The sequence below is a fragment of the Poromitra crassiceps genome, assembly GCF_964638095.1.
Source record: "Poromitra crassiceps genome assembly, chromosome: 16".
Lineage (NCBI taxonomy): Eukaryota > Metazoa > Chordata > Actinopteri > Beryciformes > Melamphaidae > Poromitra > Poromitra crassiceps.
The window spans coordinates 16,901,926-16,962,873 of NC_139645.1; the positions used below are offsets into that span (position 1 = coordinate 16,901,926).

Consider the following 60,948-nt stretch of genomic DNA (forward strand, 5'->3'; position numbering starts at 1 on the left):
ATGTATAAAACGTCGAATTTGGAATGTATGAACACGTCTAACGTATGCACATGACATGTGCACCTATGTGCAATGAAAATGCCACTGTCGTATAAGCCACCGACTTGTCTTATTGCTTATTGATGCCTATTTCTTATTGCCTTATTGCTGTCTTATTGCTTATTGATCCTATCTCTTATTGCCTATTACTCATTGCTTGTTGCCTATTTGTACTATGTCGTAAACGGAGTCCCCTGCACAAGAATTTCACACGTGGTACTTGTACCATGGAGTGACAATAAAAAATAAAAAAATCTTGAATCTTGAAATGGCTCAAAATGATGAACAGATGATCAAAATAGGCAATTAATGTAATATTTGGCAATGAATTGATGGATTCACTAATTGTTGCAGCTCTTTATCACTTTTTATAAAATGTATTTTTATGTATTTTCAAAATACAAAATACGTATTTATATCTCAAATACATTTTTCAGACGAGTATTTTGTATTTGTATTGTGATACATTTTTTGAGCAAGTATTTGTAATTTGTATCCAAATACTTTATGATGTATTTTCGCCCATCCCTATTTCAAGAAAAACATTTTGGCTGTAGTGGAAATTCTAATTGGCTGGTGGTAACTTTAAAATCTAGCAGCCATATTGGCAGGTGGTCAAAAAAGTTAATTTCAAGCCCTGCAGGAAGAGCAGGTGGTGACATAGGAGTGAGTGAGAGAAGGCTCAAATATTGGTGGTTAAGACTGAATAATGACATCACAACTGTTAATTTAAAATGAGTTATTCGCCTAAACCTGGCTTTAAATGCCCCTCTCCGTCACATAGCTGAGCGGAGCTGCATGAAAGCCGTGGGTGGTGCCGGCCGGCCACGGCACTACCCACGGCGAGGGAGAAGGCTTTCACGTCCGAGTATAAATTAAGCGTTATAGCGGGGCAGTAAAGCATAACAATTGTGCATTTTGTGATGAAAGCATGATTTGGTACACTCATAGCCAAATACATTCCAAAAACAATTAGATATTTAGATAATATGGAGGCTTCATGATATATATTTTTTTGAAGCCACAGACTGGCAGCCGATGGCAATTATATAGACTAGTGTGATATGGATGATCTTGCTGTCAAATCATATTCTTATGATGAGGACTTCAAATTTGGAACTTTGCTCAGAAGCTTCCTTCTATTTCACAATCACTTAGGAACTAGAAATACTAGTAAAAATACACAAACTCCACACAGACAGGACCGGGTTTTGAACACCGGACCTTCTTGCTATGAGGCAACAGCGCTAACCACTGAGCCACTGCGCCGTTACTCTAGCCTACTGTCTCTTTACGTTGCTCTTAGCATGCCAGCAAAATGCTTAAAATATAAATGTACAACAATACCTGGCACAGACAGAAGGAAGACGATGAATCCAGTTGCTGCTGTTGTAAAAGTCATAGCTGCTCCTCTCCTCTCTGTCCAGGCTGCAGAGACGTTCAAAGTAACGTAGGTTTCTCTGTCTTAAAGAGAACTTACAGTGGAGAAGATGTGGTCTTGTGTGGTCGGCACAGGCAGGTTAGACTGGAGAGAAACAAGCTGGTAAGGAGCAGACTTCCTTCCTCTTTTGGTTATTAGCATGTATGACAGCAGTGAACCAGTAAATCAACATGTTTGATGTAGCAGAAATGGCAAATTTTGCTGCAAACTGATGAACTGACTAATATCAGTCTAGCATCTATAAGAAAGAGAGCCTGATCTGTATCAGAAACATTCCATGCATCCGTAACACATTCTCACTCTGCTGGGAAAATCTAAATTCCAGAAGGAGGTCGTTTTCAAGATGGTTGAATAGTAAAATGAGATATAGCCATTTTAAACTCCTGGCAGCAGCCATCTTGAAAATGACCCCTTTCCTGAATTTTCATTTTGATAGACTTTTAGTATGTTAATTAACATGCCCAATAGTACCAGAATCAATTGAAAAACCTTGTGTATCAATTTGTTCAGGGTTAGGTGCTCTCTGTTTTTACCACGTGTGCAGCGCAGGGCGTGGTCAAGGCATCGTTCTTTGGGTTGAGTCATTCAGTCAGTCAGTCATAATGTCACGGAAAGGACGTTTATTTCTGGGGCGCTTGGTGAGATCCCCTCTCGTTTCCTGACGGGGTGGTGTTTCAAACGTGTTGCTTTAATGTCCACCCACGCCCACTTGTGGCGCTCCTTGGACTACAACGAGCGCACCTACACACAAACACACACACACACACACACACACACACACACACACACACACACACACACACACACACACACACACACACACACACACACACACACACACACATGTGGTCATTTTGGTAGGCTTATATGAAACTACGTACACATTTAAATGTTCTCCTTTATGCTCAAAGATGTGCTCAGCTGCAGTCAGTGGGACACAGATTTGTTTTTTTGAATTTTATTTATTTGATTAAATTGTTTACAAGGGATTGGATTATACACATCGTCCTCTTCCCGACTCAAAGACATAATCATATCTGAAGGAAGGCTTTGAAGGCACTGGGGACCCCAGCACCTAAAATTCAAATCACAGACACAGAATCATGAATAATGAATCATTACACTATACATTTTTGATATGAGTAAAAAAAAATCAAACATTAAAAATCAAACAACTTTAAATGAAATCATTCAGAAACATCAAACATTACACATTGCATGTTTAAAGAAATCAGTGATCAAAGAACTACAACTTTTGATGATCAGCTTTAAGTAGGGGTGGGGGGGGGGGGGGGGTACGATACAGCATTATTGTGATATTTTATGTGCCAATAAATCGTATCATACAAATTCCAAGCATTGCGATGTTTTATTATAAACATTTTTAAGTGCATGCAACATTTATGAGATTTTTATGACAGTGTTGGTCAGTCAATCTGCTTGGCAATCCAATTGTGGTGCAATAAAAATGATTGAAGTGAGATGAACAGCCGAGAAACTTGATTTAATTAGATAAAACAGATGTCAAAAAAATGAAAAAAATGAATAAATCACAATGTTTTTTTAATTCACAATAATATTGTATTGTGACTTATGTATGATGATCATATCGTAGTGACCCTGGTGATTCCCACTCTTCCCTTTAAGGCGTGGGTCAAAACTGTGCTTCCAATCTACAGCCAATAACATCACACAATATTTGCAATTCACACATAGGTATTCACAGGCTTAAGCAGTAACACACAGCATCATATATATATGGTATCTATATATATATATATACGGTATATATATATATATATATATATATATATATATATATATTCTGTATATATATATATTCTGATTCTGATATATATATATATATATATATATATATATATATATATATATATATATATATATATATATATATATATTCTGATTCTGATATATATATATATATATATATATATATATATATATATATATATATATATATATATATATATATATATATCAGAATCAGAATCAGAAAGACTTTAATGATCCCCGGGGGGAAATTGGGACAAGTTACAGTAGCTCGCTCACAGAACACACATAGCATAAAATAAACAGTAGTAAATGCGATAGTAAGGAAAATAAGCAGAATAAGAACACAACATAGCATAGAATAAACAGTAGTAAATGCGATAGAAGCAAAAATAAGTAGAATACGTCTAAAGTAAGCAAAATAAGTAGAGTAAGTATACATTACGTGCGAATTATCTTTATTGCACACTGGACTTATATTAAGTCGGCTTGCCCTATACGTTACACGTGGCTCAGCCAGGCACAGTTAACCTATCGGCTGGCTCAGTCTCAGGGAGACTGAACGTCTCCGAGGTGCTCTTTTAAGAGAGGCATTAAATAGACCAATGGCCACAGGCAGGACTGATTTCCTGTGCCTCTCCGTATTGCATCTAGGCGGAATCAGTCTCTCACTGAACATACTCCAATGTTTCACTAGCACGCCGTCGAGTGGGTGCGAGTCATTGCTCATGATGGAGCGTAGCCTGGACAAAGTTCTCTTCTCTGACACCGCAGTCAGAGAGCCCAGATCCAGCCCCACAATGTCCCTGGCCTTACGGATCAGTTTGTTGAGTCTGTTGGCGTCCGCTGCCTTCAGCCTGTTTTCAGGTTTTTAAAACCATTTAGAGAATATGCAGATTTAATTCCGTTAGGGATGTTGTTCCACTCCTCTCCACCGGTATAGAGGAATGTACTTCTCCCAACATCTTATGCCCAGGTGGATTATGACATGATGGCATGGCATGGTCACATAAAGAGCCCCCCCCCTCACAGCGCACATACCGGTATGCAGTATCCAGAATAACTAAGACACATTCACCTGACTCTCAACATGATTTACAGCACAGCCACCTGAACACTCCAAAGCCCACAGCACAATAACAAGAAATAAATTCACCTGGATCTGGGTCCAACATGTACTTTTTTGTCCACCAGTCAAATGGCTAGTGAATGTTAACATTTTACCAGCCACTCAATAGATAGATAGACCATTGTGGGGGTTTTGGATGGTGAGTGAAGCAAATCTACATGCAGCCACTTGCATATATTACCAGCATTTGGCTGGTGGCTGGTGCTAATTTTGGACGCTGTCTCAATAACACAGGATTTACAGCACAGGTACACTCAATTAAAGCAAAAAGCACAATTACCCTCTAATTGCCCATAAACGTATGGAACATTGGTCAAAATAAGGGATCATTTTGGTTCTGCCCTTCAAGAACGGGATTCTGGTGACTCACCCAGCTGGTTGCTCGTGGAGCCCTTGGGTGGGATCCTATCTCTTATGAGCACATAAGAGATAGGATCACATCACATAAGCACCTTAAGCCAGAGGTTCTCAAATGTTTTTCAGCCAAGGACCCCTTACAAGTAAATATACCGGGGACCCCCTCATTCTGATTTGTGATTTTGGGCTAAGCTTAATTGTTTCCACGGTAACGTGCTTGACTTTTAATTTGATAGGTTTGTTATTAGAATGTAATCCATGAACCATTTTAGATTTAAAGCATAAACTATTTTCGTTGAACTATAAAGATTTTGCAATTTTTTTTTTTTTTTTTTATTACATTACATTTACATTACGTCATTTAGCAGACGCTTTTGTTTTGTCCAAAGCGACTTACAATATCACAATTTGTCAACAGTCCAGAAAACCACTATGCAACACAATCAATGACAGCCAATATTTTTTGATAGACTAGCACCATGTAGGAAGTAGTTTAAGAAGGAATAAGTAACATGTAGCATTTTCTTTTTAATAAAAAAAAAAAAAAAATTTACTTGAAAACTTTTCGCGGACCCCCTGGCAAAGTGCCACGGACCCCTGGGGGTCCGCGGACCCCCATTTGAGAACCACTGCCTTAAGCAGCAGCTTGTAGCACCACATGGATGTAATATTGAATGTTGATGTTTCTGTTGTTGTCTTTTGTTTTCTCTGTCCGAGCTTGTTCGTGTGTTTTGTTTGTGTACTGTTAAGAAACAATTTAAATAAAATGTTGGGGGGGGAAAGAGCAACAGAAATAGCGGATGTGTTACATTCCCTCAAAAAAGAAAAGAAAAAAGTTATCATTTTGTCCTGGGCAAGAGGCATGGTGGGTTTCATTTCAGAGCTCCGGTTTGTTGGATTTAACATCAAACGTGTCTGTTGTTGACCTAATTGAGGTGTAGTTACACCTGCATGCAACATGTGTTTATTGTTTATCATTTAATTCACTCTGATCACATTGTTGAATTCAACAGCTATTTTACCAATGCTGGCATTGTGTGTGGTGACTATGGGCCGAACAAACTAACTAACGTATGCAACTCACACCATAAGCCACTTTGACCGCGGCACGGCATGGTTGTTGGTACAACCCTTCTGAAACTGCTGATCTCACAACAGTCTCAAGAATTGACACAGAATGGTGCAAAAACAACAACTTTGGTCAGCAGAAAAGTATCTCAGAATGCAACACGTCAAACCTTAAGGCGGATGTCACTTTGGTAGCCGGTTAACACAGAGCTGAAAGCTATACCGCAGGGCCGTAGCTAGCTATGAGGACGGGGAGGTCCGGACCTCCCCTAATATTTCAGAGATTTTTTTAATATTTCAGAGATTTTTTTTTTTTTTAGCCTTTATTTAACCAGGTTTGTCCCATTGAGATCAAAGATCTCTTTTACAAGAGAGACCTGGCCAAAAAACAGCAGCAACACAAAGTTACAACAAACAAACACATAAACACATACAATTGAAAAACATTAAAATGATCAAATAAAACATTTGCATACAGACAGCCTGTTCTCAAGAGATTTTACCATAGCCTTAAAACCATTTAAGGTTACTAAGCTATTAAGTTTAAGATCAGACTGCAGACTGTTCCATGCGGTGGGTGCAGAGAACCTAAAAGCTTTCTTCCCCAATTCAGTTCGGACTTTGGGAACAGAAAATTGTAGAGTGTCCTGAGAACGAAGATTGTAAAAAAATAAAACAATCTGCATGGAAAACAGGAAAAGCATGAAAAACACGGGATCGCTTTTATTTTGAAACGAAAGGCAGGTCAGGCAGGAAGTCATCTGACGCCGCGTCCGCGGTAACTTGATTCTGAGAGAGCAGCAGCATGGTGGTGAGTGATGACTGTCTGTCTGCCTGGCGAGATAATTGAAGGTGAGCGAGCTGCGAGACAGTGAGCGAGTGAACGACAGACAGTGAGTGACACACACTGACAGATTTTTTAGCAACAACCAAGAAAGTAAGTGTCTAGTCTGTCTAAGTAACTTTGTGTGTTGTGTACGGCTTGGGTTGTGTACCTGTGTTTGTAGGTGTCATTTTGATATGAATTTGGCTAAAACAGTTTGTGTTTGTTAGTTACAATTATGTTGACAGGAGAGCTGAGCAGGTGGTGACATGAAAGAGAATATACTGAATAATGACATCACAACAGTATAATCCTAATGTTGATTTAAAATGATATATTACTCTAAATATGGCTTAAAAAGGGGAAAAAAACCCTCAATTTTCCGCCTCCCCTTGCTGGACCTCCCCTATTTCGGAACCCTGGCTACGGCCCTGGCTATACCTACCAGGGTGGGAATTACACGGAGGCCTCCATTGCTCCTCCTTCTGGCCGTGATGCCCTGCTACTGGCCTGCTACTGTCAGTTGCTTTAAAAACGCCAGTGGTCTCAGTTTAATGGGCAAAGGATGTGTAATTGGCTCATTTTAACACACATTTCTGACAAATCACTCTTCACGATGTCAATAGAGCAATTGCCTTTGTGCCCTGGCATGTGGCCTTATTGGTCTGACGTTCCATTCCCACCCTGATACCTATCCAGAATTAGTCTGGTGTTCCAGTAAAGTGCTCAGTGAGTGTAGCTATAATGCCAGGGCAGCTTCTGTTTTGGCCTTGCACATTCATTGCAGTGGACTCCATTGTGTATTTGAGTTGAGGTTTGCCAAAGTGGATACTTCAAACAGCACATATTACATTTTTCATTTTCTAAAAAATATTGACTACTATTACTGGACTGGCTATATTAGTCGTTTAGCTGCTGGTGGTGGGGATGGGGGGGGTGTTCAACCACCTTTGCGAGGCACTTCTAACATTAGAAAATAACATTTTAATCTACAGTATTTCATGATTAACACAGTTACACTAATCTATTATTGACCTAATATTAATGAGGATATGAATAGATGATTAGAAATGATGTGAAAATGCTTATGTCAGCATGCATTTTCAATTAACTTATGAGCTGTTCTTGTTCTTGTTGAGTGCAAAGTGGGGGTTTTCTAAGGTGTGAAAAGGGCAGAGGTGTTTAGGCCTTTTGGCAGCAGAGATAGGCAGGTTTCCTCTTGAAGCAAACAGCAGTTGTTGTTAGCAGCAGTTGTCTTAAATGAAAGCTAAGAAGGTCCCCTTTAAAATAGGACCAAAAACAATAGTACAAAATATTGAAAAATGCCCTGCATGTGCCTAACCCAGGATATGCACCAGCATCTAAAATGCAATTTACTTTAGGGGTGGTTCACTTCACAAGCTGGTAACTGTGTCACAGCTACCACTAAGGAATGGCTATCATAGCAAAATATGATCTGCAGACATGTGTCTTATCAAAAATTATAAGCAAGTTTTGCCACCTTGAGTGGTACCGGAATCTGGTCTGGCCCATGGACTATAGTGGAAATTCTGATTATCTGAGAAACTATGGGCCCTATCGTTGCAATCGGCGTAGAAACTGCGTTTAAGGTCTAGCGCTAGGCCGCCTAGCGCAGTAAGTGGGTGTGGACCAGCGCATTTGCTATCTTGGTATCGGCGCTACATGCAGCCTCAACCATTATAACCATGCCTTTTAAGCGTAAAATTATGCATAGTCCGCTCATTGGAGAATTGCAGTAAAGAGTCACACGCTTGCCTTTTAAGCTCCAATTCCTGGACAAATCCGGTAAAACCAGACAAAGCCAAGCGCTCCGCCCCCCCTCCCCCCCCTTCATCCAGTCTGGCTGCTCCATATATAGGCTATTATTCCATATTATTATGCTTCTCAAACCAATCTAACTGCAGTTTAAATACTGCAAGCATGTAAATACCCTACACTATAGCAAGATCAAAGTGAAAAGAATGTTCTAAATGCATCAGCGAGAAAAATATAGCCTATTAGATTGGTGAAAGTTTGTCCAGAAAGATATAATTTTCTCTCGCCTGCTGCAGGAAGGATGATGCACATAAATATACCCTACATTATGTAAAGTCATTGCATAAATGTGTTTTTATTGTAAAACTAGATGTGAAGTAGGGCCAAGTTATTGGAGCGGACATCACAGTATAGCAGATGACAGTAGAAGCGCGTTCCGCTGTCACTTATCTAAATCACGTTAAATCGACAACAGATATATATAGGCCCAGGAGGACATATATGTTTCACATAGGGTGGTGTTTTCATTTCGATGTTTTATTTGGTCCAATATTGAAATGTTCTACAAATGCAGGTTGTGTTACCATTACACATTATTTAGATCCTCACTTAATATAGGTTTTTGGCTCATTTGGTTGCTATTTAGTAGCGAAATGGAGTAGGCACAATGCATGCTGGGACATGCCAGGCAGTGAACTTACAACTTATTTTTCCTATGAGAAGTGTGTTGTGTCTGTCTGAGCGAGGGAGTCAGAGAGAGAGAGTCGTATTGTGCCTGTCAGACTGAGGAGAGAGGGAGAGAGTGACACAGAGAAGGGTGACAGAGGGGAGCCAGAGGGGAGCCAGAGGGGAGCGCTCCACGCAACCAGCGCACTGAATAGGCCTGGTTTTCAAAAGCGCAAAGCGCTAAATTTACGCCAGGTGGGAAGATATCATTAGGCCGACATTTAACGCCGAAACGCCCATTCTCGCCCATTCAGGGAGTGCGCCACGCCCATTCGGCCTAAAGCGCATTTACCAGCCTAAAGCCATGTTGATATCTTGCCGAGGCAGGCGCAAGGCACGTTTTTTAGCGCCGAAGGCCCGTTTTAGCGCCGAAGGCCTGTGGGAGAATAGGGGCCTATATTGGCTGGTGATCAAAAAAGTTAATTGCAAGCCCTACAGGTAACTCTAGCATCTCAGCACTTTGCTACTCTCTAGTCTGTGGGAGAGTAGAGTATGTTTGGTCCTGATCCATGGTGGCTGGGCTGAGGCTCTGGTAGGTGGGGTCTGGCTTCAGAGTAGAGTATGTTGGGTCCTGATGATCCATGGTGGCTGGACTGAGGCTCTGGTAGGTGGGGTCTGGCTAGGGTCTGGATGCTCGAGGACAGTTCTCATAGGTGACACTCTGCAACAAACAATATGAAGTTCACCAAGGTGACAATGCAGGACAGCACAACTGATAAAACAGTCATGGAAACAGTCCATCTTGCATGTATCCTACGAGCCTGTTAAACCATCACATGAACTCACATCCTGTTTCGTTCTGTGCATCAGTCTGACCTCCAGCTCGCCCGCAGTGATTTCCAGAAATTACAAAGTGCACTGACCAATCACCTGACCTGCCTCATAGTTGACAATGTAACTGGCTCACAAAGAAACGAGGTAATGTAATAACATTACCTCTGCCTATAATAACTGCCATAAATGTGCAGTTATTGCAGAAAGAGACTCAATAACAAAAACTTTACAAGAACAAGGAGATGGATTAATTTCTCAAAGTCAAAATGGACAGAGTGAAAGGAGTTGATTTTAACTATCTGCCTGAGTTGGAAGAAGCTTCCCTTTACAACAGAGTTGATCTGCCGGTCGAATTTCAGGGCCGAGTTCAATAACAAACCAGTATTCTTAATAATATTATAAGCTTCTATAAGTGACTTTGTGTGTTTGTGGTGAGATTTGTCTGCACTGAGATTTGGGGGAGACTGGCTCGAGGCAACAAGGAAGGGGGTGTGACCCTGCCCCCAGCTCCCTGGTCTGCACAGACAGCTGAGGCACAGGCATAGAGAGAGAGAGAGAGTGAGTGAGTAATAACTTGTCTCGATGACGATAGCATTTCAAAGTCAGTAATGGACACACGCACACATGCATGACACATTCACGCATACTATAACGCGCACGCACAGTTTAAGATACGCCTGGAAATTAATGGCGAATTCATTTCCTCATTGGCGAGACTTTGGCACGCTATGGAGAGAGCGCCCCAAAACATGCACGCCTGCGCGCAAACACAGTTGGACAAGGTTTGTAACCACTGCCCTAAGTGAACCTTCAGTCTCATTACCTGCACTCCTTGACCTTGTTGACTCTATAATATGAGATAACCTGGAGTAAAGGTGAGGTGATTTCCCTGAACCAACACACATCTCAATCAGACTGAGCAGGGCTTTGTTTGGAAAAAACAAAGGTATGAAATACCTAGTCCTATGCATTAGCATTATCTCTCCAACTACCCAAATATTCAACCTGAATGGCCCCAAGCTGTTGGTCAAAAAGACGATCTAAAAAAAAGATGGAACTTCGGTGGTTTGGTGTTGCAACCATGTGATTGTCCTTTGAACGTGAATTTACACTGTAATGTTGACTTTGTGCCGCTAGGGGGCGGCATTGGAAATGCATGGGACTGACCCATGGGTGGATCTACATCACTGGTGGGGGACAACATGTTTAGCTTGTTTTCTTTTGCTCTAAACTTGTTGAGTTCCTCTTCCTCACCTGCAGCCTGTTGGCTGGTCTTCCTCCAGATCCAGATGGTTGTCTGGAGGCCCTCTTCCTTCTGTTAGGAGGACAATGAACAAACAACTGAATGGGTGAACAAATGACTGAACTTTAATGTCTAACTACCAGAACATAACTACTGTACAGTCAAACGCTCCCCGGGCGCTTCACTGCAGCTGCCCACCGCTCCTGGCCGGCCTGTGGAGGAAGGACGAGCCACGATGGGAAAAATCCATGGCGCTTCTAATTGTGTGTGTGTGTTTGTGTGTGTGTGTGTGTGTGTGTGTGTGTGTGTGTGTGTCTGTGTGCATACATTGGTGCATTGTGGCAAATTAAAATGAAGGCAGGGTTTACCATCCTGGGATCCTCTACCTCTAAACAGAATAGCTCACCTGATCCAGAAGAAGACAAATAGGCATATGAGCACGATGACAACCAGGAGAAGAGTCGTAGTCACTGCAGCAGCTGTTAATTTCCATGGAGCTGAGAAGAGATCAGATGAAAATACAAACTATTAATTGCCAGATTACAGGATGTTTAGGTCCATTACTGACATATTTAAACACCTGGAAAAGTACTCAAAACAGCTTCTGTAGTCCTCGCTACAAGAGGTGTCTCCACCACCACATTTTCCATGACACACACACACACACACACACACACACACATTTAAAATCCAGTCATTTGTTCAGTAATTCAGTTGTTTGTTCACTGTCCTCCTAACCAGAAGGTTATATTTATATATAAGGTATATTTCACTCACATGACAGAGTAACAGAGATGAAGAAGTCAGATCTCTTTGTCCCCCACTTATTCTCAGCTTCACAGTAATACTGTCCAGAGTCAGAGGACTGCAGGGAAACCAAGTCAAGCTGTGGACCTGTTGTCAAAGCTTCCTGGTCTGGAGGTCCATTCTTCTTGTACCAGGTGTAGGTAGCTGCTGGGCTGGCATCACTGCTGCAGGTCAGATTCACTGAACTGCCCTCCACTGCTTCACCAGAGGAACTCACAGAGGGGGTCTTTGGAGCATCTGGAAGAAAATATATTATTATATAACGTACATTAATAGTGGTTTAAAGAGCGCAAATACAGGTTTGATAAGACAATGCTGCAACGATCCATCAGCAGGTCTCAGACAATGACTCTGTTTGGAAAGGTTTGAGAGAGATCACAGGCTACAACAAACCATCTGTCAAACACTCCATTGACACTGACAACCCTCATCTATCAATATTGTTTTTGCACTAAGTCAAAATTCCTCATTTGTAATCTGTTGCTTTTCAAGTGAATCTTAACTATAAGATGGGTTTTTATCATGGAACTTATTTAAATTGTTAATAGTCAAACCAACTCTGAGGAAGACACGTTTAGTGTCGAAACGTTAGTCATTATTTGTTGCACCTATTAAATTTGCTAAAATTGACTGTTTGCTCCAGATCTCATCTCTCATTTTGAAACACTGTGGAGTAAACTCACACACTGGCAGGGACTCAAGTCCATTTACAGCACAGGAATAGCTGTCTTCAGGACCAACGTTGCCTCTATAAGAAGAAGTAGTTTCTTCCTTGATGTTCTGTCCATTCTTGGACCAGATGTAGGAAGGACGACGACAGCTGCTGCGGAGACACTGCAGGTGAGCTGCCTGGGTAGAAGACTGGGATCTGGTCACCTGCACCTTCGGGAGATCTGGATGTGAACATGGAACAGAAATGTCATTGAGACCTTCACACACTCTCACACACACACACACACACACACACACACACACACACACACACACACACACACACACACACACACACACACACACACACACACACACACACACACACACACACACACACACACACACACACCGGTCTAGGGTCAGGCCGCAACATAAAAGTGACACGAGAGCAAGGCTTTAAAAGGGCCATTTATTTTACATAATAAATATTCCATCATACACTGAAAGTTTAGACAAAGATATGGATGTGTCAGAAGTATTGACTTCAGGCATAACCAATGCCAAAACTAAAGAAACAAAGCAAACAAACTACTCACCTCCCCCCCACTAAATAATCCCTACAAGAAAGTAAATAACCAAAAGACATTGACTAAAGCCTAACTCCCTAACTAAAGAAACAGGAGAAAACAAAACCACAACAAAAATGGCAGTTAACCCCTACTGCTTCTCCGAAGGCAGGCACACCACAGACTCCAGCAGCAACAGTAAAAGCCATAGCTAAAAGCTAACATGGTGTTGAGGCGTGAGGAGAAATGGGGGAGACTGACCACAGCACGGCATAGCCACAGCCCTCTCCCCCACCATCTTGCTGAATCCAGGGAGCTATAAAGGAAGTGAACTGCGGAGTCGACCAATCCGCAGCCACCACTGGCCAATCACTGCTGATTGCCATCACCTGTTAGAAGAAGAAAGATCCAAGATCCACTCACAACAAGAAGTCTCACTCCACACACAAGCACACATCCACATGCAAACAGGGAAGAGAAACAGAAAATACTACACATACGGCCTAGGGCCGTAACACCCCCCTTCCTAAAAAAGAACATCTAACCCCAAAAGAGATGTTCTTCTCTGGACGATGCAAACACATCTATTAAAACAGGCTAAACACATGCTAAGGGCAACGGCAAAACAAACAAAAAATCTTCTGTCCCCTGTGTAATCGTCCTCCCGAGTACGCTCTCCTCTGCTGGAGAACAGCAACTAACGGTGATCAGGCGCCACGTACTGCCTCTGTTTAAAGCTTGTAAAGCATTCACGGTTGGACACAAAAACGAACTAAGGGCGCTTTAGGATTAAAGGTCACGTTAAACCGTCCCCAGCACTAACACCACGGGTGCTGTCACAATGTACAGGGTCTGCGCGTTCACGATGCGCAGAGCCTGTGCATCCACACTGTGCCTTCACTACACAGTACTCTAAGGCCAAATTTCACAAGCTGTGCCTTCACTACACAGTACTCTACGGACCAAATTTTATGTGCGTTCACTACACATTACACACAGAAAGACAACATTTCACAGCACTACAAGTGACACTTCACACACTCCTCACAGAAAAATAACCACGAAGCTAAACACTAAGTCACCTTGCTCATCGTGCACCAAAACGTTTTTCACAGGCACTTACATAATTCTGATTGGCAGATACTGTACAGAAAGTGATGGAGGCACTCATACTCACCAGGGTAGAAGTAGCCTGAGCCAAAGGTCTTTCCAGCACCACCTCTCTCACAGATTAAAGGTGAGCCTCAGATCCTCCATCTGCCCAGCCCCCAGCCTGTAATGGAGCCATCAGAACAGAGGACCAGAGTGGGAGCCAGAGCCTCCGCCCCTACCTCCACCTGATCAATCCCAGGCCACGGCAGGCAAAAGGCAGCCACCACTCCCTCCTCCCTACCAGAACCAGACTCACTGAACAATGCTCCAGTTCCTTCTCCACAAACATGTTATCACACAGAACTGCCAACCAAGGTTCAAAATCTTCCCAACACAAAAGAGTGCAGGGAAAGACCGGACAAGCCCCCAATTTATGTTACGACCTGGTCTAGGGTCAGGCCGCAACATAAAAGTGACACGAGAGCAAGGCTTTAAAAAGGCAAAAAGGGCCATTTATTTTACATAATAAATATTACATCATACACTGAAAGTTTAGACAAAGATATGGATGTGTCAGAAGTATTGACTTCAGGGATAACCAATGCCAAAACTAAAGAAACAAAGCAAACAAACTACTCACCTCCCCCCCACTAAATAATCCCTACAAGAAAGTAAATAACCAAAAGACATTGACTAAAGCCTAACTCCCTAACTAAAGAAACAGGAGAAAACAAAACCACAACAAAAATGGCAGTTAACCCCTACTGCTTCTCCGAAGGCAGGCACACCACAGACTCCAGCAACAACAGTAAAAGCCATAGCTAAAAGCTAACATGGTGTTGAGGCGTGAGGAGAAATGGGGGAGACTGACCACAGCACGGCATAGCCACAGCCCTCTCCCCCACCATCTTGCTGAATCCAGGGAGCTATAAAGGAAGTGAACTGCGGAGTCGACCAATCCGCAGCCACCACTGGCCAATCACTGCTGATTGCCATCACCTGTTAGAAGAAGAAAGATCCACTCACAACAAGAAGTCTCACTCCACACACAAGCACACATCCACATGCAAACAGGGAAGAGAAACAGAAAATACTACACATACGGCCTAGGGCTGTAACACACACACACACACACACACACACACACACACACACACACACACACACACACACACACACACACACACACACACACACACACACACACACACACAGACAGACATACACAGACACGCACGCACACAAACACACACACACACACACACACACACACACACACACACACACACACAATCACAACATCGGCATTTCCAAGATGTTGAACTATATTTGGAATTGAATGAACAAGTCCTCAGGTCAGTGTTACCTGTTGTGACAGTCAGAGAGACTCCAGGTTTACCATTCCATCCACCTTTGTTTGTTCTGAACAGGAACCTGTACTCAGCTGAGTCAGTCTCTCTCAGGTCTGTGATCCTCAGCCTGTGTTTCTTCTGCTCACTGTGATACTTCACACGACCTGCATACTGTGAGTCTGTCTTCAGATCCACAGGTTCAACACCCGTCCTTTTGAACCAGAACGTTTCTTCGACAGTATGGGAGGATGGGTATATGTAGGTACAGCTTATGTCCACTGCTGATCCTTTTAAAGCACAGATGTCAGTAGCAGTGTAAGTCACTCCCCAGTAATCCTGAGCCTGCACCACTGTAACACAGAGCACATCACAAACCACAGTCATTCATAAAAACAGTGACTTTCATCTGTAGTGGAGCTGCTGCAGTATGTGAAGCTGCTGGAGACCTGACTACATTTATTACAGTGAAAACACTCACATCATCTCAGCTCCAGGTCAACTCAGACACACAGAAATGATCTAAGATGCTTTTGGGAAAAGGGAAGATGAGCGAGCTTCAAACTCCTCTGAATAACAACTGCTGCTGACTGCAGCATCATCTAAGTCACTACATCTTGTAAGTCTGGACCATAATACATTATCACAGGGACACAGGAACATTCAACACCTCTGTAGAATAGTCACACTGCTGGAGGGTTGTGCAGTGTCCTTAAATAAAGTGTCAACATGCTACTGTTACTACTGTTGTAACTGTGCATCACCATTACTACTGTTGTAACTGTTGTAACATGACCATTACTATGTGCTCTTCTTACTTATTATAGTTGATAATGGTATCATTATGACTGCCATTACTGTGCATCTCTCTCTCTCTCTCTCTCTCTCTCTCTCCCTCTCTCTCTCTCTCTCTCTCTCTCTCCTTCTCTCTCTCCCTCTCTCTCTCTCCCTCTCCCTCTCTCTCTCTCTCCCTCTCTCTCTCCCTCTCCCTCTCTCTCTCCCTCTCTCTCTCTCTCTCTCCCTCTCTCTCTCTCGCTCTCCCTCTCCTTCTCTCTCCCTCTCTCTCTCCCTCTCTCTCTCTCTCTCTCTCTCTCTCTCTCTCTCTCTCTCTCTCTTAACTGTAGATAAATGCTGATCACTGGGTGTTTGTGGGAAAGGATGCAAAGCCAATATGTGACACGTAAATCCAAACATGAGTATTTCTCCATGAGTACAAACAGCACACACTGTTGTTAGAACATCATGGTGAACTGTAGTTTGGTTTAGATGGATGATGAGGAAAGATTTTGACAGAATGAAATTTGACAAATGAGAAATCTTCCATGAGAAATGAGGAGATCATATCTGCCCTGAATAGTGTTTTACAATATTCTCACTACAACAACCAAACACAAAGTGTGGTACTCTTAAGAAAGTAGTAATTGTAAATATCAAAACAATAACACTGCTGCTGGCAGGCTTCTCTATATTTTACAGCTTGTGAATAATGTCCTCAATGTGGACATGCAGCCATTTTGAAATGATCTTAGGCAGCACGGTGGCTCAGTGGTTAGTAGCTAGTTGCCTTAAACAAGTTGTGGGTGTGACATGTACTGTATATGATGCTGTGTAAAGCCCTTTGAGATATGCTTGTGGTCAGGGTGAGAATTTCACCATTTTAGGTTCAAGGCCATCCGGCCTTCTGCATCACTTCTCTTTTTTTTGACACAAGGTCACATGACAGGGCACAGAGGCCATTGCTCTGGTGACATCTTGAAGAGCGATTCTTCTGAAATGTGTGTTAAAATGAACCATTTACACATCCTTTGCATAGAGCAGCTACATGAAACTAAACTGTGGTACTCAAAGAAAGTAGTACTACTTGTTCATGTCAAAGTAACTGGCTGCTCCCTGGTTTCTCTATTATTTTAGAGCTTGTGAATGATTAATTTTGTCCTCAACATGGACATGTAGCAAGAAAACCATCTCTGGAGCAGCCACTGCATGCAGCCATTTTGAAATGATCTGAGGCAGCACGGTGGCTCAGTGGTTAGTTAGTCACCTTACAGCAAAAAAATAAAAGTTGTGGGTGTGACATACGTACTGATAAACCCCTCTCTGAGATAAGCTTGTGTTAAACAGGTTTATAAATAAACAAGATCACTTACAGTAAACTAAACCTCAGATGAATAAACACGTCTATTTTGAATTATTTTGGAACCACCAATTCCAGTTGTACTGAAATAGCATTTCCCATACGAGGGATGAGCCGAGCAGCATTTTGGTCAACAAACCGCGTCACTGGGTGGCAACGGCAATGGAACCCTATATAGCCTGAGTTTGAGCGTCTGACTCTAGCCGGCTGATTGTGTTTACAATTTAAAAACTGCGACAGTTCACACAACTTTAACACGACATGCATATATTATACATCAAACTCTTGAGCTACTTCTGCTCTCACTCAGAATGTCAAAATATAAGCGATGTGATGTATAACATGAACATGACGTAGACACGCGCACACGCACAAGCACACACACACTCATAGATAGGAATTTCTTTTCCTTTTGTTAGGTTGGAGGAGTAGGTATGATATAGGTAGATTATTATACGGTTTTACTTTGTTATTTTTATTTTGTGTTGTTTGTTATTTTTCTCCGTTCATTGTTTATTTTAATGTCTTTGTCCTGTAACTGTCTTTGTCCCAATATTGGCCGTCAATTTGAATGTATTGTATCGTAATGGTCTGAGTTAATGTAATGTTTTTATGTTATGTGTGGACCCCAGGAAGATTAGCGGCTGCTTTGCAGCAGCTAATGGGGATCCTAATAAAACTCTAAAAAAAAAACTCTACTTTTTGAGATATTAACGTTTGTTTGGCACAACTCAGGGTTACGCCTTTTTGGGTGGCAGTGACGTCACGTCACCAACCCGTTGTGCCAAAAAGTGATTTGCTGCCAGAAACTGATTTCCCTCCGCGGGACCGTGCACAGCACTGCCTCTACCCACCCTGTGAGCCCCATGGCTGGCCCCGCAGACACCCAGGGCACTGACCCACGCCCACCACCCAGGCTGCCTACCCCGGCCCAGCTCCCATCTTCTCCGGGGAGACTACCTCCGGGGGAGACCCCCCCTCCAGGCCCCCGGAGGTGGTTTTCCCAGAGAATGTGGGCTCACAGGGTGGGTAGAGGCAGCACTGTGCGCGGTCCCATGGAGCGAAATGAATTTCTGGAAATAAATCACTTTTTGGCACAACACCGGAGCCCCTCCCTGCTCGCTCTCCTCTCCTGTCACCACAGTGCCCTCACTGCCCTGAGCTCGAGCTGACTCAACCCGTCTGCACCAGGCAAGCACTCGCTCTACAGGGCCGCCGCTACCATGTAAGGCCTCCATGGTAGCAGCGGCCAGAGATGGGCAGTATTTTAAATACATTTGTGTATTTTGTAATTTGTATTTGGCTGGACCGAGAAAAATAAGATGTAATTTGTATCAAGATACTTTCAGACCTTGTATTTTGTGTATTTCAAATACATAAAATACTTTTTTCTTTAATTCTATGTTATTTGATTCTCAAATTGACACATTCTTACCATTGATACAGGTTTAAACTGTGGAGGAAAAAAATGTGACATGTCACTTCTACTCTACCTCTGATTGGCTTACCCTCAGAACAAACTCAACCACAAATCAGAGGCAGAGTAGGGTGGTCTTGAGTCAGACTTCACATCACTTCTTCGTCTAGTATGAAGCCTTGTGTTGGTGGAAATTCCCCCAGAGATAAATTACTAATATAAATTGATGATTAGATATTGTATGCACTGGCCTATCTGCAAATTAAACGGTTTACTGCATATTCAAACCAGTGTATCATATTGTATGTATCAAGACACAACTAATTATCTTCTTAATTAAAATTGGCAAAGTGGGTGGCAGTGTGTGTGGTGGCAGTGTGTGTGGTGGCAGTGTGGGTCATGAATCATGATTGTGATTTCATTAGTGATGTCACTCGACCAATTGTGATGTGATGAGGCGATTTCCATCACTGCAGCCATGGCGCATCATCTCCAGGGATACTGTTATGATGTCAGATATCTAGGGCTAACATGGTCAAAGTTCCAAAGCTTGAGGTTAACATGTAGAAATGCTGCCTGTAAGTCAAAAGCCCTCACAGAAGGTGATTAACAGCTGAAGTGAGGGAGAAATTAGCTGTGCTGAAAAACGGCTAAAACTGAAATGAAAGAACTGTAATGTGTTAAGAGGGTACACAATAGGGTTGTGCGATGTCACCTAAATAACCATCGCGATGGTTCCACAGTGAAACATTGCGATGGACGTTGGCATCGTCGTTGACGGGGGGTGGGGTTAATTAATGATTTATGAAGTCCATGCCGTGCCGTTTGGCTGCGCCACTGCAATGTACGTTCACGTTTACAACAGGACAGCTGAGCTCTACATGTCATGAGAGACCCGCGGGCTTGGATAGGCTACTACTACAGCACAGAGCCAGGCAATTCAAACAGTAGGCTACCAGCAATATTGAAAGGCGCAAAACAATCAAACGTTAACGTTACAGATCGTGACCAACAATGTGTGTGTGTTTAATTTAGCTAGCTGGCAGAAAAGGGGCAGAATTACTGGCAGCTAACGTTAGATTTGTGTGGGCTCAGTTTTGAACCTAACATTAGGTTACGTTAAGGAGAGATAGAAACACAGCAGCAGGCAGCCTATGTAATGGAGAGAGTTCCTGGAAACAGGCGAGTTGAATTCACAGTTGAAGACTTGTAACATTACTCACATTGGGTTGCAAACAGGAAATAACGTGAAGTTTCTTCTTTCTCAACATTTTCAACACAACCAACTTCTGCTTATCTTATCTTCCTCTCCGCTTTACCACTTCTCTGAACTGGGGATAAGGTAGGCTTTGCCGCTTGTTTAATGCCGCCTGTGCGTCCCCCGTGTGTCGCGGTTGAGTGGAGTTAGCCTTTTTTATTATTAAATCTGCCAAATTTTTAATTCGAACAGATAATCACGATGGTCCGATGTAGAAGTGTCAGAGGTCGATGGGGGTCGGCCCATCGACGATGGTCGATGCCATCGTCCATGATGCCAACCCTAGTACACAAAGGAGAATACTGTCACACAGGACTAACAGATGATTTACCATCTAAGGAAACCAGAAAATGTCACATTTGATAAGCTGGAATCAGAGAATTAGGACATTTTCCTTACAGAAATGTAATTGTAAATTTAAGTGTATGTTTAATAAGGTACATGCTATTTGCACATGTATGTATAAAACGTCGAATTTGGAATGTATGAACACGTCTAACGTATGCACATGACATGTGCACCTATGTGCAATGAAAATGCCACTGTCGTATAAGCCACCGACTTGTCTTATTGCTTATTGATGCCTATTTCTTATTGCCTTATTGCTGTCTTATTGCTTATTGATGCCTATCTCTTATTGCCTATTACTCATTGCTTGTTGCCTATTTGTACTATGTCGTAAACGGAGTCCCCTGCACAAGAATTTCACACGTGGTACTTGTACCATGGAGTGACAATAAAAAAAAAAAAAATCTTGAATCTTGAAATGGCTCAAAATGATGAACAGATGATCAAAATAGGCAATTAATGTAATATTTGGCAATGAATTGATGGATTCACTAATTGTTGCAGCTCTTTATCACTTTTTATAAAATGTATTTTTATGTATTTTCAAAATACAAAATACGTATTTATATCTCAAATACATTTTTCAGACGAGTATTTTGTATTTGTATTGTGATACATTTTTTGAGCAAGTATTTGTAATTTGTATCCAAATACTTTATGATGTATTTTCGCCCATCCCTATTTCAAGAAAAACATTTTGGCTGTAGTGGAAATTCTAATTGGCTGGTGGTAACTTTAAAATCTAGCAGCCATATTGGCAGGTGGTCAAAAAAGTTAATTTCAAGCCCTGCAGGAAGAGCAGGTGGTGACATAGGAGTGAGTGAGAGAAGGCTCAAATATTGGTGGTTAAGACTGAATAATGACATCACAACTGTTAATTTAAAATGAGTTATTCGCCTAAACCTGGCTTTAAATGCCCCTCTCCGTCACATAGCTGAGCGGAGCTGCATGAAAGCCGTGGGTGGTGCCGGCCGGCCACGGCACTACCCACGGCGAGGGAGAAGGCTTTCACGTCCGAGTATAAATTAAGCGTTATAGCGGGGCAGTAAAGCATAACAATTGTGCATTTTGTGATGAAAGCATGATTTGGTACACTCATAGCCAAATACATTCCAAAAACAATTAGATATTTAGATAATATGGAGGCTTCATGATATATATTTTTTTGAAGCCACAGACTGGCAGCCGATGGCAATTATATAGACTAGTGTGATATGGATGATCTTGCTGTCAAATCATATTCTTATGATGAGGACTTCAAATTTGGAACTTTGCTCAGAAGCTTCCTTCTATTTCACAATCACTTAGGAACTAGAAATACTAGTAAAAATACACAAACTCCACACAGACAGGACCGGGTTTTGAACACCGGACCTTCTTGCTATGAGGCAACAGCGCTAACCACTGAGCCACTGCGCCGTTACTCTAGCCTACTGTCTCTTTACGTTGCTCTTAGCATGCCAGCAAAATGCTTAAAATATAAATGTACAACAATACCTGGCACAGACAGAAGGAAGACGATGAATCCAGTTGCTGCTGTTGTAAAAGTCATAGCTGCTCCTCTCCTCTCTGTCCAGGCTGCAGAGACGTTCAAAGTAACGTAGGTTTCTCTGTCTTAAAGAGAACTTACAGTGGAGAAGATGTGGTCTTGTGTGGTCGGCACAGGCAGGTTAGACTGGAGAGAAACAAGCTGGTAAGGAGCAGACTTCCTTCCTCTTTTGGTTATTAGCATGTATGACAGCAGTGAACCAGTAAATCAACATGTTTGATGTAGCAGAAATGGCTAATTTTGCTGCAAACTGATGAACTGACTAATATCAGTCTAGCATCTATAAGAAAGAGAGTCTGATCTGTATCAGAAACATTCCATGCATCCGTAACACATTCTCACTCTGCAGGGAAAATCTCAATTCCAGAAGGAGGTCGTTTTCAAGATGGTTGAATAGTAAAATGAGATATAGCCATTTTAAGCTCCCGGCAGCAGCCATCTTGAAAATGACCCCTTTCCTGAATTTTCATTTTGGTAGACTTTTAGTATGTGAATTAACATGCCCAATAGTACCAGAATCAATTGAAAAACTTTGTGTATCAATTTGTTCAGGGTTAGATGCTCTCTGTTTTTACCACGTGTGCAGCGCAGCGCGTGGTCAAGGCATCGTTCTTTGGGTTGAGTCATTCAGTCAGTCAGTCATAATGTCACGGAAAGGAGGTTTATTTCTGGGGCGCTTGGTGAGATCCCCTCTCGTTTCCCGAGGGGGTGGTGTTTCAAACGTGTTGCTTTAATGTCCACCAACGCCCACTTGTGGCGCTCCTTGGACTACAACGAGCGCACCTACACACACACACACACACACACACACACACACACACACACACACACACAGACACACACACGCACACACACAGAGGTGGTGTTTCAAACGTGCTGCTTTAATGTTCACCCCGCCCACTTGAGGCGCTCTATGGACTACAAGAGCACACACACACACACACACACACACACACACACACACACACACACACACACACACAAACTTGAAAATGACCCCTTTCCTGAATTCTCCTTTTGGTAGACTTTGTGTATGTTATTGAACATGCCCAATGGTAACAGAATCCATTGAAAAACCTTTTTTATCAATTTGTTCTCGGTTAGGTGTCGTCCCCCCCACACACAAGTCTATCCATATCCTATCTGAACCTGTACTGTGTCTGTCTCTCTCAGGTCTGTGATTCTCAGGCTGCAGTTCTTCTGATGACCGTGATACTCCACATGACCGTTGCAGGACACCACTGGTGGGTGGCGAGGTTATTTCCAGAATGTTTGAAATGGACCTAAAGAATGCATGTGTCAGTGTGAACTACAGAATGTGTGACATCCAATTTAAAAACCATAATTATTACGTTTTGTTTGTTTGGTTTACGAAATTCTCACGTGCGCACACGTTTGTATGCTTCAACCACATCTGGGGATAGTGGAGATTGGCCCCGGTATTTTGCGGGTTGGGGGCTGAAAAGTTTGGGAACCCTTGTCCAAGTTGGCAAAAAGCTGAAACGTTGTTCATCTTTCAAAATCTAGGTAAATTTCAGACTTGAAAGCAGTGTCCTGTCTTGTCTGAGGTGAATATGATGAAATGTCCTCTCTCATAAAGCAGGCAGGAGCTCAAACCGCTCCCAGGTCTGCTCTTACCTCTCTCATAAAGCATGGGACTGACAGACTGCACAAGGACATTTTAAGAAACCATTCTGATTATTTATTAATTTATTTAGGAATGTATTGTCTGCTATTTAAACTATCTTCTAATTTACCCCCCCCCCCCTTTAACTATAGCATGACACTGCCACCATCAGGCGGATGGGGGTTATATATTTCTTGTGGTTCTGACTGAAGCTATAGAGAGCCAAAGTGGAACGTCACTTCCTGCTTCAGCACTGTACCAGAGATTTCCATCCGCCATTTAATTTACCATAGACATTTCGTAAAATGCTTATAAAAATTGTTTGACTTGTTCAAACCAAACGGTTCAGATATATTTAGAAACAGGAGAGATCGCATAACATTTCACCAAAACGTAAAAAAATTGCGGATTTAAAGAAAATCTTTTTTCAATGTTGTTTTTTAAATGTTGGTCTGAGTGAAATGTTCTATGGTCTCTCCCGCAGGAAGTAGGCGGTCACTTTGCCTCTCTATACCATGGTGCACATGTTCATGGACCTAGCATGTACCATCTCACGGGAAATTGAGACAATAGAGAAAAAGAAGGAGAACATACAGTCGTACCAGACCAGTTATCATTCAAGCAGTGAGTCATACTTTTGAGTGACAAAGAAGTCAAACAAGAAAACAAAATCCTTGATCTTTATTATTACTTTATGAAATGGGCTTCTGAAAACTGTCACACAAACAAGTCACTTTATTTCATCTTAACAATATACAAACTATTCACAGTGAAGCGTTAATATATCTACAATCTATGGCAGTAAAACATATACATAATGTAGCCTATAGTACATGTCACATGACAAACACGAGATTTCCATGATAATTTTATTATTTTATTATAGGAATATTATAGGCACATTAGTAATAGGGCATAGGAGACCAATAGGCCTACAAGAAACACTGGGCAAGTGTCTGTCTGTACTCACACTGAGTACAGTGTGTACTCACTCAGTACTGTCCAGATGAGACGTGTGTGCGTACATTGGCACAATCCACTCCTCATACATGTGTGCGTGTGCGTGCATGCATGAGTGCGCGTGCCCGCCCGCCTCTTTGAGGGGGAGGTGCAGGGTCGGCGTGCGCGGGGCACGGGAGCGCGCACTACTGGGCGGGACAAGGAGGAGGTCTTCTTGGTCACACTGGGGTGGAGTAACATCAGTAGGCAGACAAACTTTTCCAAGTTTTGACCTCTACACTAAATGTAAAGCCTGTGAGCCGCGCACATTTTAAGCTCCGTCTTGAACTCAGTGACATTTATACTATTTTACCACACTGACGTTGTTTCATCTGGATATATTAGCGTCAGCAGCGGTTGTTTTTTTGGACTAAGAACATTACACAGAACCATCCGCATTATAAACGCGAGGATGGGAAGGATCGTTTGAGCAAGGCACTTTAACGCTAGATCCTGTTTGACTGGGTAAGTCTGAACTCATCTGCATGTTGTAACGGCTGCTGTTTGCTCTTCTTATCAGCAAAGAGAAACATACAAAGAGTTTAACATTATCCGCTGATCGAAACTCGGCTTTCTGTGTCGTCACCATCTGCCTCCTTTTACTGTAAGCGTTTCGCTCGCTAGTAGGCTATAGCCATTTCATGATAGTTAATCTTCGCTGCCGTTTCTTTACTAACAACAAAGGTCCTTAACATTAACGTCCACTTCAATAGTTGCTATCACTTGATGATCAGATTGGTTAGATTTGGTTTAGTGGCTCTAAAACCACACCAAACCGCGCGCGCTCGCATCTCGTGACGTGGGAATGTACAGGAAGTCAATCGGTAAAGTCTGTAAAAGCCGCATTATTAACGCGTTATAACGTTGTAGTTGTGGTGATTTATAGAAGTGTTTGACGCAAATGTATCGCAGTAGAACGCACTGTGCCGCCCTGTGCTGTTCCGTCGGGACATTCCGCGCCAGGATTTCAAAAAATGTTTACCTGCGCGCGTCTTCTTTCCACACTTCCTCTGAGGGCTCCCGTGCTGCGCTCCTATTGGCTGCAGCTTATCAAATGGGCGGGTCGTGGGTCCGTTTAGGCCGGATGATTCGACAGAACGCACGTCAGTTACCGCCAAGATCTAGCTGCTGGTTGATCAGTCTTGATTTGATTACTTTTAACAACCTACCGGTACATCAACCAGTGAGAGAGCAAAAACGATATCGAGCAGAGTTTTAACTGTAACTGCTATCAAGAGATTATCAAAATGCTGTCACCTGCTGTCAAACATAATGCATCCAAGAAAAGGTAAGACTATCCTTCCGAAGATAGTTGTAATAACGTTGTTATGATTGTGTCACGGCGAAGAATTCAAAGCCAAGTAACTTGACATTCATCAAAAAAGGTCAACATTAACTGGCATTGAGACATGAGTTTATGAAGTGGTGAAATCGGGCAAAATCACAGTAACCACCTTGTTAAAATGGCGCAAAAGATTAACAAACATGGATCAGAAAAAGGTATGATATTATCACGGTCAAGCTAGGATACTATCATGGTGGTATACATTGCTTATACTGGTCAATTCTAGCGTTACTGCTTGCATTGCCACATAATGTCAGTGTATTGTCGGTTTTTAAGGCTTTTACAATTGTTTCATAGCATTCTTGAGTTGCTCCAATCAGTGTATCTAATTCCAAGATAGCTAATCAAATCTATTACATTCTTCTGCTAAGGTGGAAAATGTCAAGTACAACGACTGAGTCTCAAAACCTGACCCAGACATCTCATTCTAAGGTTAGTACGTAGAAACCTTTGTAACTGTTTCTCAGTCTTTAACAGAAAGCTTGCCCTATCTCAAACTGGAATGGATAGAGCTTGTATCTTCATCATCATCATCTGTTGCTTTCTCCATTTTGCTGAACAGGATGAGGCCTTTATAGCACCACAAGTCCCAGGAAAAAGTCCAAGGAAAGGACTTGGCCACGCTACAGGCTCAGGAGAGAACCAGCCCAACATGGGCCCTCTCACCACGCCTACGAAAGGAAGGGAAGCGGGTGCGGCTTCTGGAGACCCGTGGACTCCAACCTCCAACCTCAAAATGCTGATCAGTGCGGCTAGTCCCGACATCAGGAACCGAGAGAAGGAGCTGTGCATGGACAACGATCGAGGGGAAGCCCTCGAGTCTTCACAGGTAAGTGAAAGATAAACAAATAACACGTTACGATGGTTTTATTCACGTGTAGAATTTTAAACTAATTACTATCTAAAAAAAAGATCTAAATTGATTCATTCCATGCAAATTCAGAAAACGGAATTTGCATTCAATTGTCTAGTGAAACAAATCTCATCATTGCTTTCGATCAAAGTCGTTTACACAAACACAAGATCTTTTGTCCTTTTCAAGTCGCCATGAGAACCCAAGTCAAGTCTCACGTCTTCTCTTCGTGCATCACGTCAGGTCTCAAGCAACCGAGACTCGAGTCCACACTTCTGATTGAAGTACACAATAGAGAGCCAAAGTGAACGAACGTCACTTCCTGCCTTTCTCTGTACTAGCGTATGAAAAAAGATGGCGAACAGAGACAGACGTTACTTGTTTTGATCCCGTTTGAATTGTGCCACGGGGTACAACATGTTCAATTTGGTCAATTAAAAAGATAACTATGCATGTCAAGAAAGTCCCAGTTTGTCCTGAAACTGAAACGTAAGGTTTAGTTTCGTGTCAATCGACTACATCTCTCGTGTCGCACAATATACTTCAGACCATCAACAACATGGACTGGCGGGAGAGACGTCACTTATGCGACTGGTTGTGCGTAGTCTTTCTGATTTATAACGTATAGTGCCACAGTTTTACTACAAACTGTGACCGTCCGTCTTGACTTGCAAAGTTATCTTTTACATTGAAAACATGATATGTGTACTCCCGTGGCACAATCCAAACGGGATCAAAAAAGTAACGTCTCTCTCCGTTTACCACCATTAATATTTTTTCAGACGCTGGTACACAGAGAAAGGCAGGAAGTGACGTTCACTTCTGCTCTCTATATTTCTGTGTAGGTACTTTATCCTTCCAGTTAATGCACTGGAATAAAGCCATTGTAAAGTAATATGTTTCCAAAGCAAATCACTCCAACATATTGGACATAGTCACTGGTCTGGTGAGTGGTGATGTTCAGAAGAATGCGTTCCTTACCTGATGTTTCCTCTGATCGACCTGCAGGAAACTGAACAGGGCGAGGAGGCAGAGAAGCTGATCAGCAGGAAGGAGAAGAGCCTGGGTTTGCTCTGTCACAAGTTCCTCTCTCGCTACCCAGATTTCCCTGACCCCGCCCTCAACAACCAAATCTGCCTGGACGACGTGGCCACCCAACTCAGTACGGCTGCTCTATTCTCATATATTAGCTTAGCTACTCTGTTATTATTCTGATTTTTCCCCATTTTCTCCCCCATTGTACTTGGACAAATTTCCCCCCCTGATGCCCCGGTCGCTGCTCCACCCTCTGCCGATCTGGGGAGAGCCGTAGACTAGCACGATGCTTCCTCCGACACATGCGCAGTTGCCAGTCGCTTCTTTTCACTTGATGGGGAGCTTCACCGGCAGGACGCAGCACGTGGGAGGATCACGCTATTCCCACCGGTTCCCTTCCACCGTGACCAGGACACATACCCCCAATCCGGCTTCCCACCCGCAGACACAGCCAATAGAGAGCCGCAGGAACGAGTCCGAAAAACATCGACGCTAACACTTCCTGGTTCTTCACTGTTTTCGCCTATGGGATTTTTGAATGGGTTTTTGGCGCGATGCTTCAAATACGTTCTCTGGGCAACGCAAGCTTAATCAAACGCGAACCAGAGTTCAGCGGGATAATCTTCACACGTGAGGACCACTTTTATGAGTTTTTAAGCTTTTACGTGCCGTTAAAAGGGCGGCTACCTAGCAAACGGCTAAATGAGACTACACTGTTGAGTCGACGGGGATATTATACGTCATCACTTCAAAGGACGAACACGGAAATTCTCTTTCCCTCACCTGGTTCAGCCCGGGGTAATCAGTGCACAGCAGCGCACACACCAACAACACTCCAGGTTGAGTGGTGACGTGACGGGGAAGCCTATGCGACACTGTGTGTAGTTCTGGATTAGCTTAGCTCGAGCTTTTTACTTCTGGGGCTCGCATTTACGCTTCAAAACTCATGAAAGTGGTCCTCATGTGTGAAGATTATCCGGCCGAACACTGGTTCGCGTTTGATTAAGCTTGCGTTGCCCAGAGACCTTATTTGAAGCATCGCTGCAAAAACCCATTCAAAAATCCCACAGGCAGAAACAGTGAAGAACCAGGAAGTCCGGGACTTCCGCGATCCGACTACAAAAATACGTCATCCCTGCGGCTCTCTATGGACGCCCGACCAAGCCGGAGGTAACACGGGGGGTGCGAACCTGCAACCCTCGTGTTGGTAGGCAGGGAATCTACTGCTACACTACCCGGACGCCCTAGCTTAGCTACTCTATAAGAGCCGGTTGACCTGTGGGCCCAGAGCAGGACTTGGCTTCAGAGTGTCATATAGCCAGGTGCTCATTGGAAGTTGGTTTGTTCAAACTGTGAAGAGCAATGAAGAAAAACAAGTGATCCAAGGCGATATTCTTAGAAAAACAATAACAGTTAAGTGATATCCAATGCAATATATTGACACAAGTCATAAATAGACACTAAAGCAATAAGCACCTACCAGTATTCAACCAGCACAATTAATGGTTAAAAACAGGAAGAGCCACACACACAAAATTAAGGTAAATAGAAAAATGTAGAGAAGGATACATTAAAGTCGAACTGAACCTGTTCTTCACGTGCATAATGAGTCCGTTTCAGACTGAAAACATAGTTTGTCTAAGATGACAGGTTGAGAGGCGGGTCATAGTATCATGTCGATGATTTTATTTGACAATTCTGCGGACTGGATTGGGCTTTGGCCAATCCTGGCGTGTTCCGCCTCCAAATCGAGTGGGATTCAGTGTGTTGTGGCGCTCCCCTCGGTAAGAGCCTTTTGACGGGAGCAGTGAAGCTCAGCGAGCCGCAGGCAGCCAGCTGCCTTCGTGTTGCCGAGCGGAGAGTGCAGCATGTCGGCCTGGAATCTCCGAAGTGCGACCCCTGACAACCAAGCTCTCGGATGCGCGCTCCATTATCGCTGCTGTAACGATGCGATATCCCTGGAATGCGCGTTTTAATGAGCCAGTTACATTTCTTTGCATTCTTAGAGATTATAGTTTTTGTTTTGTTCATGTTTCTAACAATTGGCCAAGTTAGTAGTTAGTTTATGGGATAGGAATTCTGCCAGATGACAGGCACTCATTTGGAAGAGAAAATTATCCTGAAATGAAGATTTGATTGACAGCTGCATGTCGTGATATGATTGGTTGAAATGGGGTAGAAATTTGATAGTACTAGGTGACGTCAGCAAACTGTACATTACTGTTATCAATGAAATCTTGAAAAATGAACTTTTGATGTGAAAAGCTAAAGAAATTAGATTGTTGTGATTTTGTTTCCATACATTATTAAATAGGTGCACTGCATACCCAGGTATTTGAACTAAAAGAAAAGAAAAGTCATTTTTGGGTTCAGCTCAACATTAAATACAGTGGTTAATTCGTGCCATTACAAATTTAAAAACGGCATTGATGCTGGTGGCAGGATGGGTGCAGGCTTACACAGCCCCTTCTGGAAAGTTTGGAGATGTGTTGAAAAACAGTTTCGTAATTTCCAGTTAAGTTTGGAGTTAGCACATACAGTAATTTTAGAGAAGTAATAATCCTGCAGACTGGCATTTTTTTTCCCTTTTCAAAAGAGTCACTTTTCTTTAACCCATTAAGACCTAAGGTGCCCTCTAGATCAGTGGTTCTCAACCTTTTTGAGCCGCGCCACAACCCGCCTCTACCCAACCCAACAACAGCATTCACACTAATTTCACTCACTCACTGAAATCTTTGTGATAGTTTATAGAGCTTTATAATACATTAAATCATTGGTATGGGAGATTTAATCATCAATGGAGGGGGGGGATCTTTTTGACAATCATCCTGCGACCCCCCAAAATAATCTTGCGAGCCCCTGGGGGGTCCCGACTAGCCTGGGTAAACCCAGCCTCCACGTGACCTGGGGGGTCCCGACTAGCCTGGGTAAACCCAGCCTCCACGTGACCTGGGGGGTCCCGACTAGCCTGGGTAAACCCAGCCTCCACGTGACCTGGGGGGTCCCGACTAGGGGTGGGGGGGGGGGGAATCGATACCATAGTATCGTGATATTTTGCCTGACGATATTGTATCGATATTTGGACGCCAAGTATCGATATTAAAAAAAAATATATATATATACGGTAGATATATATATTTTTTTGCAGGCCATGCCATGCCAGGCCACCGGGCATCTGCCCGAAGCGCCCGATGTTGCGGTCCGCGCCTGTAGTGGGGTATTGAGTCCAGAGAAGCTTAATAATGTAGCCTACATTTTGGGCAAAAACAAAACAAAACAAAAAAAACACTGCATGTTTTACTTCCGGTGAGGTCAAGGAAAAGGTAGGAAAAGGAGTTAGACAATATATCGAAATATCGCAATATTCAATATATCGTAATATTCAATATATCGCAATATCGGCGATATCGCAATAGTATCGTATCGTGACTCAAGTATCATTTTAGTATCGTATCGTGGGCATCTGGTGATTCCCACCCCTAGTCTCGACTAGCCTGGGGGGTCCTGACTAGCCTGGGTAAACCCAGCCTCCACGTGACCTGGGGGGTCCCGACTAGCCTGGGTAAACCCAGCCTCCACGTGACCTGGGGGGTCCGGACTAGCCTGGGTAAACCCAGCCTCCACGTGACCTGGGGGGTCCCGGCTAGCCTGGGTAAACCCAGCCTCCACGTGACCTGGGGGGTCCCGGCTAGCCTGGGTAAACCCAGCCTCCACGTGACCTCTATGTACTATCAGTCATGAAGAAAACGCACGCTACAGGCATAGCCTGTGACGTCACGTTGAAGGCTGCGCTTACCCAGGCTAGGAACCACTGCTCTAGAAAAGCATTCTAAAACCTAGGGCGCATTTCAAACAACCTCCTGAAAGCTAAGGGGTAGTGTATAAAGCTGCGGTGTCCAAAACTTTTTTGAATGGGGGCCAGATTAGATCATGTGAAATTACCGGGGGGGGTCGGCCAGCTGCTTCTCGCATCATATGGGTTATACAAAAAAAAAAAAAAAAAATCACATACAGTACAATTGTACTCTAAGGATTTTGTTGACCATCTGAAAACATGAGTTCAGCCTGTGTTGTCCCTACTTGGTGCTTGTCTACAAACTGTATGATAGTGCTGTCACCATTAGGTGACAGGGCCACATACGGTATATTTTGAGAGACGAGGCGAGGGCCACTTAAGATCTTTCAAAGGGCTGCATCTGGCCCCCGGGCCGGACTTTGGACATGCCTGGTATAAAGTATCTGTGCTGAAAGGGTTAACGACGCAGACGCTCGCGTCACGTCTTAATGGGTGCCACAATTTCAAAAGTTCTAAGAAATGTACGACAAGAAAAGAAAATGTGATAATATCACAGCTTTGCAATATTCTGTCACAATTGCAATATTTGAATCGGTATTATTATATTTCTGCCCTTATTATTCATTTATGATTAACACACATATGTACCCCCCCCCCCCCCCCCCCCCCCCCCCCCCCCCCCCCTATATGCACAGATGTGGAGCGTCGGCGCATCTACGACATCATGAACGTGCTGGAGAGCCTGCACATGGTGAGCCGCTCGGCTAAGAACCGCTACATCTGGCACGGCCGCGCCCACCTCGGCCAGACGCTGGCCATCCTCAGGCAGGTGGGCGAGGAGCAGCGCTACGGACAGCAGATGGCGCTGATCCGCCAGCGCTGCCTGGACTTCGACGGGGAGGAGAGGGAGAACGAGTGGCCGGCGGAGAGCGCGGAGCCCGGACAGAAGGAGATGTTCTTTGTGGAGTTGCCAGGAGTCGAGTTTAAAGCCGGTGAGAGAACCCCCGGAGAGCATCGTCAGGACTCGAGTCACACAGTTTGATTTGCCTGAGACTGGGCTTGATGCAGGAAGAGAGAGACCTGAGGACTTGCCTTTGACTGGCACCCGATGACTTGAAAAGGTTAAAAGTGTTGACTTGAGATCTTGTGTTTGTGTAAATGACCTGGACTGGAAGTGATGAGATTTGTTCCAACAGACGACTGAATTTGAATTGGTTTTCTGAATTTGCATGGAATGATTATTGAAGTTGAAACTCACGATGCTCTTACATTTTTATCCTATTGCATTGAAGAGTCCTAGATAAAGATGTTTGATTTTGATTTTGATTAAGATATTAAACTGGATTCTAGATTTGTTCTGACTTGACTTGCTGTTCTATATTTAGATGAATGACACAGACTTGATCTGTTCTACAATTAGATTCATGACATGGACGTGACTGACTTGGGACTTAAATTGAGACTTCTGCCTCAAGACATGAGACTTGACTTGGGCTTCAGCAAAGTTGAATCTAAAAACTCTAAAAGTGTATCTAAAAAAATCTAAATTTGTCCATTCCGTGAACCGTGTTGCAACATGAACCAAGTTCTCCAGGTTTTGATCTGAGAACTTTTGTTTCCTGCAGCTTCTGTAAACAGCCGGAAAGACAAATCTCTGCGGGTGATGAGCCAGAAGTTTGTCATGCTGTTCCTGGTCTCCAGCCCTCGCGTGGTCAGTCTGGACGTGGCTGCCAAGATCCTGATCGGAGAAGACCAGGCCGCAGATCAAGACAAAAACAAGTTTAAGAGTGAGTACTGTGTACACCCTTACTACACCGTGTACACCCGTACTACACCGTACTGTAGTGTTGTCACGAAGGTGTAATGCGGTGTTCTCCTGTCTGCAGCTAAAGCTTCTAGTCTGGCTGTGTTCAGTGCTGCTGAAAGTGTAACACAGTGTTCTGTCTGCAGCTAAAGCTTCTAGTCTGGCTGTGTTCAGTGCTGCTGAAAGTGTAACACGGTGTTCTCCTGTCTGCAGCTAAAGCTTCTAGTCTGGCTGTGTTCAGTGCTGCTGAAAGTGTAACACAGTGTTCTGTTCTCCTGTCTGCAGCTAAAGCTTCTAGTCTGGCTGTGTTCAGTGCTGCTGAAAGTGTAACATAGTGTTCTGTTCTCCTGTCTGCAGCTAAAGCTTCTAGTCTGGCTGTGTTCAGTGCTGCTGAAAGTGTAACACAGTGTTCTGTTCTCCTGTCTGCAGCTAAAGCTTCTAGTCTGGCTGTGTTCAGTGCTGCTGAAAGTGTAACACAGTGTTCTGTTCTCCTGTCTGCAGCTAAAGCTTCTAGTCTGGCTGTGTTCAGTCAGTGCTGCTGAAAGTGTAACATGGTGTTCTGTTCTCCTGTCTGCAGCTAAAGCTTCTAGTCTGGCTGTGTTCAGTGCTGCTGAAAGTGTAACACGGTGTTCTGTTCTCCTGTCTGCAGCTAAAGCTTCTAGTCTGGCTGTGTTCAGTGCTGCTGAAAGTGTAACACAGTGTTCTGTTCTCCTGTCTGCAGCTAAAGCTTCTAGTCTGGCTGTGTTCAGTGCTGCTGAAAGTGTAACACAGTGTTCTGTTCTCCTGTCTGCAGCTAAAGCTTCTAGTCTGGCTGTGTTCAGTGCTGCTGAAAGTGTAACACAGTGTTCTGTTCTCCTGTCTGCAGCTAAAGCTTCTAGTCTGGCTGTGTTCAGTCAGTGCTGCTGAAAGTGTAACATGGTGTTCTGTTCTCCTGTCTGCAGCTAAAGCTTCTAGTCTGGCTGTGTTCAGTGCTGCTGAAAGTGTAACACGGTGTTCTGTTCTCCTGTCTGCAGCTAAAGCTTCTAGTCTGGCTGCGTTCAGTGCTGCTGAAAGTGTAACACAGTGTTCTGTTCTCCTGTCTGCAGCTAAAGCTTCTAGTCTGGCTGTGTTCAGTGCTGCTGAAAGTGTAACACAGTGTTCTGTTCTCCTGTCTGCAGCTAAAGCTTCTAGTCTGGCTGTGTTCAGTCAGTGCTGCTGAAAGTGTAACATGGTGTTCTGTTCTCCTGTCTGCAGCTAAAGCTTCTAGTCTGGCTGTGTTCAGTGCTGCTGAAAGTGTAACACGGTGTTCTGTTCTCCTGTCTGCAGCTAAAGCTTCTAGTCTGGCTGTGTTCAGTGCTGCTGAAAGTGTAACACAGTGTTCTGTTCTCCTGTCTGCAGCTAAAGCTTCTAGTCTGGCTGTGTTCAGTGCTGCTGAAAGTGTAACACAGTGTTCTGTTCTCCTGTCTGCAGCTAAAGCTTCTAGTCTGGCTGTGTTCAGTGCTGCTGAAAGTGTAACACAGTGTTCTGTTCTCCTGTCTGCAGCTAAAGCTTCTAGTCTGGCTGTGTTCAGTCAGTGCTGCTGAAAGTGTAACATGGTGTTCTGTTCTCCTGTCTGCAGCTAAAGCTTCTAGTCTGGCTGTGTTCAGTGCTGCTGAAAGTGTAACACGGTGTTCTGTTCTCCTGTCTGCAGCTAAAGCTTCTAGTCTGGCTGCGTTCAGTGCTGCTGAAAGTGTAACACAGTGTTCTGTTCTCCTGTCTGCAGCTAAAGCTTCTAGTCTGGCTGTGTTCAGTGCTGCTGAAAGTGTAACATGGTGTTCTGTTCTCCTGTCTGCAGCTAAAGCTTCTAGTCTGGCTGTGTTCAGTGCTGCTGAAAGTGTAACACGGTGTTCTGTTCTCCTGTCTGCAGCTAAAGCTTCTAGTCTGGCTGCGTTCAGTGCTGCTGAAAGTGTAACACAGTGTTCTGTTCTCCTGTCTGCAGCTAAAGTGCGGCGGCTGTATGACATAGCGAACGTGCTGCGGAGCCTGAAGCTGATCGAGAAGGTCCACGTGACAGAAACGAGGGGGAGGAAGCCCGCCTTCGAATGGGTCGGCCCCACAGAATTCCCCAAAGTGAAAGGTATGCTCTGACTTCCACTACTGCAAATGACTTCAATACATTTACCAATGTGTTGCAAGATCCAGAGAGGGTCCAAATGTTTAGAATGCACGTTGTGCCTTTAACTGTCTTTCATTTAGATTTCGGGGGGTACATTTATTTCATGACTTCCCATTTGCATACGGATTGGTTTGTCAAAGTGATTTTTGCCTCGTTCCCAGGCTAAATGCTAACCTCTGTTTCAGGCTCGGACAGCGGCCCCTCCGTAGCGGAGGACTGTGCAGCGATGAGACGCAGGGTGCTGCTGGAGTCCCGCGCCTCCGTAGACAACTGTGCCAAAAACCTCTTTTCGTCGCCCGGCGGTGCCAAGCGCGGCTTCACCCGCCACCCCTCCCTCATCAAGCTGGCCAAGAGCATCCAGGACGACCGCCGCAAGATCAACTCCGCCCCCAGCAGCCCCGCCAAGCATGGCCTCGGTGAGTACAGACTAGACTATGTAACGGTATGAAAATTTCACATCGCGATTATCGTGGCCAAAATTATCGCGGTGATCGTATTATCACGGTGTTCGTAAAAAAAATGGCTGACAATGTTCAAAAAGTACTGAGAGACTCGCTGAAATCATTTTACACCGTTTTATATTGAAAACTCAGACCCCAAAAAGGATTGATACACTCGCTGAAATCATTTCTCCAAGGCTGCGCGTTTGCATCTGGGAGACGGTTGCCAACTTTGGTTGATGATGGACAGTATTTACCATGTTTTTCAAAGCACTGTAATCACGGTACCACGGTTTTAATGATAATGAAAATTTGAAACGGTACGGTTATCATGAGGAATTTGATCACGGTTATCATTAAAACCGGTTATCGTTACATCCCTAGTACAGACTGTCTCAGTGGCTCCAGATGAGGAGGAGGAGGGTGTGTGTGTGTGTGTGTGTGTGTGTGTGTGTGTGTGTGTGTGTGTGTGTGTGTGTGTGTGTGTGTGTGTGTGTGCGTCTTATCAAGTTCAAATCAAAGTATAATGTAGGTTAAAGACAATTATTCAAAAAGAGTTCAAACAAAGTGTCAAATCAACTTAGGAGCATGTTATGTTATGTGGTTGGACTTGGAAAAGTAAAGAAAATTCTGCGGCATCTCCCTTGCATGTCTGGTTCATTAAAGCAGTGGTTCTCAAATGGGGGTCCGTGGCACTTTGGCAGGGGGTCCGCGAAAAGTTTTCAGGTATTTCTTTTTATTTTTTATTAAAAAATAAAATGCTACACGTTACTTATTCCTTCTCAAACTACTTCCTACATGGTGCTAGGCTATCAAAATATCTTGGCTGTCATTGATTGTGTTGCATAGTGGTTTTCTGTACTGTTGACAAATTGTGATATTGTAAGTCGCTTTGGACAAAACAAAAGCGTCTGCTAAATGACGTAATGTAAATGTAATGTAATAAAAAAGAAATGTATATATATATTTTTTTGCAAAATCTTCATAGTTCAACGAAAATAGTTTATGCTTTAAATCTAAAATGGTTAATGGATTACATTCTAATAACAAACCTATCAAATTAAAAGGCAAGCACGTTACCGTGGAAACAATTAAGCTTAGCCCAAAATCACAAATCAGAATGAGGGGGTCCGCGGTATATTTTATATCTTGTAAGGGGTCCTTGGCTGAAAAACATTTGAGAACCTCTGCATTAAAGGGATACTCTGGATTCTTTTCTTTTGATTTACGTTTTCGGTCTCTTCTCCCCTGCAGGTGATTCATTCAACATTGACTTTCCTAGCAAAATGGACCAACTCGCTGCAATATGTAAGATCCAGCTTGACCAGGAGTCGACGTAAGTTTGTCTTCGTTCAGAGTTCAGAATGAGTTCACTTCTCTTCCCCATCTCTGTGGGAAGCTGTAGTGTTCGATGAGATGATAATTCTGTTTGGCTGTTTCTATTCCAGGACCAGAGTTAAAGGTCCAAAGGCTGCCGTCAGTGCGCCGGCTGCTGCCGCACCGGAACCGGAACCCAACGCTGCTAAAACGACAGAGGCCCCAGCACTAACTCCGACCCAGGGGCCCAGAGTCGTCACTACGGTCCACCTCACCCCGCTCCCCCACCCGCCCCCAGGGGCCATGCACTACCCCCACCCGCCCCCAGGGGCCATGCACTATCTGCCTGCACAGTGTTCGCCGCTGATCCCCGTGCTGCTGCCTCAGCAGAGAGGGGGCGGACCCTACGCCGTGTATCTGCAACCCTCCTCCCTCAGACCGCACCCCCTCGCCAGGCCGCAGCCAACCAGCCTCGCCGTGCGCTCCATGACCTTCGAGGATAAGGCGGGGCAGAGTCCCAACGGCCAATCGGCTGCTAAAGGCCAGCCGGCCTCCAGAACGTCAGACTTCAGCCCCTTTACCGCCAAACGGCCGTGTTCAGATCCAGTGACGGACAGCAGCCCCTCCAAGGCCAAGAGAGCTGACCCCAACTTCAAGGTATATTTATGAAGTGACTGCTACTTCTGCTATGTGATCATTAGTGATGATTAGTTATAACATAGTATTGTTTTTAGTATTGTTTTATAAGGAAATCATTTCTCTGCTTATGTTGCTGTTTGGTCGTGTATTTTTCTTATTCCTGTGGATAACTGGCAAGTTTGGCAACAACAACATAACATCATGTCTAGATATAGTCTCTCAACACCAGACCCATGAGAGTTCTTACGCTGATACACTCTATTAATGCAAGCTGCAGATCTCTCTCTGGGTCTGGGACGCTTCTAGCTCCAAACTGCTGTCGGAATCCTGGCCAGCGATTGGCTTTTGAAAATGAACCTCTCTCATTGGTGCTACGACCTGTCAGTCATTCAATTGTCCCCCCTTCAAAACAGCAGCGAGGGGCTGTCTGTGAAGTGGCACAGACTCATTTATGTAGTACGCGGAGCGATTCAACGTCATATTTGAGTCTGGAGAGAGGCTAAGATATAGGTCATCACTAACTGAAGTAAAGGGAGATTGATGGCGAGTGTGGGTTCACCAAAAAATAAATTAATCAGAATCAGAATCACTTTTATTGCCACAGTATGCAAGTTACCGGTACATACGAGGAATTTGTCTTAGTGTCTGTATGCAGCGTAGCGGTCACATCAATATACAGAGATAAGAAGTAGGAAGATAACTAAAGACAATCACAAAGTTGCAAGTGCAATCAAATCGAGTAAATATATACAATATGTACATGAGTGGTGAAGTGTTCTGTGGATAATAAATATGAATTTACGTTGAATTTACATGAGATTTACAGACTGAGTTAAATATAGCCTAGGTAAACCCAGCCCCCACGTGACCTGCTCTCTCAGTTCCCAGTCACTAGCTAGTGACTGAGAACAGGTCTGAGAGCAGGTCACGTGGGGGATGGGTTTACCCAGGCTAAGTTAAATAGACGTTAAATAGGCAGTGGATTTACATGAATTTACAGTCGGAGTTAAATAAGAGTTTACATTGAATGTACATGAAATTTACAGGCTAAGTTAAATAGGCATTAAATGCGCAGGGAATTTACATGAATTTACAGTCCCAGTTAAACAGGCATTAAATTAGATACGAGTTACAGTTTTATGGGGGGTGGGGACGAGTTCAGTTGAGTTTAGGAGGAGGTAGTGAGTGTGTGTGTGTGTGTGGGGGGGGGGGTTGTTGGTGAGGTCCTTGGCGGAAGGGGTTTCCGGCCGGGCCTTGTTGGTGAGGCTGATGGCGGTTGGGAAGAAGCTGGTCTTGTGGCGGGTGGTTCTGGTCTTGGCAGACCTCTTAAAGAGTTAATATTACAGAGTGATGTACTAGAATGGAGGGTTTGAGGGATTTCTTTTTAACTTTATGACACTTATGATCTTATTTGCCACTTCAAGATTCTGCTGCAAAACGTTTTCACATTGGTGTTGTAGTTTTTGAGAACATTATAGCAGCAGACAGTCATTTGTGTTATTGTAATATTTCAGTGCAACTCAATCCGTAAGAAAACTTCAAACGTGTTTAAATAGCATGTCAATATATTTGGTCTCTCCATTTACTTGTAAACGTTGTGTAAACCTTGCCTAGTCCTCCGCCATTTCTGCAACAAAAACTAGGGATGCACCGATATGAAAATTTTGGCCGATGCCGATAACCGATATTAACATTGCTGTTATGGCCGATAACCGATATTTACCGATGTCGATATGATCTGTATAAAACCACATTTTTATGATCATCACAATTTGTACATACTGAAAAACACATGTTAACACTGAATTTGAAAAAGTTATGCATTTCTTTATTTGCAAAGCCTTTGGAAAAGCCCATAAATCATAGATTTACTGCATTATTTCATATCAATGTGAAGAATTTGGCTGATAATGATAACCGATATTAACATTGCAACATCTGACCGATACCGATATGACCGATATGTTAAAAAATGACCAACATCGGCCGATACCGATATGATTGCCGATATATCGTGCATCCCTAACAAAAACAGAAGCACTGAAGAAAAGGCGATGATCTTAGATGTCTGACATCGTTTGTCCTCTCCTCCCTCTGGTTGTAGGACACTTCTCCCAAGCTGTGTGAGATCCTGCAGGCTCGTCTGACGTCGCACCTGTCCAGCCGGCCCGCCCCCCGCGCCCTCCACCTCGACCCCGAGTTCATCAACACGCCCAACACGGCGGCCAATCGGACGCTGGCGCTGAGCGTGGAGTCCTTCCTGGAGAGGGAGGACAAGACGGCGGCCAGCTCCGACAGCGAGGCGGGGCTGACGCCCGTCAGAGCTGTGCCCCTCGCGCCCGGACACTTCCACACGGAGGTACGTCGTACGCACACATTTACAAAGCAGAATAGTTAGGAACAGTCGTGGAAACGTCGTTGGGAGAAGTGTTGTAGTCTCACCGCCCGGTGGCGCAGGTTCTGCACCGTTCTTCTACTAACTGATTAGGGCTGTGAATCTTCACTGGTCTCACGATTCGATTCGATTACGATTCAGAGGGCTACGATTCGATTCGATTACGATTATCGATGCATCTCGATGCATCTTAAATCGATGCATCACTTTTTTCCCCAATACATGATTTATTTTTTCTCACTTTCTTTTTTCTCACTGTGTGGCTACTTTTAAAATAAAAGTGCATTTAGAATTGCATTGTATTATGATCCATAATTAAAATAAACAACTGCATGTACTTCCATTATATTTTATTTGATTATTATGATTATTATTATTATTTTTTTAAATAATCGATTTTTGACATTTGTGAATCGATACAGAATCATGCAGGTCCGCATCGCGATGCATCTTATAATCGATTATTTTTGACACCCCTATAACTGATTCAACAGCACTACTTGTGTTTGTGACTTGGTGTTTCTCCTCTCCGCCTGTCCAGACTTTGGTGCCAGCAGGATACCTCATCCCCATTTCCCAGCAGTCTCTCCTGGCCTACAGCAGGGATCTCCAAGGAGGTGGAGAAGGCAACAAGACCTCCACCCCCACCTATAGCATCTATCACACACCCACTGCAGGTATCAATGTCCTTTTATATGGCTTTGCTTTGAGTCAGGGTCAACCTAGATTTGGGTCTTTGGCACTGGCCATATCTTGGGTTGAATCTGTGAAGCCAGTGGGGAAATTGCATTCTGTGGAGGGGGGGGGGGTGCATGTTACAGTCCAAAAGGAAATTATTCAACATTGTTCTCTATGGAAAAATGACACGACTTCTCTCTCGGTCTATGTCTTAAATAAACACTTTCCAAATTAGTTTATGGTCTGAAAAAAGTATTTCAAGTCTTTTTCATGCTCTCAGGGTCCCCGTTTTCTAAATGATGGCCCCATTTCGTGTGAAGTAACGAGAAATACATTGGATAAATAAGAACAGTAATACTTCCGACTGGTAGAGGCAGCAATGTGCCGCAAGGCATCTAGTTTGCCGGAAAGCTGCAGAAGAAGAAGCTCGCCAGATAGTTCGCTAGCAGATTGGCATGTAGTAATTTAGCAAACTATCAGAAATTATCTTTATGATGTTTTAATAATGTTAGTAGACACACGGAACACTATAGATCCCCGTTATGAGGTCAGTTTATAAAAAAAAGAGTATTTTCTTCTTCTTCTTTGGCGTGTGTAGGAGTCTCACAGAGACTCGACTCACGTGACACACCCCCGCTATTCGCGGGCTCCAGATTTGAACAGATATCCCAGAATGCTGCAGGAAAATCCATTCATCCAATCAAACATTACAGGGAAGCAAGAGCGTCAAAGCTTCATTTTGCGGTATCAAAAACCAATGGTAGACATCACGCTCAGTCCGTCCAGATAATATATACAGTCAATGGTCTTTGGTCACATGACTCGCAAGTAGATCATTTATTAAAATTTTGGTCAAATGTCCCAAAACAAATCCAGTTCTCGTCCCTGTAACTTTAGCTCAGCATGATAGACTTTTTCTGCACTCTTTACCCTAACTGACCTTCTCTGGTGTTAATTTACCTTCTCTGGTGTTAATTGACCTTCTCTGGTGTTACTTGACCTTCTCTGGTGTTAATTGACCTTCTCTAGTGTTAATTTAGCTTCTCTGGTGTTAATTTAGCTTCTCTGGTGTTTATACCAGTTAAGAACACTTTAAGAAATGGCTGAATATGAGCATCAGTCCAGAGTTCATTTTGTTCTGCTAGTCTTAGAAGACCGAGAGTCACCTTTTCAGGCTTCTCAGGGTGATTATTTGGTGAGTTTGAGTTCTCACCCGGCCAAACAAACCCAACCACAATTTCACGAGCAATTTCACGAGCATTTTTTTTTTGTTTTCTCCTCGTCTGTGTTCCTCAGGCTCCAGACCGCCGCCCGCCCAGGAGATCACCCCCACCGGCCTCCGTCTGCCCCACTCGTCCGCCCAGGGCCAGCGGGTCCACAGCCCGAGCCCCGCCATCCTCAACTTCACCCTGCAGAACCTGGGCCTCATCCCGGGGCCCGGCCCGGCGGGGAGCGCCTCGGCTACTCCGGAGCGAGGCCACGCCGCGCCCGGCCAGCAGCAGCACCGGGGCATGGTGTTCGTCAAGCCCATGTCCCCCGTCGCCCTCCAGCAGTCTGTGGCCGGCCAGCCGCTCACCCTCATCAGTGTTCAACAGGTAAATCAAAACACCGGGGATGTCCTGTCTCATCATCGACATTCAATATATCGCGCAATACAAAAATGCGACAATATGTATCATGAGGCATGCGCGTGGCACGCTCATCTCTAGCATGCCTCGCACGCAGGGGCGCTTTAAGGGGGGAGGGGGGGGAGGTGGATGATTCCAAGGGCCCTTGACTGACAGGGGCCCTAAAAAAAAAGTTGAAGACTATCATCATTAATAGAATATTTTATTGACAAGGTACTAATAAAACTAATGGTTTATTTTTATTGTATTTTGGCACACACCCAAAACATCCACCCCCCTCCCCCTTCGCTTTTCATAAAATGGTTCAATGGAACATGATGCTGTGATATTGTCCAAATCTCCAAGAAGTAGGGATGTCACAATATATCGTCCCATAATATATCGCGATATCAAAACGTGACAATATGTATCGTTGAGATGAAATCTCATATCGCGAGAAAAAGAAGCTGAACATGGTGGCACTGATCTGCATCTGATTGCATGCTCGCTCTCCTTTTCATTGCTTTGTTTGTACAGACGAGGGACGTTACAGACACGGAGGATGAAAATGGTGAAATTACTCAAATTAGCGTGGAGGATGCCCCCTCAACTTACAAATCGATCGCAAAAAAATATTGTTAAAATATCGTATCGTATCGTTATCGTGAACCCAATATCGTGTATCGTATCGTATCGTGAACTGAGTGTATCGTGAACTGAGTGTATCGTGACACCCCTACCAAGAAGCCTTTTATTTTTATTTTTTTCCTCTGATGGCTATACTATACTAGGCCTACATAATCATTTCCTACTCAGTGGACTGTCTTACAGGGTCTGAGAGTTTATAGTGACACTCTTGTCTTGTCCTAACCATAGAACTGTCCTAGTGAATGTTATTCAACTTTCGTATAGCCTACTGGAAATTAAGCTGTTGGTCCATATAGTGAAATAGGCTGTTACACATTTCGCTCCTCTTCTAGCCAATATTTAATCAATGCAGGGATTTTTTTCTCAAGCCATACTAAATCAGTTGTCCCTGGCCTACAACAGTCTATAATAACAGACTCCTGTTGGACTCCATATATGTGTATCAATATTCTTTCGAAGTCATTAGTTGACTGATAATATTTCTTTGTTCACTCTGGGGTATTCAGAGCAAAGAGGGAGAGAGAGAGAGAGAGAGAGAGAGAGAGAGATGATTCAACAGGGCAGAGAGAGCTGGTATAGATGATATGGAGGTGAGTGAGAAAGGGCAAATAATGACATTACAATAGTCTAATCTGAATATTAATTGAAAATGAGATATTCCTCTAAATCGGCTTCAAAAGTTTCCACCGCCGTGGGCCCGATATGCAGGGATGCAAACTAGTCACCTTTTTGATCCCAAAATAGGGCCACTTAACTGAATGATTTTGAGTGAAAGGATACCGTATCGTATGGTATCCTTTCATGGGGCCCAAAAACCCCGGCGGCGCGCGCTCTATTATAATAACGAGATATTAGGTCCATTTTATTCTGCTGTAATGATCACAAATGAGATGTTTGAGTTGACCTTCACAATGTCTGTCTGTGTGTGGCTGCAGCCTTTGATGACCACGCCCAAAGGGGCGGGCCACCCCCCGCACAGCTTCTTCCACACCCCCGTCTCCCTGTCGCCCCTGGCTGCCGTGGTCACCACCGGCACCGGACACACGGCGCCGAAAAACCTTTACATCCCCCAGAGGAAGCTGGACGTCAGCAGCACAGAGGAGTCCTGAGTCTGTGACGCAGCGTACAGCAGTGTGTGTGTGTGTGTGTGTGTGTATGTGGGTGATGTTTGTCTCTTTTTGGTGTTTTCATTAAGAGATGTTTGTGTCTTTTTGGTGTTTACATTCGGTTTTTTTTCCCTTGACCTCGGTTGGGTGTGTGGAAGCTAGAGGAACGGACTTGACTTTTCACCGGCGTCTTCCCCATCACAGCGATGCGATGCTGACAGCAGCCGCGGACACACAGAAATAAGGGACCGTTTCAAACCCGGTTCACCACATCCTGATGGACAACACCACCCTATTATATCATCATCTGTAACTGCGTTCCGGAGGACTACCACCAACTGGTGGAGGGTTATTTTTCTGAATAGTTTTGAGTGATTTCTGCCAATGTGGGTGATGTGAATGCCAAAAAATACTGAAATCGTTTTTTGTTTTTTTTTACTCTTCATGTTGACAAAGCATAGTGAATGTCGCATCTGTGCCATAGAGAGGAGCAACAAAATCACCTCAGCCTAAAAGAAATGGGAAGTTGATGACTGAAAGAAAGGTTGAATTGGAAACGTATTGTTGATCGATGACTTTTGTCTGTAAAGTACAAATCTAGTATGAAGCTTACAGCTTTTGCACATATGTACATGTTAACTGTTACCCTTTAAAAGTGGAATTGTTAAGATGAATATTTGTGATGGATTCTAAGACTAATAATCAGACATGTTGAGGAGCTTAATTTATAAGAAATGACCTTCATTTCAGATGTCATACTAGATGGGAAATGATAAATAAATGTTTAATACTGTTTATCGAAAAATATTGTCTATTTTAATTTCACATTAGAGTTGTTCCATTACTTTTGCCCCCTTTCTGGCTTTCTTGGTCACTGTCCATAATTGTTACTGAAACTTAGGGATGCACCGATATGAAAATTGTGGCCCATACCGATAACTGATATTAACATTGCTGTTATGGTCGATAACCGATATTAACATTGCTGCTTTGGCCGATAAACGATATTTACCAATGTCGATATGATCTGTATAAAAACACACTTTCATGAGTCAAATTTGATACAGAAAAACACATGTAAACACTGGATTTGAAAAATTAGGTCTTTCTTTATTTCCAACACATTTGGAAGCACCCATAAATCATAGATATACCGCATTGTTTTCTCTCAATGTGAAAAGTTTGGCTGATGCCGATAACCGATATTAAAGGAACACTCCGCCCATTTTCAACCAGCTTTGTATCATTAGAACATCAGTAGTATATCATCAAACTGTAAACGGTTTTGAAGTCATTCGTCTAGTTTGACAGTTATTGAGAGTTGATTTGAGTTAATGAGTTATTAATTTGAGTTAGTGTGGACCAGTGATGTCACTGGTCCACACTTTAACACTCAATAACTGTCAAATTAAATGACAGACTTCAAAACAGTTTACAGTTTTCTGATGATTTCTAATGATACAAAGCTGGTTGAAAATGGGCAGAGTGTTCCTTTAACATCGGACTGGTGCCGATATGTAACGTCGGCCGATACCGATATGACTGCCGATATATCGTGCATCCCTACTGAAACTGTATTAGGATGTCCAGACGTTCATTTCATGCTTTCAGATCCAGTTATTTCTGAACACAATCCTATAATGCGGTGAGCGCCTCATTCCCACATGCAGCTGTCACTTAGTTTAGTGATAGCTGGACTTTCCAGGGTCTCCTTAAATCCACGACAAATGTTTGCTGAGCTGCTGCGTGGGGTCGGGTCGGACAGCTCAGCTCTGTCACAAGTTATTTTAGGAGGATTGTTTCCCTGAAGTGTCATCGAGCTGAGCTGTGGTGATGGAGGTGAACGCTATTTAGGCTGCGTTCAGGAGCCTTTACTTCACTGTTCACTGCCCGTTAACAACAGTTAAGAGTGCAAGCTTGGATTGAAGGTAAGGACCGATTTTCCCTTTGTGTTAAAGCATTGCTCTGTTAGTTGAGTGGGATAATATAATAGCAGGGAAGCACACATAGAATAGCAATAGCATAATATAATAGAAAAAATAAACTGGTTTATAATCAGGCCATTTATATGCTGTTATCCTCTGCAACTTCAAATTCATTGTCTTGTGTATCTTGTTTCTTTGTTTGCCATGCGGATAAACCTTATGAGGGGTACATGTACCCCAGTTTGGGAACCACTTAAGGCTATATGGAGCAATTCAATCTACAACATTAAAATACTTCTCATAGATTAATGCATCAACAATTAACACTGAAAGAATGAGACTTTTACTTTTTGATACATTTTACTGCTACTTATAGGCCTATACTTTCAATCAAGTCACTTTTTCTATGTGTTATTTCTGCTTTTACTTAGATCAAAGGTTTGAGGTTTCTTCCTTTCATGTCTGTTGCCTCAGATGCCAAACTGGGGTGGAGGCAGCAAGTGTGGCGCCTGTGAGAAGACGGTGTACCACGCAGAGGAGATCCAGTGTAACGGAAGGAGCTTCCATAAGACCTGCTTCATCTGCAGTGAGTTCACTGTCCAAACTGTTACACCTCTCACGTCACTACAGAGAGGCGTGGCGAGCTATACACAAACTAATGGCGCATGCCATTTGTATTGGGAACTAGGAATATCCCAGTTGAGTGACGTCACACCTGAGATGACTGCATTCCAGTGAAACAGTGGGGAAACCAGCCAGGGTTAGCTCCAGCCAGGCTAACCGTTGTTAGCAATACCAGTTGATAACAACTCATTTTGTGGCAGATAGAAGCTAGACAGTATTGTGTGTATGACTGATTTAATGAGACACACGTTAAATAAGACAAAAGTGCTAATAAACAGTATTTAGTACAACTTTCACTACTGTTGAATCGGACGAATGTTTCTCAAGATTGCGGACACACACTCACATACAGAGATTCCTTGCTTTTATAGTATGATGTGTATTGGATACATCAGTGATACTCAACTTGCTGTGTGGCCCGTGATGTGTGGCCCGTGTGTGTGGCCTGTGTCTAACTAACTGTGTCTAACTGTGTGCCTGTGTCTAACTTCTAACTGTGTGGCCCGTGATGGAATTGCAAAAAAGAAAAAAAAAAGAAAATTGCAATATGCAAGATACCCGCTGAATAAGTGTCCAAATGTTCATGTCATTCTGGCCAATACTCCACTTCTGTTATAGCATTTCAGTCTGGAATATGGAATATCTTTCAATAATCTATGATTTAGCTGCTAAATTGTTAAATACCGCCGTCTGCTCGCTACCCAGGCACTGTACTTAACCTAACTAACTTAACCTAATTAACTATCCGGTGTGCACAACATTGTCAGACTAAACTCTGGCTGACACCCCAAAAACCTACAACCCGCTACAGAAAAATGTATATTGTTTATTAACTGGCCCCTGGCCTTCTATCATTACACGAAAGTAGCCCCCGGGCAAAGCAAGTTGAGTATCCCTGGCTGGGATACATGGTTATATCGGAAAAAAATAATTTCCTGCTTGGAAGTTTACATGAACGCACTCCACAGTTGGATTAAGTCGAACACTAACCCAAAGTCTCAGAATTATGACACAAAACAAAAAAAGTTTAGTGTCAACAATAAGAAAACACATTGAATATTAAATTCGTCAAATTAGCTCGTTTAGATGCAGGACGTCTGTGTTTGTTCACAATTAGATCCTCGGTGAGAACAAGGAAAAGTCTCTGTGCAAACCTCATTAGGAACAGTAGAAACCCTATGGGCCCCACAGAGAAGGATCCACCTTCCAGAACGCTCAGCTCTGCAGCGGGTGTAGTGGACGACCGGAGGAGACAGTGGAGGAACGGAGCAGAGCAGCCTATACAAGCACCAGCAGCACCTATCTCTTTTTAAACTTTGGTTTTTTGGTAACTTTTGGTACGTTGGTTTCCCTCTAAGATCAGACTCTCAGGGCTTCCATAGTTTTCTTATAATGATTCTGGTGCTTTACTCTGGCTTGGCTGGACCTTCTGGTCTGGTTGTGGTTGTCTTGTGATGGAGCCAAGGCTTTTAAGCAGAGCTCACAGCTCCAGAGCGGCTGAGCCAGGGGACGGAGATGGTTCGCTACCTCAGTCACTCCCTATCTGGGGCCTGGATGCATGAGAGTCTGCTGACTGGTGGATTGTCCTGCAGGGAGATGAGCTCATCCATCTGTTAAGTGTTCATCTTACCCAAACCTTCGACCAGCTCTCTCCTCGTCTCCCAGAAATAGCAACACAAGACATCTGGCTAACATCTGACTAACGCAACGCCACTGTTGACTGACAAAGCTAGGTAGGTGGGAGCTTTTATTAGCTTCTGATAGTCCACCGTGCCACTCTGAAGAGCCTGAACAACAGGAAGCATTTCACCCGACCCAACATTCAATGGATAAAGAGGTGGAAAGAGTACTAACAAATCCTACTCAAGTACAAGTATTGTTACTTCAGTGAGTACTAGTCCAGGAAATTACTCAAGTAGAAAATCTATTATTAAAATGACTCAAGTAAGAGTAAAAGTATAGCATTATATAAAGACTTAAGAAGTACAAATCCTCAACAACAACAAAACTACTCAAGTAGGCTACATGTACTCGAGTACTTTTACTTGAGTACTATCCACTTGTTCTCTGTGTGTGTGTGTGTGTGTGTGTGTGTGTGTGTGTGTGTGTGTGTGTGTGCGCGTGCTGTGTTTCGTCTGCAGTGAGCTGCAGGAAGGGACTGGACAGTACCACGGTTGCAGCACATGAATCTGAGATCTACTGCAAATCCTGCTACGGCAAGAAATATGGGCCAAAAGGCTACGGATACGGGCAAGGAGCCGGGGCGCTGAGCTCGGACCCTCCTCGACTCAATGTAGACCTGCAGCCTCATCATGAGTAAGTCTTCGCACTGGGTTAGACCGCCGGGATCAGCTTTGGAGCCATTATTGGTCTAAGGAGTAGGCTTAAATAAACCCCCAAATCAAATCTGTCTAAAGACTGAACTGAACGTTCAGTGAGAGGCTGATCCCACCCAGATGCAACACAGAGAGGCACAGGAAATCATTCCTGCCTGTGGCCATTGGACTCTTTAACGCCTCACTTAGAAGAGCACCTCGGAGACACCAAGTCAGCCGATAGGTTAACTGTGCCTTAGCTAAGCCACATGTAATGTGCAAGCTGACTTAATATAATTCCAGTGTGCAATAACTGCAATTTGACACGTACTGTACATTCTACTTTATTCTACTTTATTCTACTTACCGTACTCTACTTTATTTTAGTTTACTCTATTGCATTTTACTGCATTTTACTTTATTGTATTGACTGTTTACGTTTAGGGAGATACTGTGTGATACTGTGTTATGCTATGGGTGTTATGTGGATATTCATGCCTGAGTGCGAGCAGCTGTAACTTGTCCCAATTTCCCCCCGGGCATCATTAAAGTCTTTCTGATTCTGATTCTGATTCTGAATGATCAAACGGTCATTTCGATTAAAATCAGGGTTCCAGGGTGGTTGAAGCGGTGGCCATTTTGACGTGACCCATTGGAATAGCTTCTGTATGAAGCGATCATGCGCGAAACATGCTACAGCGTCAAAGCCCTCGCCCAGGGTTGCGAGCCTGCCGGCACGGCTGGCGTGCGGCTCCCCGGACATGTGACCCGACGCAGCTGACGGTTTGAAACCGTCAACATAGAAATGGCCTAAAGCAGGAAGCGCCTTGTCTACGCCATGAGGCAAATGCTCCATCAACCTTGGCTGGGTGAAAGAGTTGATTATTACAGATAGGTGTCGCTAGAGAGGCAGAGAGGTCCAGCCGAACTGTCAGTGTCGCCTAAGCCCTTGTTCACACGGGACGCCGAACATAAGTAGAACTGAAGCTTGAAGCAGGCACAAGGAGCTGAACGGACGCCTAACCGTTCACACAAGAAGCCTTCACTTTTCCTCAGCGCCTCCTCGGCATGCATTGAACCCTCCCACAACTCCCATTGACTTCATGCCTGGCTTCGCTTGGAGAATAGGCGTGAATCCTGAACGATCGCTGGAGCGTGGCGTGAGCGTGGCCTCGGCGAGGCTTCAGCGTGACACACGCGTGCGGGTGGTGTGAACGGCCTCGCCTGTTAACGAGGACGCCTAAATGAAACTTGTGGGTTCAGCGTAGGTGTAGAGCTTAGGTTGAGCGTTGCTTCGACGTCCTGTGTGAACGGCGGCTAAAGCCTTTTCTCATTTGAACACAATAACAGATGGAACCTCGCAGTCACTTGTGTCCTCTTGTTGCAGGTCCAAACAGCGTCCGCCTGCCGCTAACTGCAGTCCCAGTCAATTCGGGCAGAAGTTCGGCGGGTCGGACCGCTGCCCCCGCTGCTCCAAAGCCGTGTACGCAGCCGAGAAGGTGATGGGAGCCGGCAAGGTGAGGAGGACACACTGCTGCTCTCTTTTTTATATATAGTTTGACATTTTGATGTAATTTTCATGTTTTCATGTCATGTTTTTCAGTCTTTTTATTACCTTTTTTAGGTGATACAAAATACCTCATACAATTTATAATATATTTTAACAAAATTTGGGGGGTACGGTGGTGCAGTGGTAAGCGCTGTCGCCTCACAGCTCCAAGGCCCTGGGTTCGATTCCCACCTGGGACGCTGTGAACGCTGAAGGAATGCGTGCCCGTCCGCATGTCCTCGAGTGCCCACCGCCCGGGTGGGGTCGTCAAAAGGGCCTTTCTGTGTGGAGTTTGCATGTTCTCCCCGTGCCTCCCGGGGGTTTCCTTCATATAGGAACCCCCTTCACCAAAAACATGCAATATCCTGGTTGCTAATGTGGTGCCTCCTCTGGTCGTTCGGGGGTGCCTGTTCGGAGGGAGGGGAACTGGTTGGAATAGCGTGAACCTCCCACGTGCTATGTCCTACCGGTGAAGCTTCCCCTGTCAGGTGAAAAGAAGCGGCTGGCTAACTGCCCATGTCTCGGAGGAAGCATGGAGCCAGTTTCGGCTCTCCCCAGATCGGCAGAGGGTGGAGCAGCAACCAGGATGAATAAATTAAAATTAGCACTAATGAGGGATAAAAATGGGCTAAAAAATCGGGGAAGGGGGGGGGGGTCTCCATGGTGCTGAACCTGTGTTGAGGCATTTTTGCCACTAATTAGCCATTTTTGCCTATTTAGTCGGCCCTATTTACCTCATTCAAAAATCCGGCTCCGTTGGGTTCGCTCGCACGTTACCAAACTTCTGCACATTAAATTTACTGGGAGCTACCACAGTGTGAACTTCTTTTGTTTGTTCACTTCAGATTGAGGTTTTGATCCAGCACCTGAATAAGTCTTTTTGGATGTGCGTACCCGTACCCTACACCCTGTTTATCAATAGTATAAATATTAAAGAATTTACACACACACACACACACACACACACACGCACACACACGCACACACACGCACACACACGCACACACACACACACACACACACACACACACACACACACACACACACAAAACAAAATAATTTCAGGTTCGTTTTATACAGATTTATAGTTTAGTTTTAATTTCGCTCCAGTTTTGGTTTTAGTATTTTTTATATGACTGTTATTTTTTAAAGGTATAATGATAGACGTTCAGATGATGCTGTTGCCAACAGGTATTGTGTAATACAATGTATGGTGTGTGTGTGTGTGTGTGTGTGTGTGTGTGTGTGTGTGTTTGTGTGTGTGTGTTTGTGTGTATGTGTAGCCTTGGCACAAAACCTGTTTCCGCTGTGCCTTGTGTGGAAAGAGCCTGGATTCGGCCACAGTGACAGACAAGGATGGAGAGCTGTACTGTAAAGGTACACACACACACACACGCACACACACACACGCACACACACACACACACACACACACACACACACACACACACACACACACACATTGTTTTTGTGTGTATAGTATAGTGATTGTATCACTATACTTGTACGAAATTTCCATTGACTACATTAATGCCCGAACGCTTCCAACTACATGCTTAACCCTAACCCCTAAGTAACAAATGACACGTTACTGTAACTCAGTCATTGTGTGTGTGTGTGTGTGTGTGTGTGTGTGTGTGTGTGTGTGTGTGTGTGTGTGTGTGTTGTGTGTGTGTGGCCTACTTCACACTGTCTTCTCTGTGTCTCTCTCTCTCTAACAGTTTGCTACGCCAAAAACTTTGGCCCAAAAGGATTTGGACTGGGGAATGCTGCCATGTTGGACAACTGAGTGATGCGTTTATGGTTTTTGGCTCACTGTGTGTTTTTGTTATTATTTTTTTTTTTTTATGAAGAGGCAGTGCAGAGTTTTACACTGGATATTGTTTATGATACACAAGCATAAAACCTCTTTGGCTTCAGCTAGTTGGATACATTGAAGAGAAATTTAATTCAATCAAATATCAAATTGCCAGAAATTACACGATTTCAGACAGACAAGCCCGGACAAGCCCGTCTTTATTGTCACACGAACACTTCAACACATGCATGCGGCCACAACACACACTCATGCTGACGGTGGCCGGTGAAATTTGTCCTCTGCATTTAACCCATCCAGGCATGTCCTTTTCCTCCGAGGGGCAGGCCAGGAGCAGTGGTCGCTTTTTCTTTCCAGCGCCCGGGGATCAACTTCGGATGTTGTCGTCACTGGTCGGATGACGATGACAATCTGATCTTCTGCATGTTTTTAGTGGGGGGGTTATATCCGGAGGAACCCCCTGGGGGGTACGGGGAGAACATGCAAACTCCACACAGAGAGAAAGGCCCTTACGACGAGATAACCCACCTGGGCAGTAGGCACTGAAGATATGGGGGGGAACACAACCACAGCGCTCACAGTGTCCCAGGCGAGAATCGAACTCAGGACCTTCTAACTGTGAGGCGAAAGCGCTACCGACTGCGCCAACCGTACCCCACAATTATTATTGTATTGAGTATTTATTGGACCTTCTGACAAATTAACACCAAAGAACATTGCCAATGCAGATTTTGTGACCTTATATGTCAGCTGTATTTAATTTGATACATGCATTTTAAACACAATTTCTGGACTCTCAGGACTCTGGGTGGGAAAGGGTTCTTCTGTGATGTCATCGGAACCAAAATCAGCCAATTGGCAGACTCAACTGCAAAAGTAGGTTTCAACTCCTAAGGGCTCTCTCGCTGCATGAAAGTTATAGTGTAGAATATTAACAGTTTACTCTCAAATGTGGAGATTTTGCCCAGAATCCTTCAGCAACACTAATCAAAAGCCATATACATATATATACATTGGTTTAAAGCTGGGGGGAAAAAATGAGGGTTTCAAAATTGTAAAAAAATATCCATGCAAGACCACATTTTGACGTGGAATCACATCATGATTGACAACGTCTATTTCAGATGTCTCAATTGAAGCTCCTTTGGTGCATAAAATATAATTATTATGACACTTGTGAATGAGGGGATGATTACTTGTGCTATTTTGAAGCCAGTTAAATAGTAGCGCTGTTATTTTACATGCTACAGAAGAGAATTTGTTTCTGCAAACTTGAAATCAATTTACTGAACTTTTTCCATGTTGTCTTATCTCATCTGTGCCTTTTGGAAACTCAATCTTTTCACGTACCCCCTGCAAGCTGCTCAAATAGGTAGGGCAATAAGGTGGAGCTGCGACCTCCGTGACCCTGATCCCAGATGCGGTTGAAGATGGATGGACGTTTTCCATTTAGTAGGAATGGGATTTTGATAATAAAAAGGTTCCATGTTTTGGTAATTATTGTTAAATATATTTATATTGTTGCGGGAAATCTTATCTAACAAGTTTAAGAAGTAATTTTTCATGTCATATGACTACAAATGCAAGAAATGTTTGCCTTCTAAAAAAAAATCAAGTAAAGTTTATGTAGCACACTAGCACTTCAATTAAAGGAGTTTACAGAGAACAAGCCTATAATGTGTGACTTGGCCATACCTAAAACACACAGAGTGAAGCATCACTGCTGAGAGACAAGGCTGTCCTTAGCACACACTGAGTACATGCTGTTTTCAACAGAGCACTTTTTGTGTTTTCTACTGTACTTTTTATGCCTCCGCCGGCGAAGCCAGGCCGAAGGCATTATGGATCCGGGTTGTCCGTCCGTACGTACGTACGGCCGGCCGTCCGTACGGAGGTCCGTCCGTACGGATGTTTGTTAACGCGATATCTGAGGAACGCCTGGACGGAATTTCATCAGATTCGCCTTAAACATTCACTTAGGCTCAAGGATGATCTGATTAGATTTTGGTGGTCAAAGGTCAAAGGTCAAGGTCACTGTGACCTCTCGAACGCCATTTTCAAGCTTGTTAACGCGATATCTGAGGAACGCCTGGACGGAATTTCATCAGATTCGCCTTAAACATTCACTTAGGTTCAAGGATGATCTGATTAGATTTTGGTGGTCAAAGGTCAAAGGTCAAGGTCACTGTGACCTCTCGAACACCATTTTCAAGCTTGTTAACGCGATATCTGAGGAACGCCTGGGCGGAATTTCATCAGATTCGCCTTAAACATTCACTTAGGCTCAAGGATGATCTGATTCGATTTTGGTGGTCAAAGGTCAAAGGTCAAGGTCACTGTGACCTCTCGAACGCCATTTTCAAGCTTGTTAACGCGATATCTGAGGAACGCCTGGACGGAATTTCATCAGATTCGCCTTAAACATTCACTTAGGTTCAAGGATGATCTGATTAGATTTTGGTGGTCAAAGGTCAAAGGTCAAGGTCACTGTGACCTCTCGAACACCATTTTCAAGCTTGTTAACGCGATATCTGAGGAACGCCTGGGCGGAATTTCATCAGATTCGCCTTAAACATTCACTTAGGCTCAAGGATGATCTGATTCGATTTTGGTGGTCAAAGGTCAAAGGTCAAGGTCACTGTGACCTCTCGAACGCCATTTTCAAGCTTGTTAACGCGATATCTGAGGAACGCCTGGACGGAATTTCATCAGATTCGCCTTAAACATTCACTTAGGCTCAAGGATGATCTGATTAGATTTTGGTGGTCAAAGGTCAAGGTCACTGTGACCTCTCGCACGCCATTTTCAAGCTTGTTAACGCGATATCTGAGGAATGCCTGGACGGAATTTCATCAGATTCACCTTAAACATTCACTTAGGCTCAAGGATGATCTGATTAGATTTTGGTGGTCAAAGGTCAAAGGTCAAGGTCACTGTGACCTCTCAAACGCCATTTTCAAGCTTGTTAACGCGATATCTGAGGAACGCCTGCACGGAATTTCATCAGATTCGCTTTAAACATTCACTTAGGCTCAAGGATGAACTGATTCCATTTTGGTTATCAAAGGTCAAAGGTCAAGGTCACAGTGACCTAACAAATGCCATTTTCAAGCTCGGTAACGCCATATCTCAGTAACACATTGACTAAATTTCTTCACATTTGGCTCAAATATCCAATTCTGCACAGAAACGCCTTGATGCAATTTCTTCCAATTTGGCTCCAACATCCACTTGGACTCAAGAATGAACTAATGGCGGAGGCATAAGTCTGCGTTGCGGTCGTTCTAGTTACTGTATGGTACTGTACTGTAACTGGCATTTGAGGCATTAAAATTCTGAGTAAGAATGAAATGCTGGTACCCATAATGAGAGATGAAGTTACTAAAGAGTAAAAAAAATAATACAAAAAAGTACTATTTTACACCTCAATGTCCCCTTAAGGACAGATTGTGTCCTAAGAGCTAAACAGCCATAGTCTGAGCGCTAACCTGGTAGCGCCAGGCAGTTGGTGTAGGTTTGAAGGTAGGTAGTTCCTGCTTAATTCAATAAGTTCATTAACAATGACTTGTTATTGATCAAAGTACATCAACATAATTAAAACACATCCAATAACGTTTTTGTTTAATATTTGGTTAAAAGTCAATACAAGTAATTATGAGAGCTATATGATTCTACCAAAGGAATTAATATGAAACGACACTTGAAAAGTTTTATCATATATACAAGGGATCAGCCGAGCAGCATTTTGGTAAACAAACCGCGTCACTGGGTGGCAATGGCAATGGAACCCTATGGAGCCTGAGCTTTGGGAGGCTTGAGTGTCTGACTCTAGCCGGCTGAATCGTGTTTCCAATTTAAAAAGTGCGACAGTTCACACAACTTTAACAGGACATGCATATATTATACATCAAACTCTTGAGCTACTTCTGATCTCACTCAGAATGTCAAAATATAAGCGATGTGATGTATACTTCTTAAGATATTAACGTTTGTTTGGCACAACTCATACTAGTTAACTGCCGCAGGGTTAGGTATTTTTGGGTGGCAGTGATGTCACGCTGATTCGTCCTATGTCTTGTAAGAATGTTTCAATATAAATGTAGGAGCTATAATTGACCACTAGATGGCGGTAGGGCTATCATAGAAACAGGCAGAAGACAGAATATACCCACTTAGAAAAGGTATATTTCATTCAACAGAAAAAACACAAAAAACACCTCCTGAAAGATGGACAATCTGTATCACGCTTGTTAAGCTCAACCAGCAGCTGAGCAGCTTGACTTGCTGCTGCTCTCACCACAACACGTTTTCTTATACCTATCCTCTGACTAAAACTTCTCCTGCAAACACTGCAAATGTACGGTTTGTCACCGGTATGGATTTTCATGATTAACGCCCCTCTTTTGTTACAGGCTGAGCAGCAGCTGTACGTTTTTCTCTCTCTCCTGTGTGGCTTCTCATGTGGCATTTCAACTGTCCTGTTCTATCAAAACCTTTCCCACAGGTTGAGCAGCTAAACGGTTTCTCTCGAGTATGGATTCTCATGTGTACGGTCAACGTCCCTTTTAGACTGTAACTTTTGTTACAGACTGAGCAGCTAAACGGTTTCTCTCGAGTATGGATTCTCATGTGTACGGTCAATGTCCCTTTTTGCCTGTAACTTTTGTTACAGACTGAGCAGCTGTACGGTTTTTCCCCTGTGTGGATTTTCATATGCATAACCATATATTCTTCGATGCGAAATGTGTTTTTACAAACTGAACAGCTGAAAGGTTTTTCCCCTGTATGAATGCCCATGTGTTGCTTTAAGCTTGCCCTCTTCCAGAATCTTGCACCACAGTCTGAGCAACTATGAGTTTTCTCCTCTGTGTGGTGTCTCATGTGTGATGTCATACTGAATTTCTGACCAAATCTTTTACCACATACACTACAACTGTACGGTTTCTCCCCTGTGTGAGTTCTCATGTGTTTGACCAATGTATCTTTCCGAGCAAAACTTTGAGAACAAACTGAGCAGCTGTAAAAACTTTGAGAACAAACTGAGCAGCTGTAAAACAAAGCTGTATGAATCGTCATGTGTGACATTAATGCTCTCCTTTCTCTGAATCTTGCACCACATTCTGAGCAACTATGAGGTTTTCCCCCTGTATGCTTTGACATGTGTATCTGCAAGTAGTATTTACTACAAAAGGAATCCCCACAGTCTGGGCACCTAAATGGTTTCTCCTCCGTGTGGCTTGTCATGTGTCTCTTCAATGTCTCTTTAAGGGCAAAACTTTTAGTACAGTCTGAGGCTGAGCACCTAAATGGTTTCTCCTGTGTGTGTATTGTCATGTGTCTGTTCAATTGACTTTTTTGACCAAATTTGGTCCCACATTCTGAGCAACTAAAGTGTTTCTTCACGGTCTGAGATCTCCTTTGTCGTACAAGGACTTCATTGTTTTTCTGTGAGTCTAAACCTGACTGAGGTTCTCTAGTCTCCTTCCAGTCATCATCACTGTCTTCAGTCTCAGGTTCAGAATGCTCCTTCCAATCATCATCACTGTCTACAGTCTCAGGTTGAGAAGAGTCTGAAGTCGCTGGATCCAAGTTCCTGGCTGGTTCTGATACTTGACAGTCCTCTCCATCAGCTTCAGTGTTTATCTGTCCAGTTGAGCTGCTGGCTAGAGTCTCTGCCTCTCTGTTCTCCTCAGTTTGGCTTTGATGAAGCTGTGAGGACCGAGGTTTCACTTCATCATCTTCACTCTTCACAGGGACAGGAGTGGATAGGAACTTGGTGATATGGGCCTCCTCCAGCCCTTGAAGCTGTCCTCCCCCCTGACTGGTCCAGAGTTCCTCCTGTTCCTCTTTAATGTGTGGGGGCGCTGGGTCCTCCTGAAGCTGCTCTCCCTCCTGACTGGTGGTCCAGAGTTCCTCCTGTTCCTCTTTAACGTGTGGGGGTGCTGGGTCCTCCTGAAGCTGCTCTCCCTCCTGACTGGTGGTCCAGAGTTCCTCCTGTTCCTCTTTAACGTGTGGGGGTGCTGGGTCCTCCTGAAGCTGCTCTCCCTCCTGACTGGTGGTCCAGAGTTCCTCCTGTTCCTCTTTAATGTGTGGGGGCGCTGGGTCCTCCTGAAGCTGCTCTCCCTCCTGCATGATCCAGAGTTCCTCCTGTTCCTCTTTAACGTGTGGGGGCTCTGGGTCCTCCTGGTCCAGACTGGTAGACCGCTCCTGCTGCTGGAGATCTGGAGGGAAGACAGAAACACATACACAAAGAGTGAACATAAAACAAATATAATTCCAATCAAACCAATTTAAGGTCTCCAGGGATGTCAACCGATAACCGCTTTAACCGATAACCGAACGTTTAAACTTTAATCAATTAAAATGATCAGTCAATCAGTTAAAAAAAGTTTACTTTAGCCTACCCTAAGTACTTAAAAAAGTTTGTTGCACGGTAAAAGAAAAATAAGCTATATACAATCTATTTCTTAAATAACTCATGCAGGCGATGTGCTGTGTATTGTGTAGGCTATCTTCACATTTAATTGTCATCCTCTTCAATGAAGTCTCTGACCGCACATTGAGCAGCGTTACGTTCACGATTGAAAAGTAACAAGTTGAAAAAGTTAGTCTTTACCGTTACAACACATGCCACTTCGGATAACTTGCTGCCTGGTGACAGACGGTCATCCGCTGAAACATATGCGCCGCACTACACGGAGAAACGTGAATAAGTGTTGCGACAACTTTGCCAGCCAGGGGAATGTATTAAGCCAGGGATCCCCAACCGCCGGGCCGGGGACTGGTGCCGGTTCTCAAAGCATTTACTGCCGGGCCACGAGGAAGCGGCAGAGAGAAGGGAGAGAGAGAGAGAGAGAGAACGAGAGAGTGAGAGACTATTTGCGCGCAATTTGGCATGGTCTGTCTGTGTGGACTACGGAGCTGCCAGCCTGCACCTTTCCTCAGCCCTGCGCCCACAACACACACACACACGAGGTAATTAAATGGTGATGGCCCGAGCAGCGAGCATGAGAAACTGGCCCGAGCAGCGAGCATGAGAAACTTTGCTTGAGTTTCTTCAGAAAAGGCGGGGGAAATCAAATGAGACCTGACCTAATGAGGATGACGCGCTGCGCGACAAGAAAGAAAGGAAGGAATGCTTGAATGGCGGTCATGAGGTCACCGTGACCTTGAACTTTGACCTCTGACCACCAAAATCTAACCAGTTCATCATTGAGTCCAAGTGGATGTTTGAGCCAAATCTGAAGCAATTCCATCAAGGCGTTCCTGAGATATATCGTTAACGAGAATCGAATGTACGGACAGATGTACAAGCCGAAACCATGTCTCCGACCTGGCTACGGCCGGCGGAGGCGTAAAAATAATTAGCAGTCCTCCATGACTTGTTAAACGGACTAACCTGCTCTGTGCAGCTTCACTTGGGGTTGCAACAGGACATGGGGCAGCTCCCTCTGGCGGAGGATCTCCTGCTCTGGCTGCTGAACTTTGTCTTCGTACTCCGCTATTGTTTTCTCAAACAGCCCGAAAATGTCCCGCGCAGCCGCAGTCAGCCGCTCGGTGAGCAGCGCTCTCAGCTCCGTTTCTTTTCCTTTTTCCAGCAGCAGCAGAACGTCTTCAGCAGCGGCACTGATCCGCTCCTGAACACACAGCTGACCAGCCCCCAAGACAAACATTTCACTCTGCTTCAGCTTTAGACCTGCAGCGGGAAAAGTAAACAGAGCAAGTGATGTTGTGCGATTCATACACAAATGGTAAGGTTACAGATGTCTTCAATGCATTGTATGCCATTTGTCCATCAGAATGCTGTGTCCCCTGTGTGCCATGGACGTCAACGTGGTGGGGATGCTGGGCGACTTGGAGCGGAGCACCAGCAGCGTGAGCAACTCAGGGCATCAGCAGTGCAGCCTGCCTAGCAGCTGTAGTGACAAGGGCTACTGCAGCGCTCGCCTGCACCC

General features: G+C 43.9%; 2 protein-coding genes across 2 annotated transcripts; both read left to right on the forward strand.

Moving 5' to 3' along the window:
- Positions 1-26,714: 26,714 nt before the first annotated feature.
- LOC310791362 (transcription factor E2F8-like) lies at positions 26,715-44,767 on the forward strand (the record flags this gene model as incomplete). Its single annotated transcript, XM_083653052.1, has 13 exons — positions 26,715-26,744; positions 26,875-27,141; positions 28,174-28,327; positions 32,692-32,988; positions 33,622-33,783; positions 35,758-35,895; positions 36,120-36,350; positions 37,629-37,710; positions 37,823-38,348; positions 40,435-40,689; positions 41,267-41,402; positions 42,700-42,998; positions 44,594-44,767. Exons 2-13 carry the CDS (start codon positions 26,965-26,967, stop codon positions 44,765-44,767), a joined length of 2,631 nt encoding a protein of 876 aa, XP_083509178.1. The 5' UTR covers positions 26,715-26,744; positions 26,875-26,964.
- Positions 44,768-46,664: 1,897 nt separating this feature from the next.
- LOC310791473 (cysteine and glycine-rich protein 3-like) lies at positions 46,665-52,966 on the forward strand (the record flags this gene model as incomplete). Its single annotated transcript, XM_083653160.1, has 6 exons — positions 46,665-46,692; positions 47,164-47,275; positions 49,455-49,629; positions 51,016-51,145; positions 52,461-52,554; positions 52,899-52,966. The coding sequence occupies exons 2-6, from the start codon at positions 47,164-47,166 to the stop codon at positions 52,964-52,966; spliced, it is 579 nt and encodes a 192-aa protein (XP_083509286.1). The 5' UTR covers positions 46,665-46,692.
- Positions 52,967-60,948: the final 7,982 nt, after the last annotated feature.